The sequence below is a fragment of the Xyrauchen texanus genome, chromosome 49 (genome assembly GCF_025860055.1).
Source record: "Xyrauchen texanus isolate HMW12.3.18 chromosome 49, RBS_HiC_50CHRs, whole genome shotgun sequence".
Classification (NCBI taxonomy): Eukaryota; Metazoa; Chordata; class Actinopteri; order Cypriniformes; family Catostomidae; genus Xyrauchen; species Xyrauchen texanus.
This window is the reverse complement of record NC_068324.1, coordinates 11,240,123-11,312,211: the sequence shown is the minus strand read 5'-3', so window position 1 is coordinate 11,312,211 and position 72,089 is coordinate 11,240,123. Positions and strand designations below refer to the sequence as shown.

General features: G+C 40.2%; 1 protein-coding gene across 2 annotated transcripts; it reads left to right on the top strand.

Annotated features, from left to right (window-relative positions):
- Positions 1-15,354: 15,354 nt before the first annotated feature.
- Positions 15,355-67,630, top strand: LOC127640755 (kit ligand-like). Of its 2 annotated transcripts, XM_052123484.1 has the most exons (10): positions 15,355-15,866; positions 45,671-45,778; positions 60,321-60,377; positions 60,472-60,627; positions 61,223-61,433; positions 62,870-62,905; positions 63,045-63,133; positions 63,249-63,361; positions 64,058-64,115; positions 64,232-67,630. In XM_052123484.1, exons 1-9 carry the CDS (start codon positions 15,813-15,815, stop codon positions 64,086-64,088), a joined length of 855 nt encoding a protein of 284 aa, XP_051979444.1. In that variant the 5' UTR covers positions 15,355-15,812; the 3' UTR covers positions 64,089-64,115; positions 64,232-67,630. The 2 variants fall into 2 exon arrangements, 1 of the variants encoding a protein (XP_051979444.1); XR_007970126.1 differs by lacking the exon at positions 64,232-67,630 and having other exon boundaries at positions 62,872-62,905; positions 64,058-64,082.
- The last annotated feature ends 4,459 nt before the right edge of the window (positions 67,631-72,089 follow it).

Genomic DNA, 72,089 nt, shown 5'->3' with positions numbered 1-72,089 from the left:
AAAAAAAATATTTCCATGAGTTATGTATTTAGCATATTAATACAATATATATACAATACTATAATGGTCACAAGGCACCAGATCAGAGAATCAGATCAGTGAAAGTAGAAGCATTGCAGTCATTTTATACATGTGTGTGTATGTGGATGGGGGGTACAGTATTAATATATTACAATATATATGAATATATATAAGTATGATTGTGGCATGTGGATGCGTGGTCATGTGTCTGTCTGTGGGAAAGGGAGAGTGGTAAGTCTCGTCACCTGGATTGTGATTACTCTAACACCTGTCTCTCATTATAGTGATGGTGGAGGGAGACCTGATAAGACATGCCAGAGCGTCAGTGTGGGGGAGAGAGAGCGTTTAACAGAATCTAAAGAATGTGCAACAAGAAAAAATCCCTGTCCCTTCTACGCCCCTGTCTCCCTCCGCTCTCCTCCTCAGGCTGATGAGACCGCCTCCACGAGTGTCGTAGGAAACCCTGGGCCGTTACATCAAGCTTTGGTGGATTCGGGTTGTTTCCAAAGCTCTATCCTCCAATGCTTGGTGCAAGGCAGGGAATTGGGTTAGAGTAAATAGGTGAGGGTGAGGTGTGTGCATGGTGACATTGATCATGGTGACAAGTATCCGGTGGTTACTATTGAGATACTGTTACGGGTATAACAGTTATGGCCCGGACCAGATATGGAGAAAGAAAACCAGGAGTCGAGAAATTCAATTAAAGAATCAAAATTTACTGAAGAATAGTTTGCCGTGAAATTGGTAGAGCCAACGACAAAGTCTCATGAGGAGATCGAAAGCTAACTCGTACCTTACACAAAATCTTACATCAATTATACCATTTGCAAGGACGTACATTCCATTATTTTACTCTTGATTGGCTAAAAGAACATAAAGTCACAACATATAGATAGTTAAATGGCCTATCAACATTAATCAGCACACTTGTCGTCCGCGCCCGAGATTTACGTCTGAAGTGACCTCGCAGATGGTCGCGGGGCGTCTTCGAGTCGGCCTGGTGTGCATCCCTGGTTCAAAACCTAGGTAGAAGGTCAAACGCACACACAAAACACTGACGAACGACAGTTCTTCTCTGGGCACAAGAGAGCCAGAGCACACATTATCAGGCCATTTGAACCAAAACAGAGAGATAAAATATTCACTCCTCGGGCAGAGGAGAGGGTTGAAATAACATACATTTCTTCCCTAAAGAAATAATAAGAGAAAATCACACTTCTACTATTCAGGTGTTATTACATAGGACTTTAAACCATATAATTAGTCATGGAAAGGTAACAATCAAACACAGAATACATCTGGAACACATGTTTAACGCATTCCCCTGACCCCCTCCCTGAGAGGCTGGAGAGCGTCACAAATAAGCTTATCCCCCAAAAGACCTTCAGCCGACGGGCAGGACAGAGAGACTCTGGAATGTTCCTAAAAGAGACTAATTAACATTCAACACACATATGATTCAAAGTATATTTCAATTATGCATAAGAAAATAGAATTGATTATGTGATCATGCATATAGTTAATTCATCACTTTATTAAAGAAGTTAAGCAACAGAATACAGATAGATATTGATATAAAGGATATATATATATATATATATATATATATATATATATATATATATATATATATATATATATATATATGTATTGATATATCTGAAGAGCCAAGGGATTTTGACCCTCACCCTTCAATACGATTCAGGGGAAAAAGGCATATAATTTTAAAGCACTACATGGTCAGTCTCCACAGTACATCAATGACATTCTTAGGCCATATAATTCCTCTAGGATTTTGCGATCGTGCAACCAAATGCTTTTAGCAGTTCCAAGGTCTAGACAGAAATCTAAAGGTGATCGAGCCTTTTCTGTGATTGCCCCCAAGTTATGGTATGATCTCCATATTCACATCAGGTCCTCCCCTTCAACTGAGATCTTTAAATCAAAGTTGAAATTTTACCTTTTTCCCGCCTCACCATCCACTAATTCTACGACCCAATTGGCCTGAGTTAAAAAATGTATTGAGGGGTAATGTGTGTGGATGGGTCCTGTAAAGTGGTATCGCGATGTGTGATGTACAACGCGATGGCTGGAGAGGTAGTTCCGGGGCCATTGACGTCTTCTCTGTGTCATGATGATGCAGACGAGGGAATTCCCATACTCAGGTGCTTCCCTGAGGAGGATTACCCTCTGAAGCAGTGATGTGAGGAGCAGGGGTGTAAAGTAATGAATTACAAATACGTTACTATACTTACGTTGTTTTTCCCAGGAATTGTACTTTTTTAAGTAGATAATTTTTTTTATACTTTTACTTTTACTTGAGTTCATTTTAAGTGCTGTAACTGTACTTTTACTGCTCTATTTTCCCACCGTCTGCGTCCTGATTTTATTTATATCTATCAATGTGCTTGGCTAGAGAGAGTCTAGTGACTCCCGTCAAATCAAATCACACACTTGAACCGCAGCTGCAGATCTGGCATCAACTTTGGAAGATGCCTCAAGCACAGTTCAACACCTGAAAGGGCTTTTCGCAGTGAAAAAGGCCAATTGCATGATTGCGTCAACCAGAATGAACTTGCTCAAGCCAGATATCAGCATTAATACGGCCTCTAATTTTAAGAAACATGCAGAGGTAAATTTCATATTTCTGCTTACTAGATTCTGTGTGCCAATAATCTAGCCTGTAAATTAGCTATCTATCACTGAGATTATTGGGTTGATGTGACAGTCTTGAGGTTTATCTGAAAAAAAAATCTGAGAGATCAATATTGATGATACACTTTTGAGTAATTTTCTACACTTAGCCTATGATCTACATCTAGAACAGGGGTGTTCATTACATTGACCACGATAGCAAGACAACCACTGGTTGGTTGATCTAGATCAAATATAAAAGATTGACTTTTTATTTCCTGACGTCTGTAGCTGTGTGCTGTTTGATTGATATGTGGCTGCTTGGCTAATGTTTGAGCGCTATTGCTGGTTCACGCCTAAATGATCAAACACACTTCATAATTCCGCCATTGCCCATCTTGATGAGACATTAATGTAAAGGTAGTCGGTTTCATCTAAAGTGAGCGTAAACAGTGGAACAAAAAGCGTATTTGCATCAAGATGTTTGACTTGAAGTGTGCAAGTAACCGAATTGAGCACTGTCTAGTAGGCTATGTCATATAAAGGCTATTAATCAAACAACAATAACAAGGAAACGAGAAAACCACTCTCTGCTTTTGGCTGAATAACTTGAGTAGCTTTAAAAGTATTCATGTAATAGAATAAAACAGTGATATTTTTTTTATAATATATATTTCTTTTTTATAATACCGACCCCTGATGTAGAGAGTGTTCATTTGTATAATAGATTACTAGGAAAGTAGAGATGATAAAATAATGTATAATTTTGCTTAGCCTTTATCAAGTTTTTTTCTAATGCCTGATAGAAAAGTATCAACCTTCGTAGAGCAATACTTCAGACAGAACATTCCACCAGTCACAAACTTAAAAGACACAAGAACTAAATCAATGTGGAACAATGTATCTCAAAAAGAGTACAATGTTGCCCCCCATGTGCTACTTAAAGAAATAGTTCACTCTAAATTTGTATGACTTTCTTTCTTCAGTAGAAAACCAATTAAGATATGTAGAAGAATATTTCAGCTCTGTAGGCCCATACAATACATGTGAATGGATGCCAAAAATGTTATGCACCAAAAAGCACATCAAAAAAAGTAATCCTTACGACTCCAGTCGTTAAATCCATGTCTTCAGAAGTGACATGATAGGTGTGGGTGAGAAACAGATCAATAAGTACATTTTTGCTAGAAATTCTTCTCTCTGCCCAGGATGGTGATATGCATGAAGAATGTGAATCACCAAAAACAAAAGAAGAAAAATGTGAAAGTTAAAGTGGAGATTGATTGAGCAGTGAGGAGACTGTTATGTATACCCTGTCTTGTTTCACTGCTGCCCTTTTGTTTGCCATTTTTGTCACTTTTGCATTTCTTAGTTTTCACTTTAGTCCCTTATGTAACTCCATAGTCTCTTTGTTAGCGTTCGTGTTTTCTGTCATTGTTTTCACCTGTCCTCATTAGTTTGCCTTTTGCTTCTGTTAATCACCTTGTTATATTGTTTGAGTTCTGTTCGTTCATTGGCCCCTTTTTCCCATGTTTATGTATTTTTACCCTGTTTCTTTGTTCAGTCCTTGTCTATCGTTGTTTGATGTCAGCCTGGTGTGTGTTTCCTTCCCGAGTCCTCTGTTTGTTTACATCGTGTTTAGTTAGCAGTTTTTATGTTTGATTTCCCCATTATAGGTTGTTCCTTTGTGTTTACCTGTTTGTTAATTAAATAAAGTTTAAACTGCGTTTGGATCCGCATCTCCTCGTCTGCCTCGTTGCTCAAGCGTTATAGAACGATAGAACACACATGGATCCAGCAGCTATATGGGCCAAATGCCGGCTGCTCAACTTGCGGCAAGAAGACCAGCCTTTGGTAGACCACGCTCTCTACTTTCTCCTCCTGGTGACCTTTACGGACTTCCCGGACTCCGCATTGGTGGTTTTTTTTAAGGACAGCTTAAATCCCTCGCTGAGGGAGCGGGTGCCACAGGCAATGCCCGGCTGCACTCTCCGCGACTACCTGGAGACGACCCTACTAGCGTGCAGCTCACCGCTCCCTGTCACACCAGCCTCACCTGTCAGCGAGCAACCCCCCACGCCAGTGGCTTCCCTTGAACCTGCACAGTCCACTTCGTCCGCCCGGAGGAGGAGGAAAAGACAGGCTTCCGCCTCCCAGCCCACGCCTGTCACAGTGAGCGAGCCAGCAGCCACGCATGTCACAGTGAGCGAGCCAGCGGCCACGCTTGTCACAGTGAGTGAGCCAGCGGCCACGCATGTCACAGTGAGCGAGCTAGCGACCACGCATGTCACAGTGAGCGAACCAGCAGCTACCATCAGCGAGCCTGAGCCCTCGTCAACCACGGTCAGCGAGCCTGAGCCCTCGTCAACCACGGCCAGCGAGCCTGAAGCCACGCTGACCAGGAACAGCATCCCAGCTTCGCCAGTCGCATCAGCCCGGAGGAAGAGGAGAAAGGGAGAGGTCTCTGCACTCCATCCTCCGCCTGCCGCAGCCCCATGCCCTAAACCCCCCTTGGCTCTGCCCTCAGCGCCCGGCGAACCCAAGTCGGCACATACCACGGTAACCCAGCCAGAGCCTGTAGCCTCAGACGTCAGTGAGCCAGTGCCGATAGCCTCAAACGTCAGTGTGCCAGTGCCTGTAGCCTCGACCGTCCCTGAGCCAGCGCCTGTAGCCTCGACCGTCCCTGAGCCAGCGCCTGTAGCCTCGACCGTCCCTGAGCCAGCGCCTGTAGCCTCGACCGTCCCTGAGCCAGCGCCTGTAGCCTCGACCGTCCCTGAGCCAGCGCCTGTAGCCTCGACCGTCCCTGAGCCAGCGCCTGTAGCCAGGACCGTCCAAGAGCCAGCGCCAGTGGTCATGCCCGTCCTAGAGCCAGCGCCTCCCGAGCCTTCCAGGGCTCCGCCTCTCGAGCCTACCAGGGCTCCGCCTCCCAAGTCTCTCAAGTCTCTCGAGTCTTCCAGGGCTCCTCCTCCCGAGCTTTCCAGAGCTCCGCCTTCCGAGTTTCCCGAGCTTTCCAGAGCTCCGCCTTCCGAGTTTCCCGAGCTTTCCAGAGCTCTGCCTTCTGAGCTTTCCAGAGCTCCGCCTTCTGAGCTTTCCAGAGCTCCGCCTCCTGGGCTTTCCAGAGCCCCGCCTTCCGAGCTTCCTGAGCTTTCCAGAGCTCCGCCTCCCGAGCTTTCCAGAGCTCCGCCCCCGAGCTTCCCAGGGCTCCACCTCTCAAGCCTCTCGAGCCTTCCAGGGCTCCGCCTCTCAAGCCTACCAGGGCTCCGCCCCTCAAGCCTCTCGAACCTCCCAGGGCTCCGCCCCTCAAGTCTCTCGAGTCTTCCAGGGCTCTGTCTCTCAAGCCTCCCGAGCTTTCCAGAGCTCCGCCCTCCGAGCTTCCCAGAGCTCCACCTCTCAAGCCTCTCGAGCCTTCCAGGGCTCCGCCTCTCAAGCCTCTCGAGCCTCCCAGGGCTCCGCCTCTCGAGTCTCTCGAGTCTTCCAGGGCTCCATCTCTCAAGCCTCCCGAGCTTTCCAGAGCTCCTCCTCCCGAGCCTCCTGGGGCTCCGCCTCTCAAGCCTCCCAGGGCTCCGCCTCTCGAACCTCTCGAGCCTTCCAGGGCTCCGCCTTCCAGGCCTCTCGAGCCACCCAGGGCTCCGCCTCTCGAGCCTTCCAGGGCTCCGCCCCCAGAGCCTCTTGAGCCTCCTACGGCTCCGCCCCCAGAGCCTCTTGAGCCTCCTACGGCTCCGCCCCCAGAGCCTCTCGAGCCTCCTGCGGCTCCGCCCCCAGAGCCTCCTACGGCTCCGCCTCTCGAGCCACTCAAGCCTTCGACGGCTCCACCCTCAGAGCCTCCCGAGCCTCCTACGGCTCCGCCTCTCGAGCCACTCAAGCCTTCGACGGCACCGCCCTCAGAGCCTCCCGAGCCTCCTACGGCTCCGCCTCTCGAGCCACTCAAGCCTTCGATGGCTCCGCCCTCAGAGCCTCCTGAGCCTCCTATGGCTCCGCCTCCCGAGCCTTCTACGGCTCCGCCTCTCGAGCCACTCAAGCCTTCGACGGCTCCACCCTCAGAGCCTCCTACGTCTCTGCCCCCAGAGACTCCAGAGCCTTTCTGGTCTCCGTTCCTAAAGCCTCCCACGGCGCCGCCTACCTCGGCTCCGCCTCCTGAGCCTCCTTCAGCTCCACCTCCTGAGCCTCCCTCAGCTCCGCCTTCTGGGCCTTCTGAGCCATCACCTCCCTCGGCTCCGCCTCAGAGGTCCTCCTTGGCTCCGCCGGCCTCCCCTGTGGCCACTCCATCTCCTAGGCCACCAAAACCGGCCTCTGTCCTGTGATCACCTCCCAGGTCCCCTGAACCGGCCCTTGGCCCACGACCACCTCCCAGGCCACCAAAGCCGGCCTCTATCCTGTGGCCTCCTCCCAGGCCTCCTGACCCGGTCCCTGTCCTGTGGCCTCCTCCCAGGGCTTCTGACCCTGTTCCCGTCCTGTGGCCTCTTCCCAGGCCCCCTGACCCAGTCCCTGTCCTGTGGCCTCTCCCCAGACCTCCTGACCCAGTCCCAGTCCCGTGGCCTCTTCCCAGGCCCCCTGACCCAGTCCCTGTCCTGTGGCCTCCACCCAGGCCTCCTGACCCTGTTCCCATCCTGAGGCCTCCCCCCCGGCCTCCTGACCCAGTCCCTGTCCAGTGGCCTCCTCCCAGGTCCCCTAAACCTGTCCTTGCCCTGTGGGCAGCTCCTAGGCCTCCTGCACCTACCCTTGCCTGGTGGCCAGCTCCCAGACCATCGAAACCTGTCCCTTTGTGCCCCCATGGACTGCCTAATTGTCCCTTGTGCCCCCGTGGACTGTCTCATCTCCCTTTGTGCCCCTGTGGACTGTCTCATTTCCCCCTTGGACTTCCTGTCTGCCCCTTGCACCTCCATGACCTGCCTGTCTTGCCCTCTGTGCCCCCCGGACTTCCTGCCTGCCCATTGTGTCCCCCTGGGTCTGTCTGTCTGCCCATGTGCCCACTTGGACTGTCTGTTTGCCCCTGGTGCCCTCATGTTGCTTTTGTGGGTTTTTGTCTTTTGTTTTTTGTCTTCTAGGATCGTCTGGAAGCCAATCCTTTGAGGGGGGGCTCTGTTATGTATACCCTGTCTTGTTTCACTGTTGCCCTTTTGTTTGCCATTTTTGTCACTTTTGCATTTCTTAGTTTTCACTTTAGTCCCTTATGTAACTCCATAGTCTCTTTGTTAGCGTTCGTGTTTTCTGTCATTGTTTTCACCTGTCCTCATTAGTTTGCCTTTTGCTTCTGTTAATCACCTTGTTATCTTGTTTGAGTTCTGTTCGTTCATTGGCCCCTTTTTCCCATGTTTATGTATTTTTACCCTGTTTCTTTGTTCAGTCCTTGTCTATCGTTGTTTGATGTCAGCCTGGTGTGTGTTTCCTTCCCGAGTCCTCTGTTTGTTTACATCGTGTTTAGTTAGCAGTTTTTATGTTTGATTTCCCCATTGTGGGTTGTTCCTTTGTGTTTACCTGTTTGTTAATTAAATAAAGTTTAAACTGCGTTTGGATCCGCATCTCCTCGTCTGCCTCGTTGCTCAAGCATTACAGAGACTTTATAGCAAAGATTTACTTAAATACTGATCTGTTTCTCACCCAACCTATCATATCGCTTCTGAACACATGGATTTAACCACTGGAGTCACATGGATTAGGCTACTTTCATGCTGACTTGTGTGATTTTTGGTGCTTCATAATTTTGGCACCCATTCACTTGAATTGTATGAACCAAAAGAGCTGAGATATTCTTCTAAAAATCTTAATTTGTGTTCTGCTGAAGAAAGTCATACACATCTGGGATGGCATAAGGGTGACTAAATGATGAGAATTTTCATTTTTATGTGAATTATTCCTTTGAAGCCCGATGTGGCCCCTGTACCAAACCACTGCTCTACCCCCTCTATTGTGCGGGACATAACGCACCAAGTGACCCTGCTTTTTTTGTGGGTTTTCATATTTGGTATTTTTTTGCATTCCTTGCATTGTTTTGAACATGTTTTATGTGCAACAGTAACTCTCTCTGTCGGCATTATGGAACATTTAGACTCTACACATAAACTTATTTTAATGTAATTGTTTCATACTTTATGATATTGAAAATACCTTTTTCATCTTTTAATTTCTGCAATCATGTCGCCCTTTTATTTATTTTTTAAATCAGATTCATATAGTGTTTACAGTATCATAGATAAGTGATGTATTTTAAATGTTGTCAATCACAAACACCTATAAAATACCTATATTTTGTATTCTTTCTGGCAAACAGGCATAAAAAGAAATGTAAATTACAGTATGTGTGCTAAATTTTTAAATTGCTGCATCGAGTTTTTAAATTTAAAGTGGCATAGCTTTCGCAACTCAGTACTCAATACTCACTATTCACGAGTGCTTTTAAATGAGCTACATCTTTTACTCTTACTTAAGTAGATTTTAGGACAGGTATTTTTACTCTACTCATACTCCATTTTTTAAGATGTAACAGTACTTTTACTTGAGTATTAATTTTCAGTACTCTTTTGAACATGCTTGAATTCCTAAAGCATGCCTTTAACCTGGTCAAAGTAATAGATGGTCAACAGCTCCAGCCTAATGTCGCACTCACATATCCGTACTTTTTCAATATTAAAGAGTTGTTGTATCGAGTTATGTAGGACACTCAGACCAAAGAAAACTATTAGTACCAAAGAACCATTGGGAAACACACTTTCAGGTGGCTCACTATAACCCAATGAATTATTAGGCATTAAATCAATTCACACCAGTGTTTATCACCCGCAAACCGACGGGTTGGTCGAACGATTTAATAAGACCTTGAAAAACATTATTCGTAAGTTTGTACACTAAGACTATAAAAATTGGGATAAGTGTTTTTTGCTGTACGAGAGGTCCCGCAAGCCTCCACAGGGTTTTTCCCATTTGAGCTACTGTATGGGCATCAGACATGCGGCGTGCTCAATGTCATACAGGAAGCTTGGGAGGAAGAATCTTCGAATAGTAAGAACCAAATTCAATACATTAATTTTGATCCCCTTTTCTCCCAGTTTGGAATGCCCAAGTACCACTACTTAGTAGGTCCACATGAACACCGCATATGGAGGCTCATGCTACTTTCCGCAATTCGCGGACGTGTTTTCACCCCTTCTCGGTTACTTGAACCTTGTAGAGCACCATATTGAGACCACCCCAGGGGTGGTGGTTCATAGCCACCCCTATCGTCTTCCTGAACACAAGAAAAAGGTTGTTCAGGAAGAATTAGAGGCAATGCTTGAGATGGGTGTAATACAAGAGTCACACAGCGATTGGGCCAGCACGGTAGTTCTGGTAACAAAGAGCGATAGCTCAGTCCAGTTCTGTGCTGTCTACTGGAATGTGAATGCGGTGTCCAAATTTGATGCTTATTCAATGCCACAAATTGACGAGTTACTTGATCAGTTGGGCGTGGCTCAATTTTACTTGATGCTGGACCTAACAAAGGGTTAGTGGCAGATTCCTTTAACTCCAATTTCCTGAGAATAAGCTGCTTTATCCACACTGTTCGGATTACACCAATTCGTGATGCTTCCGTTCAGTTGGTTCGGGGCTCCGGCCACGTTTTAGCACCTCATGGACTAGATCCTCAGTCCGCATATGGCATATGCTGCCGCATATCTATACGATATTATCATTTATACTAATGACTGGCTGCGGCATATGCAACATCTTAGGGCTGTCCTGAGAGCTCTGTGACAGGCGGTGGGAGGGGAGGAAAAGCTGGTACTGTTTGTTATTCGCAAGCTCTCCTTCAAGTATACAAAGTATAGTACCATCTAGAAGGAGTGTCTTGCGATTAAGTGGGCTGTTCTTACCCTCTGCTACAACCTGCTGGGGTGGGCCTTCATCATCTGTTCCTATCACGCTCTTCTGCAATGGCTCCACCTCATGAAGGATACTAACGCGTGGATCACCTGTTGGTATCTGGCTCTTCAGCCCTTTAAATTCAAGGTGATCCACAGACCAGGGGGCGCAGATGGTTTTGGCTGACTTTCTCTCCAGAAATGGGGGCGGGGAGTAGGCAGGCCAGATGTTGCTCCAGCCTGTGTTGGCAGTAGGGGGGGCATGGTCATGTGTCTGTCTGCAGGAGAGGGAGAGTGGTAAGGCTCGTCACCAGGGTTGTGATTACTGATGAGGCATGCCAGAGTGTCAGTGTGGGGGAGAGAAAGTGACACAAGAGTGGTGTGAACTCATGTACCTGAAAAGTTGACAGTGTTAAAGAATCTAAAGAGTGTGCAACGAGATTTAAAAGTTGACGGTGTTAAAGAATTTAAAGAGTGTGCAACGAGACTGAAAAGTTGACGGTGTTAAAGAATCTAAAGAGTGTGCGACGAGAAAAAATAAACAGTGGACTTGAACCTGTTTCATTGTCTCCTGACTCCGCCATTGCCCACGAACTCAGAACTAAAAATATTTGTGATTTAAATGTTGCTTGCAATACATTTTGTTTCCTCAGGGTACACGGTTATGCTGCTTTCCATGCAAGTTGGATATGGGATATTGCTACTTGATATCTCCAACCATAAATGCAATCCATTCCCTGCTCCCATTAGCTTAGCAGGGATTTGACTCTCTTTAAAGATGTTTCCTAGCAACCCAACTGATAAACAATGCTGCAGCGCTAGCATTTGTGCATCAGGTGTACCATACGATTATCAAAAGAGATTATAATGTTTTATACACCTGTTTCTGCAAGTGTTTGTTTAACAAGCTTCAATATCATCTAATGTGGAAACAAACTCATTTATTTATGTTACTTAATTAAGTGAATGTTTATCACTTACTTTGTATATCTCTCTGAGTGTCGACATGTTTGTGTGACATTATGCCCCTGCATCTTGGCGAAATCAGAGTTGAGAATTTCTGCACGAGCCTACAATTCTGACTTCAAAATGCATTCCATTGCACTTTTCCTAGTAGGAAGTTGTAAAATCCGACTTTCCAAGTTGAATGGAATGCAGCACTACTTTTCAAAACTTGATGCGACACTGAATGCTCCATCAGCCTCATTTACACTTAGATTGTAAATACAACTCCTGATTGTTGCTATAGCAATGCAAAAAGCACTTACCAATTTGCTTGAAGTGAAAATCAGTCCTCCTTTCATGATTTACTATCAATTACTAATTACTTCTCTAGAATTGTAATCAGTTTACCTCACTTCTTTCTTTATAGGCAGAGTTATCACATCACAAGTTACTCTCGAAAACATTTCACAGAATGTTTAACAAGGTTTCCTCCTTTTTCATTGTCACATGCAAATTATATACAAACATACATTTTAACACAATTAAAATTTTAAATGTATTATTGACTAAGTAACTGTCAGTAATCTGTGTCTATATACCTTTGGCCATATTGTGACATGAGTCAATTCTGACGCTGTTTGGCTGATTGAATTATGCACAGACCAAACAATATTTCCAAGCCTGTAACAGTATAATGGGCAATAACTGTACCAGCATGTCTCGTGCAATGTACAACCCCAGCAATCCCACCTCAAATCTCTAATCTGCCAGCTATAAACCCTTTTTCTCTGGAGACAGAGTCATTAAAGTTGTTTATGATCTGTGGTATATGCTGGTGCCAGGCATGATAGGGATGGGAAATCAAGCTGAACACTTCTGACTTCTTTTCAGATCATATAAACCAAAACATATCTGACATGCTGTTGTCCAAAGTGTTATAAAATGAAAGCAATGCAAAAAACACTTCAGCAAGATTATTTTTTATTAAAATGAAGGTGAGACAATGTGCCATCACTCAGTGTGAGTAAAAACTGATGTTTCATTTGGGGATTCTCCCAGGGGAATGTTTTATTGCTCGGAGGTAGTTCCAGAGACTTAATTGAGTTCCCAATTAGATGTAAGTTTCAACTGTCTGAAAAGTTTTCCAAAAATTCCTTAGGAGAAATAAATATTGACAAATGAAATTGTTGTCATTCAGTGAGAGTAATGACTGTGGGTGGCATGGGAAATGTTTTTGTTCATATTGAAATCTCTGACTTTCGATTGCAGATCTGTGCACAGTTTGACACATTTTTGAGATTTCTTAAGAAATTCTCGAGGAGACACGTGAGAAAATTGGGGTCCAAGGGGAATCATTAAGCAAGTCTCCATTTGCTGTTCATTTAATCTCATTGCTGTGTACAAGATATGTAATTTTGTTTTCCTCCCGTATGGGCTCTGCTATGTTGTTTAAGAGAGAAAATGTCATTATGGTTTCATTTTGATATCCAGCGGGGCCTCATTTTTGAGGAAATCCAAGCAAACATATTCTAGGCAGTTACAATGCTGCTGTTGTCATTCGTTTTCCCCTTACATTACATGATGTAAATGAAGAATGTTTTTTTTACTGTCTTATTACACATTTCTTAGCATTTGTGGGCAACAGCTTGACCAGATATATTTTTGCTAAAAAAAAGACCCTGTGGCAGACTCTGCCTTCCCTACCAAGGAGAAAGCGGGAACCAGAGTAAACAATTAACAGGACTTTAATTTCAAACAGTACAACGAAGCATTGATGCACACACACAGACACGTGCATCTCTCTCTATCTACTCAGCTGGCATCTCATGCTTGTCCTTATTCCCCTCCCGGCTGATTAGAATGATTCAGGGCCTGGTGTGCATCCTCACGGCCCGGCCATGCCCTCCTCCTCTTCACAGACCCGTAAGAGCAGCTAATAAGAAATGGATGATATTATTAGGCTGTGCTCCAGCAAAGAACCTTTTAAACTATCTCATGAAGTGTCTCAGATGTTGATTGATGCTGACAGAGTGCAGATTAGACCTTTCTTCAAATCACACTTGTGTTTTGCATCTGTTGGGTTAGTTTGTTCTACCTGCAATACTATGCATACCAGCTCTTTTCTTTCTGCACACCCCTCCTCTCTGGAAACACTCTGCCCTAGCCCTCCCAACATGTGGTATTGCTTAGAGCAGTATATTTTGCTTTATTACTGGGAACATGCCCCAGTAGCTTAAGAGAGGCTTTGGTCTTATAAAGTAGCATACTGTATATCACTAAAAATACCTAGTAAAATACTTGCAATACATACAGTATGTATAAGTGAAATATGCCTTTTTTTCCCCCTTCTTCTTCTTTTTTTTTTTTTTTTTGTTTGTTTGGTCATGATTATTTATTTATTTATTTATTTATTTATTTATTTTCATTTATTTTCAGCTTTTCCACTTTTGCAAGATTTTATATTTATTTCAGTTATTGAGAATGTTGTAATTTAGTTTTTGTTTTACTTTTCGTTTATGATAATAACACTGATATAGATTACAGTTGAGTGCATCTGATCCACAAAAATAAGTAATGTGACCCTGCAACAGCAGATATATCCTCATAATCATTGTTAAATACCCTACACATGTTCAAGAGGCTTAGCAAGGGTTGAGTGGGAATAATACATTTTTGGAGGTTAAAAGAAACGTCTCAGGAGGAAGAAAGCCCCTGCGGTTTCCTGGTATCAAGCTAGTTCAAGAAGAGCAAATGCAGTTATTCATTTTCCATTCCTCGCCTTCTTGAAACAACACTTCATTGCCCTGAAGTTTTTCACTTAAGTCAATGTAATTGTATTTTCTGCATTTGGTTGCAAAGTGCACTACGACATAAACAATCTGATTTCTCTTAGTTTTGTGGCAAGATAGCTTCTGTACGATGTTAAAAATAATTTCAGTTAAGAAGTAGTACATTAAAATACTATTTTGTATGTTATACAGTAGGTTTACAATCCGAGTATATATTGAGATGTTGAGTTGAATTTGCTGTGATTTACAGGCTTATATTAGTTAGCAAAACTCCTATAGGCTATGGATCATTCATTTGCTTTGGCAAAATTAGTCAGATACTGTATGAATAGTGGTGAATGTAAGGTGGTACAAATGTCATTCAAAATGAAACATATTGTGAGCCGAAACTTTTCTCTGTGCCTCTCTTAACTGTGTACGCCAGTATATGAAGCACAGTCAGCGTTTTCTGACTACTGTATAGTATATCAAACCAGCATTCTTGTGTTAACAAAGTGTTTTGAACGGACAGCTGCTCACTACCCCTGATAGCACACGTACATCTCCCACACGTCTATATACTGTGTGTGTATACATCTGGAAGACATATTTTTTAGGTTGTTTGCTCATCTGCAATATGTCTATTCATATATTTTGTTTCCTCTCAGATGTCAGTAAGACATTCACCAGATGTCTTTGAAACGTTTATGATTTTGAATGTTTGTAAATGGGATCTTTTTAAGACGTTTAATAGATGTTAATTGGAATGCGATGCTTTCCAGATTAAAAGATCAAAAAGAGAAATCTCTGAGATGTTCGGTACGTGTGATTTCTGGGGCTTGTCGATTTTTTAATTCAGATATTTAATTAGCTTTCTTTATGAGTTTAGAAACCTAAAATGAACAAAAATAATTAGCAAGAATTTGCATCATATCTTTTTTGTGAAAGCAGTGCTCTAATGTGTCTGTTACTACTAGGACTATATTTGGGGGAAGGAGCAGCATACTGCTACTGCTGTAGATGTCACTGTTTACCTCAGTGTTAAGTGTTACCAAATCTATCACACCTCTGACAGAGAAAAGCGAAACAAGTATGATATGAACATTCATTTGAATAGCTATGCAAATATGTTAGCAATCGCTAACCAGCAAAGGCCATATGCCACCAAGCGAACAGTCCCGTGCCAAGGTCTTTTCCACTACAAATCCGCCAAGCCACAAACAAGAAACTTAGGCTACTCCTTCGAAAATGAGCAGGGAAACAAATCCATCAAATGCATCTGGCTTGGACGTTGGGATGGTGATTGTGAAATGGATGTAGTGAGACTCGTCACTCGGGGCAGCAGGCGATCGAGAGAAGCGGGGTGGGCGGGAGTGCGCTGAAGTCACGATAAAAAGGCTTTGCTGTTGAAAAAACCTCTTAATTCTTTCTGCTGCCTTCAGTTCCACCACCGTGCGTTATGAAGCGTCCACCTGGATACTTACCATCTTTACGCAAATTTATGTGACTTTCTTTCCCTCCCGAATTGGATTCTACTTTATGATGATTTTGGATATGTACCATCGGGATGAAGAGAACCCTTTTCCTGTCCGCCGAAGTAAGATAAATTATGGTGTCGCGCACATTGAAGTTACTCCTCTCGTTCCATATGAAGAAGTCTAACGTAAGTAAACGGCATTTGCATGGACGCGATTCATTTAGCGTGTATGGGATTTGCGTTTGTTTTTCGTTGCTGCAACGCTATGCTCTCTGCAGATAATACTAGAATAACTATACAATATTCACGTTTTTATATATTAATAGACGATGGACCGAATAACATAGTTGCAGCATTCTTTCAGACTTTGTACGATTACGCCGCAAGATTTTAAGAATTTGTAAGACGCCAAATACGTTTAAAATTTAAAGACATTTAAAATTGAGACTACATAATTAATTTATTAACGTTAATCGATTAAGTTCCATCAAAACATCTTTGATCTTTTACATCTAGCGGTATGATCAATGATTTGATTTGATCAAAGGTTCGCCAACATAATCTACACAACGTGATGACTTTCATTGACGCATACAATCTCAAAATGTTATGTTCACGAGAATCCGTGTTGTCTGCACGACGATATTTGTACAGAATCTGACAAGTAATTAATTCACAATCAAATCAAGAAAGCATTAAATACGAGTAAAATTTCTGTTAACACCGCGCGACATTTGAACTTGTATGCGGGCAATTAAGTAGCCTATAGATGCGTGTTGCTGACAGATGCATTGGCTATATTTTGTGAGGAGAGTTTTCCTAGATTTGGTAGGCTTTCTGTTTTATACATGCTGTACAATTGGAGATAAGCCATTGGGAAGGGAAATGCTGGGAAATATTTACTCGCGCAAATGAAATGCAAAGGACGCACAGCCTTTACAACAGCATCAGTGAGCGCGTCCACTCCTTGCCTTTAAGTGAACCATTGCGTGAGGTGAGCATTGCATTGCATTTAAATATGATATTGTACACTTGACAAGGTTAAAGGAAGATTATGATCATTCCTTGGTCCACCTGAAGAACATTTGATAGCAAGAAGGCTTTAAATGCATGTGTAAAAATGAAAGTTGTTCACCTCCAACCCTCTTTGCTCTGCAGGACATTTGCCTTATCTTGCTGGTGAGACACATTTATTTTAGGGTCATACATTTCCATGAGTTTTTTGATCAACATTAAAAAATATATTTAAAAAGTTATAAATATTTTAGGTGCTATGACTGGTCACCATTTTCAATCACCTTTTTCCCATCACTAAATGATTAAAAATGGACTTGCAAATATATGTGTCAAATTCATTTATAAAGGTGCCAATAATCCAAGTAGTCTCTCAAATAATCTGAGGTTATGAATGCTGCATGCCTAGTAATTATAAAATAAATATCGGAATGCTGTTTAGTTACCTGTACCTGCATTACCTTAAGTGTTTTTGACCTCATTTTTTAGATTGTTTTGAGGCTTAGATTTAATCTTTGCAGTCTGACCTTTAGCTTCTTTATAGTTCTAAGAAGTTCCACAAAATTCAATTGAGTATTTCCAGGGTTTTAAATTTGACTGAATATACAGTACATGCTGCAGAGTAACAGTTTCAAAACTAAACTTATTGCTAATGCGTTATATTGACTAGGACACACCTGCCACCATATCAGAAGTCTCCTTACTTTTGCGATACATTATCACTTGTAACCTTTCATAAATTATGGTTAATCATTGGTATACTTAAGTAGAGGAAAGCTATGTTTACTATCTGCTTTGATTTATGATTAAGAATGAGTCATTTGATTTTGTGGTTAATCTATTGAAGGGAATTTGATGCATGGGCTTTATATTTACTGGACTCAGTAGCACAGCTTTATTTCATTGTACAGTATTCTGTTGCTGCAGTAAGTGAAACTTATTTATTTGCTTCTTTTCCAAAACTGAGGCTCAATTATGTGAAATGTCTTGCATGAAAGCAAGCACATTCTATTGGATGTCAAGTTCAAAGGCAGAAATAAGTTATTGACAGTTTGCAATGTGACTATGAGGAAGTATGCTATGGGAAAAACTCAGCCAAATTACAAGTAGATGCAACATTGGCAATCTGTAATACAATATTTCCTCTTCATGAGTAACTAATCCCAGATGTATTTTTTGGTATGTTTGGCGCAAATTTGAGAAATATGCTATCATTCATGTGCATAGAGTGTATAATCCAAAGAAATGTGATTGACACAGTTAACCACTATTAGACTTGGATAAGTCAAGGCAAAGTAATATTTATACAGTATTAGCACCTCTACTGTGAAGCCACTACTAATAGTTAACTATTCCTGTTGTAGGTATCGTATAGGTAGACTGTTCTTGAGCTCAACTTTGTCTGTGCTGGTATTTGAGAGCTCCCTGGTCTGTGCTTACTGAAATTCAAAGCACTTACCCTAGTGTTTTTGAAGGTATGGGCACATGTGAGCTCCAGTTTACAGGTGAATTGCTTGCAAAAGATTCTAGACTCAAATTGCTAAATGCAGTTGTTCTTTTGAGCTGTTCATTTAAAGGATGTAAAACAATGAAGAGGAATATATATTTTAGTGTTTTTAGTATATTGTAGTATTTTAAAGATTCAAGTATTGCATTAATTGCAAAATTTTTCTAAATTAGCTGCACAAATAAAGGGCATCTTGTGGAACATCTGCTTCTGTTTCACACATGACAATAACAGACTGAGCACAAGCTGGTCCTGAGTAAATAATTTAATTTCAATAATGACAATTGTGCATGTGCGCAATTTTATTTTTTACTCTGTGCTTGTGCATTGTGGGATTTAAATGTATCCAAGTGGCTCGAGTGTTTTGACTATGTTTACCAAAATTTGTTCAGATTAATTTAATGATTTGTTCAGTGACCATTTCTGATGATGCCAGAAGGTGGTGACAAATGAGTGTCTTGTTTAAAATGAGTTAGTCACTGAATCAACAATGATCAAAATAATTTTGTAATCCTTTAAAATTTGCAGTGTTGTGGAAGCTACTTTGAAACTGTAGTTTGACAAGCTACAAGCTACTCATAATTGTAAGTAATTAAGCTACAGGTAAGCTATTCTTTTGAAAAAGTAGTTAGCTACACTACAAGTTACTATCAAAAAGTAGCTAGCTACATTGAAATACATTTAATTTGTTTAATTAAATATATTAAGTATATTTAATATTTAATACATTTAATGAATAGTAACATTATTACAGTTAATAATGGCCATAAAATAAAATACAACAGTATAAAATAAAAAAGATCAGATGCGATTAAGAAAATTCACACTTTTCAGTCCTGCTGTGGCTAGGTGTAGCATATGTCCCTAAATATTATATTTTTATGACAAACTCTCCTTGGGCTGGCATTTTTTGTTCTTGCCACATAATATTTAGTGTGGATAATATGTGAATAAAGATTCAGGGCTTGTTTCTCCCCTCACCTGGGTTCATGCTCACTGTATTTTCTGACTTTTTGCCATTGACATGCAAGTGCCAGCTTTACAGGTCACATACAGTGGTTGCTCTACAAATATTTGTTTGCTTTGTTCAGGTCCAAAAAAAGTGGACGGATGGTCATCCTAGATTGTTGCATAATAATACATGCCATAAATTATTTCTTTTACCAATCATTTTATTTCTTTTATATGAAAATAATAGTTAATTAAATGCTAATAAATTGAGAAATCAAATATTATGATAGTTATTATAATAATAATATATACCGTATATTTATAAATATTATAATAATAATTCACTCGCTGCTCCCAGTAACTCACAGATGATGAGAAGCGAAATAAACATATTTAGAACAGAAACAAAATCCCTCAAAAGGCTATAATAACTTTTTGAATTATTTTATTTAAAACAGTAAAGGTAAATATGCTGTTGTTTGATCTATTAAGAACAAAGTGTCTGAAACATTCTTTGTTACATAGAAGAATAAAATGGTGTTCTTTTATCATTTTCAGATTTACCTGCCCCTGTACGTCTTGTAAAGATAATCAAACTGTGGTTGCTCTTTTTCCATAACCATCAGACAATCTCTCTTATCCAAGTGAGCTGTAATTAGCTCTCAGCAGATGGCGGTAATTCACTCTTTTTGTTTGTTATCTACCATTACAAAAGAAGAAGACGAATCTGCATGATTCTGATCAGCAGACAGAAATATGCTGCCAGATCGTCTGATGTTTTGTCGGTAAAAGTTTGGCTTCTACGCAATAAGGAAGTCTATTAGTTATAATCTGACCAACATGATGTAGTGTTTGGTCACGCTACACTGCTACTTGCTGGAAAAAGTAGTTTGGTACTGGAAAAGCCACTCGGTTTTAAAAGCAGCTGAGCTACGGTCAAGCTACTGAAAAATTTCGTTAAGTTAGTAGCATAGTTACGCTAACATTTGTATGTCTACAAACCTACAAAGAGACTTTAGTAGAGGTTCTAAGCATTATAAGAACAATGAAATCTATTATTTCCCTGCAGTTTGTAAGCTGCTGAGCATGACTTTTATCAAAAGACAACAATAACAGTCTTATAATTATTAGAATGAGTATTAATAACATTTATAAAAAAAGCGTGTCTTCATATCTATTTACTTCAGCAAAATGCATAAATGTTCTAAGAACGCAGCAGATCTATCTTTTTTCCTACAATGTTCCTACTGGACACAAACATAGAGGTAAAAATAAAGTGCTGATATTGTAATAGCTTTATATATTTAACAAAGATCTAGTAATCTGCTTAAATTGGCAAAAAGAACCAAACAAAATCTTACCTCACAAACATAATTAAAAAATAATAACTTAATGAAGACACAGGCTCTGACATAAACTCCACTTGCAATGTGTGCTGAAAAGAAGTATTGTAATCAAGAATGATATGCTGATAAATAACTATTGTTTGTGTGTTCCTCATCTCTAGATTATTAATAATGATCAACATCAATGCCGATAAAAAACATGGACAAATGAGCATTGTTGAAAGCAACTTTGTAGAAATGAACGGAGCCGCGTTGATTAGACTGTCTGACTGACGGCCTATTGACTGACGGTCTGTTTACTCATCTCCCATCAGGGAGACACTATAGGAATCTTCGTTGTCATACCAGCAGACTCAGGAACAGTATTTTTTCTCTTAGCTGTCAGCCTACTGAACTCTAAACTCAGGCACCAAACACTACATCCCACTCAGACCACTTAATACTTGTAAAATGTAAAAAAAAAAAAAAACCTGTACTGTACAATAACCTGTCTCTACACTGTACATTAACAATGTTGCCTCCTTATATTCTTGCATATGATTTTGCACATTCCTGTGCACGGTTCTCTGCACATAATTTCTACCTCTTGATGCCGCTTGCACTGTTATGGTCAACGGCTCTGTACTCTGCACAATGACAATAAAGTTGAATCTAATCTAATCCAAACCTAATTATGTAAGGGTTGTTCTGTCTAATGAAACTCACCTGTGATTGGATGGATGGTAGCTTAATCAGCCCAAAGTAACAAAATGCAAAGAATACTGTATACAAATCCCCCATTTGGACTTGGTATGGGTTTAGCTTGAAAAAGTGCGGGGGACAAAATCATCTGTGGGGGACGTGTCCCCCACGTCCCCCGCAGCTGCTACGCCCTTGCGTAGAGGGAAAATTAAATCTTTGAATTGCTCTCATCACAGCTGATGCAATGCACTTTCGATCATTCCAAAGGAGAAGGTAAACTCTTGTTAGTAACTTGGCATAACAGGGCCAATGTCTGGGTACTGGAAAATCCAGACAACATTCCGACTTCTTGTTTGATCATGTTGCTATGATACAGTACAATTCTGTTAGTAAAAATTGCATTCAGAATCCCCATAAAGAATCAGAATTTTGGTGACAAAACCTTTCAAGACAGACCTATTATGAGTTCTGAGGTTGGTTCATCAAAAATTTAAATGATGTCAACATTTCCTCACCCTCATTTTGTTGCAAACCCATATGACTTTCTTTCTTTCATGGAACACAAAATATGTTAGGCGGACTGTAAACAATAAATATGCAACATAAGTAAATTGTCTGATACTTGCATTCTGCCTAACATCTTCTTTTGTGTTACATAGATGAAAGTCATTCACACAGGTTTGGGTGAGGGTTCACAACAGGTGAGGAAATTATGAAGGAATTATACTTTTTGCAAGACACAAAAACCACAATATATATGATATGGGTGATTTATTCATTCCTCACAGTACACAGTTTTGTACCTTTGTACTTTATTCTAATTTTTTAAATGCTCAATCAAATGTTATTCAATGTGAATTTTGGATCTTGGAGTTTGTTGGTTTGGTTCAAGGCTTAGAACTAGTAACGGAAGATTTTTTTTAAAGGAATAGTGAAAAAACATAATTTTGGAACCAAGTACTGGAAAACATTGTTGCAGTCTATTGCCCTTGGTTAGGACTGGGTCATTCTTCATAACAGGAGGGACATCTTTGAATGGTGGAAGGTATTTAATGAACCCATTTATCTTGATCTTTGGAAATCCTTTCCCATGTTTTTGGGAATAATTTTAGCATTGATTATTAGTCATGCAGTTTTAAAGAATGTTCATCTTTTATGCTGAATATGTATAGCAGTTGTTATGCACAAGAAAGTTTATGATCTGTCAATCTAATTTTAATGTACCAAAGGATTTAACTTGTTCTAAACTTAAAAAAGGAGGCTTTTTTATACTGTGAAGAGCAATAAACATTTAACAATATGCACTAACTAATCATTAATAATTTAGCAAACCTTATCAAGTTTGATTTGAAATATTTCTGTAAATTCCTTGGTGTGAAATTTAGAATAAACATTTGTCTTTTGGGCTGATCCAGCCCCACATTCAGCGCTATTAATTAATAAAAATGAATATCATCAGCATTGTTGCACACTCATTCTATTAAGCCTGTTCATATCTTCATCTTTCTATGTGCCATATCTCCTTACATGGATTTAATATTGGCTACATAGCCAGTTTTTCACACACAGAATAATCCGATTCCAAATAAAATTATTTTCAATATTGAATGTCCATTTAAATTAAAAGGTAACTCCATCCATGTTTGGTAACAGCTTAATTGTGTAATGGATTCTCTATTAAGTGGATTAAACCCAATGATATAAATTAAATCACTGCACCAGCAAAGAAAGAAATTGCTTTTATTGGAGCACACTTTACAGTGAACATGTCAATAAAATTTAATATTTATTTTACAATACAAATGGATAATATGATCTTGACTAATTTCCTATTAGTCTCTTAATAAATTATGTGTTCCATATCTCCATGTTGTTCTACAGCTGAAACCATTATATCATGAAGTATCTTTTCAAGGCTGTTGGTCTGCCTGGCTCATTTTGTGCTTGGATATGCAGAGCCTGTGAAATCATGATTGTATCATTGCATCTCTTTTCTCTCATAAATGATTTTCTCATCTTTTTTCACTTTGCCTCAGAGGTTTGGGTGGGTTCCATTTGCATAACTCCAATCTACTTTTCTTGGATATTTAAAAAGTGGCCTCCCTCCAGGACAGGCTATTGTTTTTTTGTTCCCACCCAGACATTGAGTCCCTCAATGTCTGGGTAGCTAACGTGTGGCCAGATTGCATGTCACTAGACTCATGTGACCTGTTGTCCTCTATTTAAACACTCATCGAGGGACATCACAGTATAATTGATGTTGCCTTCTGGATGTCGCCACAACCAGCAAGAATCTGTTAGACTTGACTCATGATAGATACATCTTGAGATGTTTAGCTACATACATGTGCTGCCTATGTTTTGGCTATTGGCTTGCTTCAAGTTTTTAGTTAGGAATAAGTCATGATTGGACAACTAGTGGATTAGTGAGGTCAACTATTTTATCAAGATTAAAAAAAAAAAATGTGTTATTTTTAGCAGATATTATTTTTAATAGGTATGATTAGAATGCTGACAGTATGCAGTGATTTAGCTGTTAGATGGTTTGCACTGTAAAATTCAACATGTTGTTTTTGCTACTTCCGGTACCCTAGGATCAGCCACATTATGCTATTGTGTTATGTCTCACACTGTTTTTCTGAGTGTTTCCTCCACAAATGTTGTATTTTTAAGACACTGTGTCAAGATAAAACAACGCATCTCGAGACCACTTTGTTCTGTCCCATTCCGTTGCCCTCCATCCAGCTGTTTTTGAATGCAAGAAGGCGTCTCAAGTAAAACACCCTCTAAGAAATGCATCTGATAGGGATCAGGTGAATCTGAATTTTTTTTTGTTTTGTTGATAAGTTCATTTTGAAAATATGTAGTTTGCATTTTCTTATTTATAACCATATAAGGCTAAAACCACAGAGGAAATAATATTGTTTCACATCACTAGTTCCCACAGAAGTGTAGAGTCATGGTTGCTTGGTTGGTTGATGTGGCAACATGAGATAGCATAAATATTCTACAAGACATATGATACCATCTTTTGTAGTGTTTATTTGGTCAGCCAGAGGTTTTTTAAGTGCACCTGAACAGAGACACACACAGACTGAGTGCAATTTGCGGAGACAAATTTGATTTGAGACGTTTTTGAGTGAATACTGGTCGCTGGCTATATAACAGAGGCTGACATGATTATGCTAGTTTTTCAGCCACTGATGTTTGTCCTTTTGCCAGTCTGGACTGCATAAGTAGGTCACATGGCTTTGTGGTATGTTCTCTGAGTATGTTCTCCGTCACATCTCCTTTATACAACTAAAGTTAAAGTGACCTCTCTCTGTGCCAGGATTTATTATCCTTTTTAACTACATCCATCTGTACTATGTCTATATGTTGCGGTTCTACAAAAGCCAGAGTCAAAGTTAAGCGATCTGATATAACTGAGGGATTTATCACAGGGGTCTATATTTCATTTTAGTGTGGTACTCATATGGCCAATCATCGTAGGTTGTTAACAATGGCAGTATAGCCTATGCTAGCAGGTATTGCTGTCAATGAAACATAAAGTTTATACTTTGAGATTGCCTTAGGAGGCAAATTAGGGTGTTCATTACAAGCTGACATTCATTAACCTTTATGATACAAGTTAAAGTGATGAACTTGATAACATTCTTTTGGAAGACTTCCATGTACATTCCATAGAAGGGGTGGCCAAATGGGGTAAGCGGTTTGGGGAAGCATGTTGTTCAGATGATCCTGTCAGTGGAAGGGTTTAAGAGCTTATCCTTGGTTGATTTACGGCACTCAGGGCAGAATTTCAGCAGAACAGAGTTTGAATTGTGCTCTATAGGAGACAGATTGATGTTTCTTGTTGGGTCCAACGACACTCCTTCCTAGTTCACAACACTTACCTAAGGCTTTGTGTTCTTGATTCTGGAGTCACTCAAGGGTGTAGGTGTGGTTTGAAAGTTGGCATGGACATTTAGCAAGAATAACATTCAAAATGTTGGAATTAAGAAAATGCGAGAAAATCAGTCTGGTAATATAGGCAAAATAATATTATTACCTCATACAACAAGTCTCATTTCTTATTTTTCTGGTCCACCATATAAAAATGTTGCCTTTTTTAGAAAATTTCTAAAGAACAAACAAATTACGAACTTACCACTAGGGCTGCACAGTGATATGCATTATCTAAGAAAAGGGTAAATTAACAATTTACATGTGCAAACTGACATCACAAAATAATGAGGAGAATGCCTTATTTTAATGACAAAACATTAATTTCTAATCCCGATGCTCTTCTCCAGTGTGCAAAATAAAGCATTTATTGGAAGTTATATCAGCATCTTAAAATGCTGTACCTCCTACATAATCATTCAGATTTTAAGGTGTATTCCTAAAGAGGGCACTTGCTGGCCCAAAAAGCAGAATCCTCCACTAGGCTGCATGCAAGACAGAGGATGTTTCTGACTTTTTTACAAGAAACATTTTGTACATGAAAAGTATGCTTGATTAAATCTACTAATTTCAAGGACTTGATGTAAAATACCAATTGAAATCTGCCCACATAATCTCCAGAAAATTATTATTATTATTTTTTTTTTTTTACAAATGATTGTGATTGGTGCATCCTGAACACTGCTTAGAAATGTACGAGGTGCCACGTGACAATACTGTTTATGCGCAGCTTCAGAAAGTGTAGGGCAATCTTTTAGAGGGGGTTCAGTGAAGAAACAGCAGCTGACAGCAGGAAGTGCCTGCCAATATCTGTCGAAAGAGGAGGAACCTGCTGCTGGCATCTGCCAGTCATAAGCGTCCAAACGTGCCAATCATAAGCATCCAAACAGTGACAGCAGCCAATCACTAAACTTCAAGAGTAACGAATGTCCATAACAAACTGATGATTTTTCAGTGTTGTTAGTTCATTTTATAAAATAAAATTAAGTATAAACATTGTTAGCATTGTCTCTTTCATTACAAGTCTTGTATTCTGAGTAAGATAATTTTAAATTACAATGCACTACACAATGTGATACTTAACTTGAATTGTTCATTCAGCAATAAAATGTTTTAAGGTTAAATAAATGTCTGTGCACAACACAGACTATTATTATAGTCTATATGTATGTATAGACATTTGTATGATATAAATTACATAACAAGAACTAGAGAAGTACATTTCGTCAGGAAAAACTATACCTTGGCTTGAAAAAGCCTAGTCTGAAAGTTGATAGATAGATAGAAGATAGATAGGTGCATTTTTCTACTTGGTTACTAGGGTGAGCTTATTTGGTTGTTAGGCAGTTACCAGGGTGATACTCAAAAGGCTACTTGGTAGCTAAGCAGTTACCAAGGTGATACTCAAAATGTTCCTTGCTACCCTGAGTCAAATTAATGAAACCGGAAGTCTCTGTGATGTTCTAGTGCAGAGATATATGTTTTGTTACTTGGTTGCTAGGTAAACCCATCTGGTTTCTAGGCAGTTACCAAGGTGTTAGTCAAAAGGCTCCTTGCTACCCTGAGTCAAATGAACGAAACCAGAAGTCTCTACTATGTTCTGGTTCAGAGATATATGATTTGTTACTTGGTTGCTAGGGTAACCCCATCTGGTTGCTAAGCAGTTACCAAGGTGATACTCAAAAGGCTCCTTGCTAGCTTAAGTTAAATGTGCCAACCTGGAAGTGTCTACGATGTTCTGATCCAGAGATATCCATCTAAGTTAATATAAACGATGCAATGGGTTTTGGTTGTTAGGGTGCACTAAATGATGACAGACAGACAGACAGACAGACAGACAGACAGACAGACAGACAGACAGACAGACAGACAGACAGATAGATAGATAGATAGATAGCCCAAAGATTAAACCAAAAAAGTGAGATAGACAGTAAAATTATAACAGCAAACAAGAAAAAACAATAGAGGAATGATTTGAAGACAGATTTTTGCTTAGAAAAAATATATTTAGTCAACAAAGAAGATAAAAACTTCTGGATTAGCATCTGGCTACAGGACCATCACTACATGAGCTGCCTGCATTTTCCAATAGAGTCTGGCTGAAGACATGCAGATACACTCTCAGACATGCAGTCTCAAACTCATACTATTTGCTATGATGTCACATACTCTCTCCATGTCGAAACCGGAAACACGCTGTCAGAAAATCGAAAACAAGATGAAGTTACTGTGTACAAACAAACTGAATGCACCCCCGAAAAGAAGACAATTCTATTAGCGCTGCCTTAAAATTTATCTGAAAATGACGACAGTTTAACGAGGTGGATTTTTAAACACCCCATTTTCGGGGTGGAGCTCGGAGGAGCTAACAACTTTTTAATATTACCATCGGGATTGGTGGGCCAGGATTTTATTTAAGTCATATTTCACTGACATTATGATGACCTTTTACTCTAACAAGATCCGATTACAATCAATCGGTGCATTAATCAGAATTCTTAGAGGGTGAAAAACATCTCGGTTACTGTCATAACCTCCGTTCCCTGATGGAGGGAACGAGATGATGTGTCCCTTTTGCCATAAAACTGTCCTAAGCCGCTGAAATGGCCGGGACCTTACTCTCGGCTCCTCAGCTCAAAACCTGTCTGAACAGATGGTTTTGCTTCCATTGTTTTATACCCGTATGTCCGGGGGAGGGGCATGCAAATTCTGTTCACCAATTCTCACTGGCCTTTTCTCAAAGATCAAGGAATGGAGGTTTGGACAGTAACTGAGATGTTTTTCACCCTCTAAGAATTCTGATTGATGCATCTGTAAGAACAAATTGAAGAGACATAAATCTATATGAAAACCATTATCTGATGTGTCCGATGTCTGATAATATTCTTTTAATTTTTGTTATAATTCTTATCAGAGTAATATTCCATGTCTCTCTCGTTTTCAAGAACCACTGAGAAGAATGTTGAAATGACCTTGATTATTTGAAAGATTCAGTGTTTATATAAAATGCTTTGGTTGTCAAGACACCACATCTACACTAAAAATGTATTACATGCAGTCTGCTTTGTTTATTATAAAGAGAGTGCTCTCTTTATGTTGAATGCAATATTGACACAAGTTATCTACAAACTTCCCTGTAATTTTTAAAACCAATAACCTGAACACACTGAGCCAGTAAAACTTTTACTTTAACAACAAAACAAATATCATACTTACGGTAATAATTCCTGTACGGTCGTGGAGATGAAATTGTTATGTGTTGCGCACATGTCTAAACCAGTGCGTGCATGTCTGCAGTGTGCATGTGTGAGTCTGAGACTGCATCTGCATGTTTGCAGCAAGACCCTTCTTGCATTTTCCCTCCAAAACACTAAAGGACTAATTAAACGCACTACAGTTAAAATATCATCCTACAACAGTCATCTCCAAATGCTAAACAGACTGTTTTGGCACAGTTCCCAGAGTAATCACCGTGATGACTAAAGGCTCATCAGAGTGCAGGGAGGTGATCTACCCAGAGAAGTATAAAAGTGTGCAGGCAAGGAAAAAACACAAAGAGAAAACCCTGAGAGACAATCCTGATATTCTTTAAGCGGACTACATTAAACTGAATGGAAAAAAAAAATATATATTATTTCATTTTTTACACCACACAGATTACTGCATGGAAATCAGCCATGTGTGATGAATTTAAGCTTGTTTTTAAAGAAGGAATTGGCAGAGGTGGGAGATGAACTGTGTGTGAAGATGAAATGCTGGACACAGACAAACATATTCTCACCATAACTTACTACTCTATAGGCATGAGGCAAGCCTGAACTAATTTGAGGAAATATTTCCTTTGCTGAAAGCCAGAGCAGAGAAGGAGAGAGACTAGACCCCTGCAAACTGCTCCGACTCTAAGGAGGAGAGTCTAGAATACCCCTCACAGTCTGAGCGTCAGCTGAGAGATAGTCTGGCCTTGCTGGAACTGGACTTTATTGAGTTCAGAGAACACACTCAAAACAGACTGTCAGATACACACAACACAAACATCTGCATCCAGCAGCTCATAGATGAACTCCAGCAGCTGAAGGTAGATAGCAGCTCCTCAATCACTGAACTTACAGCAGCTCTCAAAGAACAGCAAGAAGACAATCATGCTCTCCGTGCACAGATTGCCAAATTAAAGGAAGACACTGTAGAGTAAAGATTCTCTAGAAAGTTTTAAGAGCTAAAAGATCTACAGGAGAATATCAGAGATAGTACACCTCACTGCAGCACTACAGTGCCTGCAACCCCCAAAAATGACACAGACATATAGTCTGCATCTAACACAGAGACACCTGTGAAAACACAGGTCTCATCACCCCAACCTCCCCACTGTAACCCATCAGACCCTGGTTCAGATGTTTTCCTCCCGATGGACTCTAATGGGAAGTTCCTGGACCCACAGAAGCTTTTCCCACATCACAAAGTTACAGCGAAACGATGCAGCACAACAGGCCATGCCCACCAGCTCCATAGAGACTGTGGATCTTCACTCACTGCACAACAGTACTGCTTATATTGTGAATAAAGTTGCAGAAATCACCAGCAAAAAGTTCCCAGAAACCTGAATTGTGATCTCCACACTCCTGCCTAGGCGTGACACACCACCTCATATCATCAACAGCGTCAGTACTGAAATCTCATGAGGATGTTCTATGCTCCCCAACATGCACCTGGCCACCACAACATCGGCCTTCACCACCTCTATGATGGACGGAGTGCGCGTTTTTGCAAAGAACCTAAAGGATGCTGCCCTGGGCTGCAATCCAACATCACTGAGCCCCTTTCCAATGACACCAGGACACTACCAGCCCATCCACCCCTACATGCCCATCTATGCCCCTTTCACCCCGATGAGGAAAGATAACAGCTGAACAAGCACTTAACATCGTCCAGTCCCCCAACACAGCTACCTGAGGCTCCTTACACACCTGTAAACCTACACTTACCTGCTCCACATCCATCTGCTGACCATCCACCCCCAAGGAAAAGGAAACAAAAAACTTCCCAAAAGCAGCAGAGATATGCTGAAGCTCACCTACACTCACAACATCACTGTGCAACTAGCTATTACAGAGATAAGAACACTATTCACACACACACACACACACACACACACACACACACACACACACACACACACACACACACACACACACACACACACACACTGCGTAATAAACAAAAAAAAAATTAAGAAAAAAACATTTACTAATGCAAATTGTTTGCCATGCAGGTGTTTACATGTACAATATATTTTACATGTTTTCTCTCTGTCATACCAAATAGATTTATCTTTAATAATATCAATGCATTCATTACTTCATTACTTATATCCAAATATCTTCATTCTTCGATATTTGGATATAAAAGCTCATACCTAGAATTTTTAAACAATATAAAAAATGTTAACATCTAACTGAAACCTAGTGTTGACAGGATGTGCTAACCCACAGTCCCTCAGGCTACTCTGAAATAATTGTGCCCTCAATTAAATTAGTACAGTCCATCGCGGACGAGACTCGGGAGGGATTTTGGTGTGGTACATGGAGGATCTGGCCAAATACATTTCTTCCATTACACTTGGAAAATTCCTTTGTTGGTTAAAACTAAACAATGAAATTGGCATGTCTACCACTAACACATATCGCTGTGCCATCTACAATCCTCCAGCGCAAACCATGCTGTAGCATTATACCATGATGAGGAATATCTGAACAACATCTACACAGAGTTTAGCCTTTTCAAGGCCCAGGGAAATGTGTTGCTATGTGGAGAATTTAATGCAAGAACCTGAACTGAAACCGATATTATTGACCCAAAGGGCAACAATCATGTATTTAGCCAGAACCCTCTGAACCTCACAAAAAAATCTTCCAGCACGGAAACAATCTGGACCGTATTGTAAATAAAAATGGTACAGAATTAGTGCACCTCTGCCAAACCTCAGGTCTATTCATACTTAATGGCAGGATAAGAGGGGACTCTTTTAGGGAGGCGAGCATGTTATGCTGGTCTTGGAGCTTGTGTAGTTGACTATGCCATCAGTGACATGCAACCCTCCTCCTTCAGTGCATTCACTGTCAGACAGCAAATTCCTCTCTCAGACCATAACCAAACTAATATATATTTTAAAAGACACCACATAGCAAAACAAAGTAGAATGGAGAACAGCAAAATGTATCAAGTCCAGCATAGATACAGATGGACTCCAGATAGTACAGACACATTTCTCCAGGCACTTTATTCTGAAGAACTGAAAAACCGAATTACTACATTTATTCATAAAATGTTTGAAATGAACCAGTATGGTGTAAATTTGGATACAAATGATATATATTTAACAGTATATTTAAAAAAAGCAGCCTGCAAAATGTCTCGGGTTACATGACTGTAACCCTTGTTCCCTGATAAAAGCGGAAAGTGATGCTGCGCTGAGTTAGCACTTTGGGAACAACTTTAGGTGTGACCAGCTATGAATATGTGTGGAACACGTCAATGAACATTGACCCGAATTTATAGCCTCTGCCAATGACATCATTGGATGCACCTGTAGCAGGGCTATAAATAGACGCGTCACAGGTGCATCATCAGGTATTTTGTCTGAAGAGCAGTCCTGGGGCATCCCAGTGCGGCAATGAAGTGCAGCATCTCGTTCTGCTTTTATCAGGGAACAAGGGTTACAGTCAAGTAACCCGAGACGTTCCCTTTCAAAAAGCTACACTTATGATGCTGCGCTGAGTTAGCGCTTTGGGAACGAGAATACCCACGCCTCCGCACTTTGAATGTCCGGACCCCTACGGTTGTGAAGTGTGCTCAAGGACATAAGAGCTCAGAGAGGCATGAACATCCAAACTATAAAATCTAATGAATGTGTGCAGAGAGGACCATTGCCTGCCGCATCACAAACATGCTGCAGAGGGACACCTCTAGCCAAGGCTTTAGAAGAGGTGACCCCTCTGGTAGAGTGAGCCCTGATACCTACTGGCGAAGCTTGACCGCGTGCCTCGTAGGCCAGGGCAATAGCGTCCCTCACCCAATGTGACATAGTCTGCTTGGTGGCGGCCGCCCCCCTGGCAAATGAATAGTTGCCCTGACTTACGCCACTTGCTAGTGCGGTGGACATAAGTCTGAAGGGCACAGACTGGACAAAGTCTGTGAAGCCTTTCCTGCTCCGGCATTGTAAACTGCGTGGAGCAGAAGGCTTCGAGAGTGATCGGATGTAAGGTCGAGAAAGGAACCTTAGGCAGGTAGTCTGGATGAGGGTGAAAAATTGCATTAGCCATTCCTGGGGCAAAATCTAAGTAGGCTGGCAAGACAGACAGAGCCTGTAGATCCCCAATTCTTTTTAGAGAGGTGATTGCCATAATAAAAACCATCCTGAGAGTCAGAAGTTTCAGACGCTGACTCTAGAGGTTCGAAGGGGGTCTCAACCAGACCCTCAAGGACTATTGTAAGTCCCATGAAGGGGTCCTGGTCCTAGCAGGAGGCCTCAGTCGCATAGTTCCACGAATGAAGCGAGCGAGTAGAGGATGTCCCCCCAATGGCACCCCATCAATCAAGGCGTGGCAAGCCGAGATGGCGGCCACATAGACCCTGAGAGTGGCGGGGCATGTGCCTGCTGACAATTTTTCCTGCAGAAAGTCCAGAAACTAAATCTGGCAGTTAATTGGATCTACATTATGTGCACTGCACCATCTTTCAAAGACACCCCATTTATTGCCATAACCTCTTCTGGTAGAGGGAGCCATAGCACTTAGAATGGTCTCGATAACTTCAGGCGAAAACCCAGTGTCCCTCAGTTGGTACCCCTCAGGGGCCAAACATGAAGGTTCCACAGATCGAGCCAGGATGAAATATTGTCCCCTGCACCTGAGACAGAAGGTCTGTCCTGTCCTGGAATCGCCGAAGCCGAGCCGTCGAGGAGAGACATTATCTCCAAAAACCATACCCTGTTCGGCCAGCGCGGCGCTATCAGTAAGAGGCAGGACCCTTGCTGGCGAACTTTGACCAAGACTCTCGGTAGCAGAGATACCGGGGGAAAGCATACAGGCGCATTCTGGACCATGTATGTGCCATCGCGTCCAGACCCGGGAGGGGGGGCTGGGTGACTCAGAGAGAAGTAGAGGGGACATTACTTTGTCTGTTGGGAGGCGAAGAGGTCCACTTCTGCTTTTGAAAAATCTCAACCAGATTTGTTCCACTACCTCGGGGTGGAGTTTCCACTCCCCCGTCAGTATTTTCTGTCTGGACAGTAAATCTGCTCCCATTCAGGCATCCTGGGATACAAGCTGCTCTGATTAAAAGGAGCTTGCCCTGGGCCTAAAGGAGAATCTCCTTGATGGTTTATGTAAGAGACTACCACTGTGTTGTCCACCAGCACCAAGACATGGCAGCCTCTGGATGAAGTATTTCAGGGCCAGAAATACAGCCATCAACTCGAGACAGTTAATGTGACAATCGAGCTGACAACCCTCCCATTCCCCTTGAGCTGGATGACCACTTAAGATCACTAACCAGCCCGTCAGGGAGGCGTCTGTCGCACCTAGAGTGGGACCCAAGACGCACCTAGAGTGGGACCCAAAGTGAGGAACCGGGGTCTGAACCACATAAAAAGGGTATGTAGCACGTGGTGCGTAACCCTTATCAGCCTAGGGGATTGGCCCTTGGATGAAATCCCCTGGCTTTGAGCCACAACTGAAATGGTCTCATGTGCAAAAAGGCCCAAAGGGATCACCGAGGACGCAGTTGCCATGAGACCTATAGTCGTTGATACTGACGAACAGTGCAACTTTGGCCTAGCCTGACATTGCTAGTTCTGAATGGACTCGATTAGAGTGGGAGACAATAGTGCCTGCATTGTGATCGAATTCCATACGATCCCCAGATAGGTAGTTTTCTGAATGGGAGAGAGGACGCTTTTCTCGGCGTTGAGCCTCAACCCCAGAGATACCAGATGAGCTAAGACGATATCCCTGTGCTGTAATGCTAGTTCTTGTGACTGTGCTAGTATGAGCCAGTCGTCTATGTAATTCAGAATGCGGATGCCACGGAGTCGCAAAGGAGCCAGTGCTGCATCCATGCATTCCGTGAATGTGCGGGGTGATAAGGCTAGACCAAATGGAAGAACCCGATATTGGAAAGCTTCGCCCCCGAAAGTGAACCTCAGGAACTTCCTGTGTTGTGGCAGACTTTCTATATGAACGTACGCGTCCATGAGATCGATCGTGACCAACCAATTGCGATGTTGGATTTGAGACACGACCGTCTTGGCGGTGGGCATCTTGAACTTGAATGCCCTCGAAGCGATTCAAGCCTTGAAGGTCGGACGCAACACCCCATCCTTATTGGGAACTAGGAAGTATCTGCTGTAGTAACATGACTCTCTCTCTGGAAGGGGAACATGTTCTATGTCCCCTTTAACCAAGAGATTTTGCAGTTCTTTCCACAGTAAACATGCTTGCTCCGGTTTCACGGTAGTGGGAACCACGCAGTTGAAACGCGGAGGATTGCGAATGAATTAAATTCTGTAGCCTTTTTCTACTGTTTTCAGGACCCACATAGAACCACCTGGCAGTAGTTTACATGCTGCCAGGTTCTCTGAGATGGGTATCGATTCTGAGGGGATGTCAAGTGTCCCTTGTCCTGGACTATGGCAGGAAGCAACGGAACACCCAACATTTTGCTGGAAACCGCCAACTCCCGAAACACCAGAGGCGGTGGGAATGGAGCGGTTTCGTGGGGGTATCGGGAGGGTACAGGTGGATGTTTCACATGACCCGTCCCGGGGGGGCTACCCCCACAAGGCTGGATGCAAAACCGTCAGGTTTTTTTTTTTTTTTCTTTTTTAGAAATAACTGCCCTGAGGTCTTGCTTTGGGGGCTGCTGAGGGCGACGAACCGGCCCCCAGTCTTTACGAGGGGGAGCACGATTTGCCACGCTTTGTTTTTGAGCCTCCTGTCTAGAAGGACCGGGGCGGGGCTGGGTGGCCGACGGCCCCTCCCCCTGAGTGTGGTGAGGAAGGAATTGCCCGAAGGCTTCCTCGTGACTTTTTGCCTCCTGGAACCTGGTGAAAACTATATTCATAGCATCACCAAATAAACCAGAAGGCGAAACCGGGGCATCAAGAAGGAAAGTTTTGTCCTTGTCTCTGATGCCCAATAGGTTAAGCCAGCGTTTCTCAACGGGGGCGGTACCGCCCCCTAGGGGGCGTTTGGACAGTGTTGGGGGGCGGTGTGAACGAGGCAGCAGAGAGGGGGGCGCTCAGGCGCAAATGGGGGGCGTTACTCAGAGGTACTCAACAGGCGGCCTGCGCAAAAATCTTTTCAGCTCTTCTACTTAGCCTATGTCTTCGTCTTGCTCGGATTACTTCTGCCACTTCACCAGGAGGATATGCCAGGAGAGCCGCTTCCTAAGTTACACATGCTTTTAATAGGCGGAGAATTTTCAGCGCAAAATAGAGGCGCGCTTTCACCGGCTTTTGCTGTACATAACGCGGAATACATAATTAGGCGCAGTTTACGCTTCCTCTCCCATCTATTTTTGTGACACTCCCACTTTCCCCTTGTCCATCCCATGAATGCATATGCATGACACGAAAAGCGCATTTTGCCATTTTCAATTGCGACAGGCAATCTGTGCTTTCATCTCGGTGCGTCCCGTTCGTACATACCTCGCCATGGTTTTATGCGCACTTTGCGAAACAAATACGCCTGAAGTGGGCGCAAAAGCGTTAGTACATCTGGCCCTGAGAATTTTAATTGTAATGTGATGATCGGGTGCGGATATCTAATCGGAGAAAATCATTGGTGATGGTGAGTTTGTTTTTAACAGCTGATTCGGGTGACGTTAGAGCTGATCCGCGCATCTCTACTCTGCAATGTGTAATTGGCCGATGGGAATAATAAAGTCAGAATAATATAAATATTGATTTTATATTATTTGTCTTTTGCAGCTATTCACCTAGTATATTAATATTAACTTAAGTTCTCTCCCTCGTGTCCCGCAAAATCAGGTCTGCTGACCTGCAACAGAGCAATAGCCAGGTGGTCACCCTACATTACTCACTGTTATTCATCACAACGTTTAAGCCTCTGACAACTCATACAATGTTCATTTGAATGTAAAATAAAATTATGTCTGTGCAAATTAATGAATTCATATTTAAATGTTGCTAATAACCCACTCGCCTAGTTACCGGCAAATGATCTCCATAGCAACGCCTAAAAACAAATGCCGCAGCTGTCAGAGTGGTAGAAATGACCGTTTGTAGGCTATTCAAATTTGAAGCCTAGTATATATTGCCTAATTGAGTGCTTGCGAACGACCGCTGCTTTTTCATTGGCCATTTAGGTTAGTTACGTTATTGTTCACGTGATTGGTTCATCTTAAAAAAATTTTTGTGTGAGCCTGAATTTGTTTGAATTTCTAAATACATTTGAAATACCTTTCAAACAATCCATGTGTTTTTGCATTTTTTTCCAAACACAATATTACTCAACTTGAGGCTTTTACATGTAGTTTATACAATAAGAAACTTCTGTTTCAGTTTTTTTTTTTTTACCAAAAACTCAGGCTTCAGGTATCAGTGTTGCAATTGTTTGGCTGTAATAGTATTTCTGAAGTGTTTTTGTTTTTTTTTAGGGGGGGGCGTTAAGAGGATCATGAAGAGGTCAGGGGGGCGTTTGTTCAAAAAAGGTTGAGAACCACTGGGTTAAGCCATAATTGTCTCTCCATGCTGACTAAAGCAGACATAGACCGGCCAATGGCGTGGCCCGTCTGCTTGATCGTGCAGAGAGACAGATCCGTGGCTCGACGAAGCTCAGAGAAAGCCTCTTCATCGACCATGGTGCCCGCACTCAGGTCCTTCAACAGATTAGCCTAGTGCGCCTGTAACACTGCCATAGTGTGCACCAGCCTGACCTGCTGCCTGATAAGCCTTTCCCACAACCGTGGAGGTGGTCCTGCACAGTTTTGTGGGGAGAGTGGGTCTCTTTAGCGATGATGCCGAGCCAGGCGAGAGATAACCCGCAAGTGTCTCTTCTACCGGCTACTTCAGCAGATTAGCCTAGTACGTCTGTAACACTGCCATAGTGTGCAGGGCATCACCGAATATCCCCCGAGCCTCAGCACCCACGATAGTCGAATATGTCAACGTCGAGGACACGAAGACATGGGAAGTATTAAGATTCCTCCATGAATGAGAATGCTCGTTATGGAGGTCATAGAAGAAAGGAAGGGACTGATATATTTTTACCTTTTTTATATTTATTTAACCACCTCGAGTAATTCCTCAGCCGCTTTATTATTGTGCGTGGAATGTACAGATGTTCAGCGTCCCCCTCGTGAACCGAAGAGGCGCCCGAGGTGCACTTCAGGCTTACGAGAAGGATCAGCTGGATCTGGGGAGAGAGCGAGCGATAGGGACAGACCCGTCTCTCGCTCCTCAGCCAGATCTATGCGAGAGCCCCATGACAAAAGAGTGGAAGCTGGCTCTTGGAAGTAAGCGAGACGAGTGTGAAGCATTTTGACTGTAAACAGATTGCAATGCCTGCACCTGTCCTGCCGCAACGCAAGAGCAGCATGCTCTTCCCCCAAACACACAAAACAAAACTGGTGTGTGTCCGTTTCAGCCATGGAGCATTAACATGAGAAAACACACTGCTTGCTTTGTTTATCAGTCATTCTTTTTCTTCTTTTTTTTTTTTTTTAAAGTAAAGAGAAAGAGAAAGGTTTCTGCGCACTGCCTAACAATTCTAACTCCTAACAGTGGAAAGTAGAAAGTTTCTGACAGGCTCATGAAACACAAACACACAGAGTTATCTGAAGACAAAAGATCTGACGATGCACCTGTGACGCATCTATTTATAGCAATGCTACAGGTGCATTCAATGATGTCACTGGCAAAGGCTATAAATTCTGTTCATTGACGTGTTGCACACATATTCACAGTTGGTCACAACTAAAGTTGTTCCCAAAGCGCTAACTCAGCGCAGCATCATAAGTGTAGCTTTTTGAAAGGGAACTGAGTTGAAAACGAAAGGCAAAAAACATCCTAATAAGCAACCAAAATGTTGTTTGACACAGACTGAAAAACATTAAGAAAACAAATCTGAAATATAATGAACCAAATAATATAGAAATAATGATTGACTACTGTTCAAAATTACAACAATACAAACAAACAATTAGAGTAAAAATCAAAAGCTTACATGAAATTGAACAATCAATAAATCAAAATCAGTTCTAGGATTGTGGAATAATTTGAGCACAACAAAAAGGTTTCCCAATCCAAAAAGGAGAAATCTGGGAAAAAAAACATTTTGAAAACATATATAAAGAAATCCCACCAAAACAACTAAATGAGAATTAGAATCAGGTCAAACAAAGACTACAATTATATGAACACAATAAAAAAAGAATCAAAATCCACTTTACTTTCCAATTACATATGATGAATTGGTTCAAAATCTTAAAAGCCAAAAATGCAAAAAATATTGTGGCGCTGACAACATCCTAGGTGAAATGCTGAAACACAGAATACCTGAGCTTCAAATTATTCAACCTTGTACTTAGTTCAGGCTGTTTCCCTGACATCTGGAGCCAAAGACTCCAATTCACAAGAATGGAGACAAATTGGACCATAATAATTTCAGAGGCAATTGTGTGAGCAGTAATCTAGGGAAGTTATTTAGTAGTATTTTAAATAACAGAATTCTAAACTTCCGTAACAAACACAGTGTCCCAAGCAAGAGTCAGATTGGCTTCCTTCCAAATCATAGAACTATGGGTTACATTCACACCCTACATAACCTAATCAATAAACACTTCAACCAGACCAAAAAAGGGAAAATATTTGCATGCTTTGTTGATTTCAAAAAAGCATTTGATTATTTTTGGCATGACAGACTATATTATACATTTTTATAAAGTGGTGTATGAAGTAAAGCTTATGACATCATAAAAATCAGTGTATTTGGACAACAAATGAGCAATAAGAATTGGCAACAAACATACAGAGTTCTTCACCCAGAAGAGAGGAGGGTGGCAGGGCTGTGGACTGAGTCCAACATTGTTCAACATTTACATTAATGAATTAGCGGTGCAGTTAGAACAGTCTACAGCCCCTGGACTCACTCTGCAAGACAAAGACATTTGCTCTGTGCAGATGACCTGGTGCTGCTGTCACCCACCCCACAGGGACTACAGCAACATCTGGACCTGCTGGAGAACTAATGTCAGAACTGGCCCCTGTCAGTAAAACTGAAGAAGACAGACATTATGATCTTTCAAAAAAAGCCCAGATGTCAGGAACACAAATACCAGTTCTCTCTAGACAGCACCGCCCTAGACCACACAATGCAGTATACTTACCTTGGCCTGATTATCACTGCATCAAGGAGTTTCAGTAAGGCACTGAATGCACTTAAAGAAAAAGCTTGAAGAGCTCTATACGCTGTTAAGAAAACGTTCTATAATATTGAATTACCAATTCCAATCTGGTGTAAAACCTTTGATAATGTCATACAGCCCATAGCACTGTATGGAAGGGAGGTATGGGGTCCACTCAGTGATAAGAAATACACTAGATGGGACAAACATCCAACAGTATAAATACATAAATACAAAGGAAAACACCCAATAATGCATGTAGGGCAGAATTAGGACAATTCCCATTGATTATTAACATACAAAAAAGATATCTAAAATTTTGGATGCTTTTAAAATCAAGTCCCAAAAAATCGCTACATTTTGAAGTGCTACAAACTGAAGCCTGAAAAAAGTCCCTTCAGTCAGTTGATTCTGAGACTCACCAACCCAGTAACACTTCTAACACTAAACAGCCTCAGACCAGCAATTCTTTTCAACCAAACATCAGAATAAATCAGATCATCAAACAATCTAAAATCAGCCATCTGGAACATTGGGATCAAGAAACTAAAACACAAAGTAAATTACAATACTATCGGACTCTAAAATAAAACTATGAATTGGAAGGGTATGTCCTGCCACAGCCTTAGAGACAGTGGGTTAATATGTTTTATGTATTACCCCAGTATATCACCCAATTGTTCACCATAGTGATCCTCAGTACATGTATGTGTGTGAATATAGTGTATGTGTAAACAGTAGGTAAACATGTTCATGATCTTCTGCCATTCAAGAATTGTATATATTATGTTGTTTAACTTTCGTTAAACTATTCATTAATGTTTAATTTTCTACATACAATGTCTGCTTTGGCAATATTGTATTATTCACAGTCATGCCAATAAATCCATTTCAAATTGGATAGATAGATGGATGGATGGATGGATGGATGGATGAAATGAAACCAGAAGTCTCTACGATGTTCTGGTGCAGAGATATGTGATTTGTTCCTTGGTTTCTATAGTAACCCCCTCTAGTTGCTAGGCAGTTACCAAGGTGATACTCAAAGGGCTCCTTTCTACCATGAGTCAAATGAAAGAACCCGAAGTCTTGATGATGTTCTGGTGCAGAGATATATGATTTGTTACTTTGTTGCTAGGGTAGCCCCATTTGGTTGCTAGGCAGTTACCAAGGTGAAACTCAAAGGGCTCCTTTCTACCCTGAGTCAAATGAAAGAACCCGAAGTCTCTATGATGTTCTGGTGCAGAGATATATGATTTGTAACTTTGTTGCTAGGGTAGCCCCATTTGGTTGCTAAGCTGTTACCAAGATGATTCTCAAAAGGCTCCTTGCTACCCTTTGTCCAGTGAACAAAACCGGAAGTGTTTACAATGTTCTGGTGCAGAGATATTTTTTAGTACTATGTAAAATAGTTAAAGGATGGGAAAGGAGGAGGCGAGAACCGGCTTGACGATATAAATCATAGTTTAATGGAAAACTTAAAAGACAACACAAACACACATGACGGACATGTCCGCTAACGATCTCTCTCTCCCGCACAGCCCTCTGCAATCGACCTTTAAACCTCACGGAGGCATAATTAGCCTAATACGTGACCGGGCGCGCAGGATCACGACCCGACCCCCCCTCCACCCTGCCACATACTTGGTTGCTAGGGTAACTCCATCTGGTTGCTAGCCAGTTAACAAGGTGATAATCAAAGTCAAATGAACCATCCCAGAAGTGTCTACGATGTTCTGGTGTAGAGATATGTGTTTTGTTACTTGGTTGCTAGGGTGAGCTCATTTGCTTGCTAGGCAGTAACCAGGGTGATGCTCAAAAGGCTCCTTGATAGAATGAGTCAAATGAGCTACTAATATGTTGCTAGGCATTGCTATCATATTTTAGCACTAGAAAAATTATAATAATAATAGTAATAAATGTGTGGGATTCTAAGAATGATGCTTTGCAAGCACCACTAATAATAATATTAAATTTAAATCTAGGGTCTTATCAGGAGATATCCATTGAAACCAGCAGTCCTTAACCTTATTGCGAGTGTGACCCCCTTTCAAGAACGACAATGTATTGTGTTAAAGTGATAGAGTGAAAGAAAGAATAAAAAGATTTATGTACAGATTGAAAAAGAAAGTGATGGAGTGATAGATAGAAAGTATGAGTGGTGGAGTAATAGGATGTAGCTTGAATCCTCTAAAATCCTCAAAATTTTTCATATTTGCCTTTTCGTATTAACATTTTGTTCATGTGTTTGAGTAAAATTAACTTTTTGTAGCACTGACACATTTCTTCCAAATTCCAAATAAAAATATTGTCATTTAGAGCATTTAATTGCAGAAAATGAAAATTGGTCAAAAGACCAGATGCTGTGCTTTCAGACCTCAAATAATGCAAAGAAAACAAGTTCATATTAATTTTTAAACAACAAAATACTTGTTTTTTCAAGTGATTTTCCAGCAGAGACGAAGATATAATCCAGTTTAAAAACTTCAGTGTTGATTTATCTTTTGGCTTGGTAGGGCAGTCTGGTATATTATTTGTATGTTTAATGTAAATTTTTATTCTGTTGTTGGTCTAGTGTTACTGTCGAACCTATTTGTGCATTTGAGTAGTATTGAAAACGACAAAAATTATACCTTATAAATTAATTATACCTATTAATTATACCTAAAAATTATACCCGACAAATATACATATACTTGTCAACATCATGTCATGTCAAGTCAATTCAGCTTTCACGACCAACATTTGGGCAATTTTACCACACAAAAAATACCTTAACTTTACACTATGTTTTTATTTTCATTTTAACAAATATTAAATTTCCTTAGTATACTTATTAATGTGTAAATTATTTCAGTAAGTGTTCAGAGAAAAATTGGCAGCTGGCAGCAATCAATGGCAGACAGAGGTACCTGCCAAAATAATCAGAAGTTGGAGGTGCTGTCGTTGTTAGCAGACAATGATTTGCAAGCTTGAGGGGAAGTTTTTTTCCTCCTTCATAATAAAAGCACCAATGTTATATAGCACTACCAAAAAGGCAAAAACTGAATATGTTTTAAAATAAAAGCTTCTGAAATGTAATCTTTGGTTTCCTTTTATAAAATCACTGGGGATTTTCATATACTGATTTTACAGCTTTAATTGAGGACTATAGTTTAACGCTACCAATTAAAACTGCAGCTTATAGAAAGTGTTGATAACATTTCTTAATATCTTTTGAAATAATGGTTAATTTTTGCTCATCACTGTTGACAGATTTATACTAGCTATATAGGTAGTTTATTACGCAGATTTTGGTTGAGTTAATGTCATGCACGCCATTAACAGTCTAGTTTTAGTTAATTTGATTACCAAAGTTGTTTAAGTTGCTGTTTTAATCTTGATTGTGGTGTAATCTAAGGGTAGATGAAATGACAGAGGCACAGTGAAGATTTTTCGATTTCCTGAAAGTTTGTAGGGATGTGTCCATGTCATCCCTACCTAAAATTATGACTATTGAGTCACTTTAAAGACTTTGAGGAATTTAAATAATTGAAAACTAGCAAACAAAACATCTGGGCTTCCATTTGTTATTTCAGTGATTCATTTCAACAAATCCTCTTTTGGGTCATTGATGGTCTCAGTTTCATGAACACACAAAAATAACTGCAGTCCCCAGTCATGCTGCCTGAAATACTAGCTTACCATAAACTGCTGTTTTGAGTGGAAATAAAGTTCCAGATGGTATCATGTATACCAGAGGCTCTTTGTTTGCTGTTGATGCATTCCATACATTTAAATAAAAACTAAGTATTTGCATGTGACCAATCTATTTATCTTATGATACAAATAAACATGTACTATTGAACCATAAAAATATGTTTTGGAAGATTTGATTGGAAACAAGGATATTTTGTCTTTAAATGGAAACTTTGTGCACTTGAAAATTACTTGGATCAGTGTAACGGGATTAATGGAAAGGAGGGGGCGAGAACCGGCTTGATGATATAATAACATTTTAATTATAAACTTAACCAGAAAGACAAACACTCACACTCACTCACTCAAGAGTCCTTGAACACGGTGGAGACAAACTATGACACAAATGGTTTTCCACATTCTCACGCAGTCATTTTCAATCACATTTGCTTGCATGGTTGGGACCTGTTTTTACATTGTTGCATGATGTTTTTTCAGCAAATGAGCTCAACCTTGCTAACAGTCAACTGTGACATAAAAAAGCACCTTGAGCTGAATGCACAATTGCACATATACTTACCCGCAATGCTTGAATTCAGCCATGATGATGTGCAATTCCAGTCACATAACCAAATACTATTCTTGCATACCGTGACGTGATGAGGGGGGAGTTTTCAATTTATACAGTTATGTCATATCTAGCATTCCCATTTAAATCAATAAGCCATTTATTCAGTATGTACTGTATATGATTAATACAACATGTACAAAACATGTAAAAATATAACATGTTTAATTTAAGGGAGTTCTTTTACAAAGATAATTGTGTTTTAAAATATATTTTCAAATTAGCTTGTGTGAATTTTATCTATGCGTTAGAGAGGGGGTACACGAAAGGATTTTGAGTATTTGAATGGGTACGTCACTGTAAAACGTTTGGGAACCACTGCTCTATGTCAAAGAACACTACATAGCTGCTGATTTCAATAGGGATGGTGCGTGGCAAGGAAATTGCAGGACAATGCAAGGGAAAGTGATGCTCCAATCATGTGACCAAAGTTTGAGATAATTGTAACTTTGCAACAAACTCTGATATAAGCATTTGTTGACCAATGAGAATTTCAGAGAGGCAAGTCCAGTTGTGTTTTCGGAAATCCAATTTTCAGTATTCCCACTTGATTTGACATGGATCTTTCTTCCTATTTGCCTAGGCTCTGTCAGCACTTTCTCAAGTGTGTACCCTAAAACTGATGATTAATTAATTCCAGTGGCTAACCCAAGTGTAATACCATATCCAAACCAGGCGCAAAGTGATTACGCTTCAAGTAGTGTAGGTTTTGTCTTAACCTGCCCTGATGAATCTAACAACTAAACATTATTGATTGCTTGGTTTCTATTTCTGTGGCGTCACGCTTGGCAGCCCTGTCCACTGTGAAATCTGATTGTTCCAAAATCGTGCTCTACATAACAGTACTTTAAACAGTGAAAACCACCTCGGTCGAGGTTCCAAGCGAGCCGAGCCAAAACCCTGCAGATCACTGATTGGTCAGAGAGAATCAATAAGCTAGATGGCAGGTTAGCATACCCCCGTGTGTCGTCGAGTTAACACAGTGATGTCCTCATCTGCACTTTGGTGTATGATTGTTTTTTTTCTGTGGTATTTTGTCTTGTTGCCGTCAGCCTCTTTTGAAACAAAGTTTGTCGTCTTGCTGTGAAAAACAGCCACATGCCGAGAATCAAGAGCACCATTCCTTCGATATCCTCCATTGTTCCTTTGTTGTGTGTTTGTGTCATGTTTAAGATGATGTCACGCAGTAGAGGCAGCACAACTATGACTATCAGCCTATAATCCCACCCACATTGAGGCTGCACTAAACTGCAGTGGAAAAGCAAGCTCAGAAAAGTATATCGAGCAGAGTTGAGTTGAGACGTGTTGAACCGTAATGTGCAATGGAAAATTGCCATTAGAGAAACACTTAAACTTCATCGTTGGCCTGATTCTCCCGACAAGGCTCATGCATTGTTTGTGCAGGATCTCCCTTGTAGTCAGGGTTAAGAGCAAATCTGCCTCATGTTATGAATCAAGCTCAAATTGGAGGTCTGGGAAAAGTGGAGAAGAAGCTTTTAGCTCTAAGCTACCATGGGGCAACATCATTATTGCAGCAGATGGGATGAAAAGTTTGCTAGACATACAGTAAATGCTCATTTAATAAAGTAAAATAGACTCACTTGTCCTCAAAATAGCACTACAACTTGAAATGATTTCTGTTTTGCCTAATATGTCTCCCAAACAATGGGATTACAAGATACCAGCCAGGATACAAAGGTGTTTTAGCGTGGGTTGACTCAGATAAAATGGGTTGATCCAGATCTGTATTATTCAAGATTACAGATATTTAATTAATTCACCTTAGATTCCATCTAATATTTTACCTTTTGTTTTGCAGATCTGGATATGCGCCTGTGTCTATTTATTGCTGTACATACCAGTTGCTGCCTATTCCAGTGAAATAGGAAATCCCATAACAGATGACATCAAAAAAATTTCATTGTTGGTAAGATAATGGTCAACTTTATCCTGTAAATCTGCGAGGGAATTTCCTTCCCAAGTTCGTTTTCGAGGGACCTCAACATGGGCTGATTTAGTGATCATCTAGACAGGGAACAGAACCAAAATACAAAAAAAATAAAAATAATATTTAATGTGTGTTGGAAAGAAAAACTGCAGATTTTTGGTAAAAAAAAAAGTACAATAATAGAGGAATATGCGCGCACACACACCCACACACACACACTGTGTGTGTTTGAAAATGGGCATGTAAGGGGGGGCGCTGTAGCACCCCCATTTTCACCCACAGTCACCAACATTGGTACATTTATAGATCACATAAAAATTTCATAATTATAGTCATTAGGTCTACATAATAGGAAGTCTGCCCTTTTGGACTTCTTGAATATGGCAGTTTCTGAAATTTGTAAATACTCCTAGGTGATTCATTAGATTGTCACAACATTATACCAAGACATTGAAGATGCTAAATCGCAAGCAGATTTTGATATATTGAATGGTGTTCCCATGGCGAGGCATTCTATTAATGGAGAAAAATGGGAAACAGGAAGTGTCACATATCTTCTGTGTGAAATGTGTGATATAGATCAAAACTGATATGTATGTTTAGTCTTGGGGCTAATCACATGGATTTTACTATTTTGGGTCACGGTCATAGTGCCACCACCTGGCAGCAGGAAGTGTGTCTCTTACAATAGACTTTAAAATAGTCCTGTTATATTTACTCAAATTGTTTAAAATTTGTTTCAAATAATGTCAAATGCATGTGTCAACCTTGCATTGTTTTCCGAAAGCTACCGGGTGGACGTTGACAAGTTGTGCGTGGGTCCATCATCACTGCGTGCAGCTATATTTATTATTATTATTATTATTATTAGGGCCCAATCATTGAAATGCCTTAATGTTCTTCTAAGGAGTATTATTTATTAGGGGTCAAGCTCTGAAAGGGGGCGAAGAACCCTATTGTAATCGTTAGTGTTCTTATTATTCTTTTATTTCTGCCATGTGAGTCTATAGCAGCTCATAGAACCATTCGCAGGAAAGTTATAGAATTTTGCACACTGCTCAAAGACAGTCTGAATTGATACCACAGCAAATTTGGAGTTTAATGAATTTTAAAAGTGGTCTCTGCTTTTACGTAAATTGATATAAATCTTAAGTGAAATTAGATATTTTCACCAAACTTGACACACTTATATAAGGGCTCAACCTGAGAACACACAGAAAAGTTGCGGGGTTTGGCCATTTGGTGGTGCTATAACAGGGAACAATATGAAAGTGGCTCTAAATATAGAAACACTGGTCCGATTAATTTCTAAATTTGCATGCAGTGTCTTTGCATTCAGTGTCTTTGTGGAAGTTGTCATCCTTGATAATTAGGACAGTTGCATATATTGAGAAACATGGCAGCCATTGGCCAATCATCAAAAAATGTAACATTGAGCACACCAAAATGGACTTGAGGCTGTATGTTTGCATTTTTGTGAGACTTGTCTTGTTAGATTGCGTGGGTCATGCAGAGAATGATGATACCATGGTTGGACATGATTTGATGTAAATGTTTTGTTGTTGCTATTACTCCTATAACATTTGTCCAATCAACATGAAATTGAAATCTGTTGATTATGCAGGCCATGCCTGAAAATATTAGCAAATAGATTTTGTTGTTTAGAATTGTTTCACAAACAAATTTGAAAGAACCAAATTTATAAAAAAAAATTAAAAAATACCAAAGAGATATTAAGCCTGTTGCATTTGCGTTTACACTAATAATTTTGAACTGTAAGTCCTAGAGACAAAATAATTTTTCCCCTGATTCCTGAGCTCACACCAAGTCTAATTCATACATTGGTTTAAATTTCTGCCTGACTTTAATTTTAAGGAAACATGTTTTTTCACTACTCCTAAATGTTTTTGTCTGATTTCCACACATAAGAGTTGTTAGGTCATTAGGTCTGGGCAAATGTTGACACATGGGTGTGGCTGGGGAGCTCTGTAGCGTCACCTTTTGACAAAAGTGGTGGGGTCAGCATCCTCTACAGTCACCAAACTTGCTACATATATTGTACTCATCAAGCCTGACAACTTTCAAAATTACAGTAATTTGCTACACCCCACATCGGATCCCAGCTATTTTTGGATTGAATGTGCATTTTTTGAAAATTTCAGGCACTGAATTTTGAATACTCCTCCTAGGAGATTCATGTGACAGGCACCAAACTTATGCAATATTATACCATTATGAATTGTGCACAGATTTTTGATATTTTGAATGGTGTTGCCATGGCGAGGCAATAAATGAAGGGCAAAAAGTAAGTTCCTTATAACGTCTGTGTGCATTGTATGATTTTGATGAAAATTCAGCTCTATGTTTTGTAATTGCTAATCATATTTATTCAGCTACTATGGGTCACGGTCATAGCGCCACCAACTGATAGCAGGAAGTAAGGCACTTTTAACAGAAATAGCCCTCTCGTGTTTACGTGAATTGCTTCAAAATTCTTTAGAATAATGTCAAAACACTGCTGATGAAAAATTGTAAAGGGATATTTTGATATCTTAGATATTGTTTCCATTGCCATTTATTGGGGGGAAAAGGTGACGTGCCAAGCATGTTTCTCGCATAGAGTTAAAGCAGCTGGGATCATCTTAACGCTATCATACGCATCAGGGAAGGCGATCTTTCCCAGTTTTCCTATTCTTTCAGGGGGGAAAGACCCTGCGGAGACCACATCTGCCCAGACTGGGGGAGGTAAAGAGTGGTGAAATACATCACATGGGCTTTTAGGTCACATGTGGAAAATGGCGTGGTGGTAGATCCTGCCTCATTTGGAGGGAGGAGTTGCTACAAACATGGTGACCGGGGGTCCGTGAGGACTGCCCAAGGGAGACGCGGGTCCGCTCGCAAGGGTCCGTACCATGGAAAATACACACAGGGGGAAAAGTCCACGTGGGAGCCCATCTTGTGGAGCACCTATTCCAGTACAGGGTAAATTGAGTACCCGCATTGGTCTTGGTCGACAAATTCCTCCCCTGAATTCGTGGACCAGACGGCTAGGGAGGAGTCATCCAAGGAGCCAAGTTTGGGGGATCTCCTGGGGTAAAGGCGCATGGTATTACCTCAGCGGAGGGAAAGGGCGCTATGTGCAAGTGGTCCACCCGGTCAGTTTGTCAGCGTGTACCGAGTTCTACCGGCTTGGACCTGAGAAAACACTGGACGAAGGTGAGGTGTTGGCCTGGCCAGTGCCCATGAGGATGCAACACTTTTTGTTGAGTGTGCTTGGACCCACAGGGGGGGGGAGGGGCACAGCAAAGGTGCGATAGGCCAACGTAATGACGTCCACTACCCAGTGGGAAAGCCTCTGTTTGGGGACAGCGTTCCCTTTCCGCTGTCCACCAAAGCAGACAAAGAGCTGCTCAGAATGTCTAACGCTCTGCGTGCGATCCAAGTAGATATGCAAAGCACGTACCGGACACAGCAGCAAAGGGGCTGGGCCTGATTCCTCCCGGGGCAGCGCTTGCAGGTTCACTGCCTGGTCCCTGAAGGGAGTGGTAGGAACCTTGGGCACGTAGCCCGGTCACGGATCTGCCGGATCGAACTCCAGGTAGATGTCGCTGACAGAGAACACTTGCAGGTCCCCGACCCTTTTGATGGAGGCGAGCGCGATCAGGAGGGTCGTCTTCAAGGAGAGGGCCCTGAGTCCAACTGATTCTAGCAGCTCGAATGGGGGTCTCTGAATTGCCGAGAGGACCACTGAGAGATCCCAGGAGGGGAACAGGCTCTGCCGGGAGGGATTTAACCTCCGGGCACCTCTTAGGAACCTGATTATTAAGTCGTGCTTACCCAAAGACTTGTCATCTACTGTGTCGTGGTGGGCCGTGATAGCAGCTACATAGCACCACTTCAGGGCGTAAAGTTGCCTGGTAGAAGAGGCTCTGGCTTGGTTGATCGTGTCTACGACAGCATCAGGTAGATCAGCTATATCTTCCACATCCCGTCCAGGGGCCAGACGTGGAGGCTCAGAGGTCTGGGTGCGGATGCCAGAGCGTGTCCCGTCCCTGAGAAAGAAGGTCCATCCTCAGGGGGATTTGCCAGGGAGGGTCTGTCGCGAGGAGTACGAGATCCGAGAACCAAGTCCGAGTGGGCCAATAGGGAGCCACTATAATGACTTGTTCCCCCGTCCTCCCTGATCTTGCAAAGCACCTGTGCAAGCAGGATCACTGGGGGAAATGTGTACTTGCGTTACCCCGCGGGGCAGCTGTGTGCCAGCGTATCTGCCCCGAGGGGAGCCTCTGTTCGGGCGTAACAGAGTGGGCAGTGGGAGGTCTCTCGGGAGGCGAACAGTTCTACCTGGGCCTTGCCGAAGCTGGACCGACTGGGGTGAAGCCTCCACTCTCCACTGGACAAGCGTTGTCGTGATAGTGCGGCCGCTACCACGTTGAGGTTGCCTGGGATGTGAGTGGCACGCAGCGACTTGAGTTGCTGCTGGCTCCAAAGGAGGAGACGATGAGCGAGTTGTGACATGTGACGGCAGCATACACCGCCTTGGTGATTTATGTATGCTACTGTGGTGGTGCTGTCTGATCGGATCAAGACGTGTTTGCCCTGAATTAGTGGGAGAAACCTCTGCAGGGCAAAAAGTACAGCCAACAAGTCTAGGCAGCTGATGTGCCAGTGCAGCTGGCCCCTTTCCAATGGCCTGCGGCTAGGTGTCCATTGCACACGGCACCCCAACCCAATTTGGAGGTGTCTGTGGTGACCAGGACCCGCCGGGACACCTGTTGCAAGGGTACTCCTGTCCGTAGAAAGCAGAGGTCTGTCCAGGGTTTGAAAGTTTGCCGGCAGGCGGGGGTGATGAACAGCGGCGCGACCGCCGTGGAGGACATATACATATGTGTCTGAAACGTTTAGTCGACTTTATCGACATCGTCAAATACAAAATTGACAAGAAAAATGTTTGTTGTTGAATAGACATTTGATCACGTTTAACGTAACATTCACTGGTATTGGTACCGACTACTGAAATTTTGGTACCGTGACAACACTAGTATGTGTGTTAGGAATGAAATTAAACTGTCTGCATTCTGTACATTTTAGAGGGTTAATTCACAAGTACTGGGACTTTGTTTGAAATGTTCATGGATTCCTTTTTAGCTGCTGTTTGCAGTATAATGATCACAAAGATCTCATGACTAATTTGGAGCCTAGAAAATTGGTTATTGTCCAGAATAAAGAGTCATAGAATTGTAATTCAGGAGGATCTCACAAGGGAAGGTTTATTAACTGTCTTTTATTGTCCATAACCTCTGCCCTTGAAATGGTGGAGGTTTCTTCAGAAGCATGAAGTTCTGAAGTCATGTGGTATCTGGAAGAATCCCTTTTGTTAATTTTATTGGCCAGATATGAGCTTCAGCTAGACTTCTTGGTGCTTAGTCGAGCCGAATCTTTTAAATTATGTTGAGGAATTCCAGGTTTTTCTAGTTTCAAGTCATATTGCAGCAATTGTATGCTCTTCTCCACCTACTATCCTCACCTTCTATTGTTGAAGTTTGAAGTGGAAGCAGACATCTGCAATCGCTGGAAAACAAGCTTAAGAAGACAAACACAAACAAACAACAAGACAACACCTCCATCAAAGCACTAAAGCACTGGTGTGGAATGAATTATTCATTAAGTGTTCTAGCATTCAGAGGATTCTTGTGATGTTTAGGTACTATTGGGACTCTTCTATGATTGTTCGTGTTTTAGAGTAATCTTTAATTATCTTTAGTGTTTTGGAAACCAATAAAGGGTCATTTGGATCTGATTGAGGTGTATCGTCGTGAATATGAGCAATCGTTTGTGAAATTGAGTTGATTAAACTCAGTTCAGTTAGGTGAATTCCTTTCACCTTGTTTCTTTCGCGATTCAGAACCAAGGGTGAAGGAGTACCCATTTAAAACCAGAAGGATTGAGCCACTCATAACATACTGAAGGCTAGCATTCTTTTGGAAATTGATCCACATGGTTCAATTGTGTAGCTTAATGCGGTAAGTTCCTTCAATTTAATTGGAAAGTTTTTGTCCACAGTATCATGGCATATCATGCATACATGTCTTATTTGCACAAGCCTTTCTGAATGCTCTATGCATTATTGGTTGCTCGTGAACGAAAAGCATAAGGAGTCAATCCTGATATAGTGCCATTGACTTTCTTGCAGGCCAATTGGATTAGCTTTATCGTTTTGCCTATTGAGGAATCTGAGTGCTTCCTATCATAATGTGTGTGTAAGATAACCTAACAATTGTTGAGTGGTTAGTGTGCTTGAATGAACTTAGTGTAGGGTAGCTAGAGTTTTCAAGTATCTTAAAGTAATGTTGTGTGCTTTTTCTATAAGGAAAACTGTTTGATATTTCCCTATAGTGGTTGGGTGTGTTAAAAGGTGTGTTGTAAGAACAGTTTGAACTATGTAAAACTGTTTTAGCTGTATGTGAGACTGTTGTAAACTGTGTCAGACTGTTTCAAGCTCCCCCAAGGTGCCCTTGTCTGTTAACTTGGTTTTGGTGGGCCCATTTGAAGATTGGCAATTTGTGTCTTTGCTAATCTGGATCCTCTTGGTGACTGTGGGTGCTGATGAAGCCACAGTTCATAGAAGTCTTTCACACAGTTCTTGATGTCTGTATATACAGTGAGGAAAATAAGTATTTGAACACCCTGCTATTTTGCAAGTTCTCCCACTTCGAAATCATGGAGGGGTCTGAAATTGTCATCGTAGGTGCATGTCCACTGTGAGAGACATAATCTAAAAAAAAAAATCCAGAAATCACAATGTATGATTTTTTAACTATTTATTTGTATGATACAGCTGCAAATAAGTATTTGAACACCTGTCTATCAGCTAGAATTCTGACCCTCAAAGACCTGTTAGTCTGCCTTTAAAATGTCCACCTCCACTCCATTTATTATCCTAAATTAGATGCACCTGTTTGAGGTCCTTAGCTGCATAAAGACACCTGTCCACCCCATATAATCAGTAAGAATCCAACTACTAACATGGCCAAGACCAAAGAGCTGTCCAAAAACACTAGAGACAAAATTGTACACCTCCACAAGGCTGGAAAGAGCTTTCTTCCATCTCAGGTTCGTCCCGAGACCGGAAGTAGTCTTGCCATAGTCTATGGTAGTAGGCTTGTATGGTCTCTTTCTGTCCCTGTTTGGTGTTCAGGGCATGAAACAGTTCTTGCTCAGACTCTGAGTCTGAAAATTAATTAATCAGGGCCTCTTTCAGAAGTTTGTAGTTAGACTTTGTGTGGTTTGACTGTCTGTCAAGAAATGTTTGTACCTAATGTCTGGATGTTATCCATAGTAGGCATAATGTGTCTCTGTTAGTCATCTGAGGCCTCATATTCAGGTGGCAGTATATGCCATACAGGTAAGCATGTGTAAGGTCCACCGATTGGTCCAATAGTGTGGCTGAAGGTCTCCTGTGCATTCTGTCTTTTCGTGCGCATTTAAATGTAGCTAATCTTATAATTTATTCTTTTCTTTATTTCATCAGACTCCAATTATGAAAAACCTCATTGATGTATCTATGCTCTGAATTTAAGTTTTGTATCTTATTACTTTTATAATTTTATAGTAATTCTCTCTTCTAGACTGCATTTGGTATTTCAATGATATTCGGGTCCTGTGCCGTCCGGACGCTGGTACTTTCACTACAAATTCATCAGTTTCAGATATTAGTACGTTTTAGACTAAGTCCTTATAGGTTCTATGATTTATCTGTTTAGTCATATTTGGCTAAGTTCAGTATAGATTCTTGACTCACCGTTCTCCCCATTCAATTAAGTTCTGTTTTGCAGATTCTCGGTCCTACTCTTTGTATTCCCATGTAATTCTACTTGGCTAAGTTCTATTATAGATTCTCGGTTCATCGTTTAGCCTTTTAGTACATACTTAAAGGGGTCATATAATGCCATTTTTGTACAAGTTAATATGAATATTTAGGGTCTAAATGAAAACTTTGTAATATACTTTTAATAAAAATTCTCATTAGTATTTTAAGAAAACACTAATTTTACCTGCTCAAAAACAGCTCTGTTTTCAGCACTGCGTTCAGAGCATATGACTTTAAATGATAATGAGCTTTGGTCACCCGCCCCTCCGTACACAGTTTTTAATAACACAATAACCATAACACCTTGTTCATTATAAACGTGGGATTATGAATTATATTGAGAACGTCGTAACGTTATGGAAAACATGCCGTAATGTACCCTGAGTGTAAACATTAGCCACATTCATTGTGAAGCGTGCAAGCGATTTGCAAAGATTAATATAAAGGTTAATAAAACGTTACACTTACTTCTTCTGGAGGTGCAGAGGGAATATAAATAGTTGGTACCGAATCTTTTTCAGCAGCAGCTTCTTAGCAAAACCAGCTTTATACTGACCCTCGTTTATAAAGCAGTCTGGTGAAAAATGATTCGCGCAAACATGAACACATTGACGTTGCTCGTGGGGAATATTCCCATCGTAAACAAAACTCAGCCACTGCGTCTTCAGCGGTTCGGATTTAGGAACATCAAAATGACTGCTGTGTTCGTTATTACACCGAAGAACAGAACACCACAATTAAATCGCTTAGGCGCCATTCTGCTCCAGTGTATCAACAATGATGACGGACTATGATTGACAGCTCGCTCACGAGCGAGGGCGGGTCTGTGTTGAAACACTACTGTCAATCAACAATCCTGGGAGGGGCGTCCGACCGTGTGACGTCACACGGTCGAACGGCTCGATTTGAGGCAGGGGAAAATATATAAGGATATTAAAACAAAAACACTGGATGGATTTTTATCATAATAGGATGGTTGTGTACAGGCACAGCCAACACATTTCAGTACAATCAACTTGAAAAAGTGCATGTACCATTATATGACCCCTTTAACAAATTGGTTACTTCTGAAGTTGATTAGTTAAGCTAACTCTGACCATAGATTTGTAGTTAATAAGATATATATTAGAAAACAGTTCCTCAGAATGAATCATAAAAACAATTTATTTTACCAGGTAATAGTAATACATTCAAACAATAAAATTTAAATAATAAATCAAACTCCAAGCTATCAGTTAACCAAGCATAATAATATAATTAAAGTTGCATTCCATTTACCAAACCTAAAAATTAAAATTGCAAACCTAGCAGATAAAAAAAATGACACACAAAGCTTTCTGTGTGGGTCCTCTTGCTACAGAGACCTTGATTACTTTTATCATTACACACTGTAATTGTGTGTGATATCTGAATTCCGACTCTCCAGAAAATCTTTTACATTACAGAACAGGATAAGACTTAACTTAGTTTTTGGTGTTCTTAAAGTGACCTGAGGTGAGAGAGAGAGTAGATGTGAGTGTGATTTGCATTTTATGGTCCTTAATCAGTGGGGTGTGTTGTCTCCGGTGGAGATGTCTTCTCAGGGGTGCCACTTCGGTGCAGCTATCCCTTTTGTGTGTGATTTTTTTGACGATGTTATCTCACAAGTTCTTAACTTTCCTGGAAGTGATGCAGACAATTTTGTGCCAGTCTTACACATGGAACTTGCGACCCTCAGCAGGATTTGGTGTGAACTTGTCAATGTTCCATGCCAGCTTGTCAGGGTCTTTAATATCAATTCCATGTGCATGCGATGCCCTTCCGCCCCTGTGTAGTTCCTGGATGAGGTAGAGTGCTCTCCGCTCCTGACGGCCACAGGCTCTTGCTCATTCGCTCTCACTACCCTCGACGGCGGAGCGGCCCACGGGTACACAGCGGTCCCCCAGGTGGACAGAGAGGTTGCGATCCACCTGTGCCCCGAGAACGCCGCCACCTGGCAGGGTCGCCCTGTACTCCCCTCCTGGCCCTGTAGGGCAACATCCTCGCTGACCACGAAGGCCTACAGCGCTGCTGGAGGCGCCGCTGCCGCCCTGCATGCCATGGCACTCCTGCAATTCCACCAGGCCAAGGCACTCAGAAACATACACAGGGGTGGCCCTGATCCCGACACGCTTCAGGAACTGCGCTCAGCAACCGACAGCCGATCCAGAGTCCAAGACATTAGCTCCTAGAGTTGTTGGCTGTTTTCTTTGCCCTGAGGAAGTTTCTTCCGTTAATTCGAGACAAACATGTCCTAGTCAGGTCAGACAGCACCTCAGTGGTGGCCTACATATATCGCCATGGCGGAGTACGCTCCCACCACATGTCACAACTCGCCCGTCATCTCCTCCTTTGGAACCAGAATATATATATAGTATAACACATTACTTTTATACAATTCATATAAAAAATGTATGTAAAGATATGTATATAATTTCATCTATTCAGAGCAAAAATAAATATTTATTTCAAAAATTACCCTCTATATATTTTAGTACTGTGGCTTGACTCAACTTGATTTGAAACTCATCAGGACTCAACATAACTTGCTTGAGGTGAGTCACTGACATGACTTGATTTGTTTGATTTGTCTACACTGCACTTGAGACTTGACTCAAGACTTGATGGTTAAGACTTGAGACTTTCTTGTGACTTGAACACGTGTGACTTGATCCCACCTCTGGTAATTTATTCTTTAAATAATTATTCAATTGGCAAACATGCAGTATTCTAACCTAATTTATGTCCTCATTTGCCCAACATTAATTTAGAGGCTATTTAAACAGTTGTTCATATAAATAACGAATACAGACTACAGAATACAGTTAATGTACTTCATTTATTTTGACAGTGAACATAGAAAGAAATTCAACAACAGAATTGCAATGACATTACAAGCCTAAATGACTTCTGTGCTCATATTAAAAGTTACATTAATGTTGAGTTGTTGCTGTGTCCGTCATGCATTGTTTTCTGATAGCCATTGAGTGGAAATAGACCCATGGTGCCTGGGACCGTCATTGTTGCTTGCAGCAATATTCTTTTTATTCTTCTTTTCAAGCTTTTCGGTACTTTGGGGGTACATAACGTGTGAAAACTCTTGAATGTTTGCACACACATCAGAGTTATTGGCCATAAGGGCTTGGCAAAGTTGCAGGGGGGGCGTACAGGGGGGGTTCTGTAGCGCCATCAAGAAGTTTGGCATGTTCGGGGGCTCTGTAGCATATTCATTTTGAGCTACTGTCACCAAACTTTGTACACATATAGATCTCATCAAGCTGACCAACTTTTGCACTGACAGTGATAAGCTCCGAAAAAATTGAAAAAAGGAAATGTCTCATATCTTCTGTGTGCATTGTGTGATTTTCATCAAAATTGAGCCAAGTGTTTGTACTTGTGGGCTGATCACATTGATTTTGTTATGCTACGACTTTGTTATCAAAGTCGTAGCACCACCAACTGGCGGAAGGAAGTGTGGCACTTTTAACAGACTTTGAAATTTCCCTCTTATGTTTACTTGAATTGCATCCCAAAAATATTTTTTTTAAGAATGTCAAAACAGTGCAGATTTAAAATTCTGAAGGGATTCTTGATATCTTAAATACTGTTGTTATGAAAACACATTAAATGTTATGATTCCTTTTTATGTATATTCACATTTTGAGGTACTTGGCATGCTTGAATTGTCACAATATTTTGCTCACACATCAGAGTTGTTGGCCATTAGGCTTAGGCAAATGTTAAAGCATGGGCATGGCTGAAGAGCTCTGTAGTGCCTGCCACCTTTTGACAAAAGTGGGTGGGTCAGTTTCTTCCACGGTCACCAGGCAATTTTAACAGACTTTAAAATGGCCCTCTTGTGTTTGTGTGAATTGTTTTAAATAATTTTAGAGTAATTTCAACACCCTGCTGATGCAAAATTGTAAAGGGATATTTGATATCTTAAATACTGTTTCCATTGCAATTTACTGTAAAAGTGAAAACAGTTTTTAAAGTGAAATAAAATGCTATAGAAGTCTAAATGTATTGTAATTAAAATGTACTGCACAAAATTTTATTTTCCATAAAAATAAACTACCTACAATCATGATTGTTTGAACATGCATACTCTAACTCAATGGTGACGATCTTTATATTTTATGTGTTTTTAGCGCTCATGTTGTCTTTGTTTGGTAAAATTGTTGTTGTTTATGTATGGAATAATGAAATATATGTATATATTTTATGGATGTTAGAATACCACACTCAAAATAGATTGTTAATATTTCATGACATATGCATGCTCAATGTTTGTTTTTTGCAGAGCTTATTTTTTATCACGTGATTTTAGGATTAAAATCGATTAGTATAATTTTATGATTAGTATAAATTCCTAAGCAGTTAGAATATTTAATGTGTGTAATATGCTTTGCCATTTTGAATGTGCTTAGTATAAATAGCCAGTATGAAACAAACCACCTCTGAATTTGGCACCCCATATAATTAAATCATTACCAAATCTATTCCATTCATTTGTGCTGCAGAAATTAACGTTTGTGCTGATTCGGTGTTTGAGATATTAGACATGATTGTTTTGGCTGTGTGATGTCACTTTCCACCCCATGTGGTCCAAACTGCTCCAAACCGGTGTTGTTTGTTTGTGCTCGATTTCTGCTGATTTGTGCTGTTAAAATAAATCTTGTATCTATTTCTCTTCATTAGAAATAACAGCTTGTATTCGGAAGTAGTCACTCTCCACAACATGTGCTCCAAATCGCTCCAAACCGTCTTTCACTTCTGCTGATTAAAAGAAACATCATAACATAAACACCAATATAAACAAAGTAAACAGCCACAGTATTCAGCTCTGAATGTGTTTATTTGTTTTTTTTCTGCTAGAAGCTGGCGCGACTTGTGTTGTCTGTGTTTGTGTTATTACATAGTCCTATATGTAAGCTAATATTAAAAATATTTTTTTTAAATTTCAGCTTAAGTGTTTGAAAACATGTTAGGTGCCATTCACATGCTGGAATGCATTTGTTGTTGCACTAAAATTGCACACAGCGCCACAAAAGAGCAAAATCTAGGTTTTTCGACTCGAGACGTTTAAGAGTTTAGGTTCTTTTTGACATGACGTGGCATCTAAAAACACTAACAAGCCATCAAAGACGTCTATCTAGCACACGTTTATATTTAAATCAGTTATAAATCAGTGTGGATGGACACAAAACTCAATCAATGTGAATGGCTCCTTAGTGTAAGACTAGAACTCTTTAGAAAAGTTTGACTTTAGACCATGCTTGGCACGTCGCCTTGTTCCCCCCTGTCGGGGTTAAAGAACCAGAAGGCTTTGATGACTTTATGGGGTGTTGGGGAAGGGTCATGATGGAGGAAACGAGACGTTGTGTCCTCCCGGCCACGTCGCTGAACGGAGCCACTGTTGCGGCCGAACCTCATTGTCGGCCCCTCAGAAAAATCCTGAATGAAACAGATGCATGTCCCTCCCATTATACCCATATGTCCGGGGTGGGACATGCAAATTCTGTCTGCTAATTTCGCATTGGCCTTTTCTCATAGATCAGAGATCCGAAAGGCTCTCAAGAGAGAGTCCTAGTGTCGCTTCTTCGACACAACGTCTCGTTCCCTCCATGGATGGAGGTTACATCCGTAACCTAGACGTTTTGTTTAGATCCCAAACTGTTTTTATATTACTTTCCCAACTTTATGGCATTTTATGAAAGAAAGAAAAAAGACATGTCCTGTCCTTAGTAAAAGCTTTCATATAACTGAACTTTTTGTATAATTGTTCTCAAATTCATATTGTGTGTTTATGCCAATTCCTGCATAAGTTTACTCAGATAATTGTGCATATATGGTCTTTTGGGAATCATTAGGCTGGTGCAGCCTGTGGAGGAGTGAAAAAAAAAACTATATTCACCATAATTGGTACTTATATAGTTCTCATCAAGCTGGAGAACTTTCATTAGTATAGTCATTAGGTCTGTCCAACAGGAACCAGGCCATTTTGGATTTTCTAAAAATTTTAAATACTGAACTTTTAAATACTCCTCCTAGGGGATTCATGTGACTGGCACCAAATTTGTGCAACATCATGCCAAGACATTGCAGATGCTAAATTGCCAACAGATTTTTTATATTTTGAAAAGTGTCGCCATGGCGCAGCAATACATTTAGTGCTTAAAATGTAATCACATTTTGCACACACATCAGATTCATTGGCCATAATTTCTGGGCAAACGTTCACGCATATGCGTGTATGGCTCTGTAGTGCCCCCTTTTAAATGTGTGTGTAAGATGGCTTCTGTAGCACTTCCATTTTCACCTACAGTCAGAACTGTAGCTCTTATATTTACTCAAATTGCTTCAAATTTTTTTGAATAATGTCAAATGCCTAATGCTAGTGTCCACCTTGCATTGTTTTCCAAAAGCCACCGACTGGAAATGTACCCATGGTGCTTGGGCTTGTCATCGCTGCATGCAGCTATATTTAGATTCATTCCTTGTTTATTTTTAGATTACTTATGACTAATTTTTCATTCCTAAGACTTCATTCAAGACAACATGTGGTGTAGTTTGCTTTTATGATTTGACACGTAGAGTTGGCTTTATAATGATTTTTTTCTTTCTCATTAGAAACAGAATATCCCGAAAGACTACAAGATTACACTACATTATATACCGAAAGAAGTGGTGAGTTATTGTGTTTTCATAAATAATTCACAGCAATAAAAGAAAACAGGGTGATAATGTAGTTAATTTTTTATGCTTTTCATTTGTCTTCAAGAGTGGTATGTGCTGGGTGAAGCTTAATGTATTTCACTTGGAGGTGAGCTTAAAAGGCCTGATGCAGAAGTTTGGGAATATATCCACCAATAAAGATAATATAGGCACTTTTGTCCAAATACTGCAAGAGATGCGGTACCACATGGGAATTGGCTTGGTAAGTTACCTTGAAACCAAGTGACTGATAATAAACATTTATTTGTAAATCAAAAATTTTAAACCAAAGTCATATACATACATGGGGAAGCAATTTGGGACTGTAGATTGTGGATTTTTCCCAATTTTACTAGCTTTTTATACTAATGCACATATTTTTCTTAAAGTTGAAGAATGTAATTTCTGCATCACCAAATGGAATTACAAAACAAATTATTTTCAAAAAGATTCCTCGAAAACTACATCTGTCTGCCATTGGTTGAACAAACAAATAGCCCCACCTCAAACTCATGTCATTGATTGAGCCAATGTTGCCGAACAACAGAGCAGTGTTTACACTTATTGGTGAAACAGCCTACAAATAAGTTGCTTACAGTTGGAACTTAATTTTTTTTATAGTCGGAGCTTTTCTTGTTTATAGTTAAACAGCATAAGCTGTGTAAGGAAAAAGTATTTTAACAGAAATTCACGTTTAATTTTTAAATATTTTTGAATGAAAACACTCTGCATTCTTTGAATACACTATTGGATTAGAATGTGTTTTTGTTAAATTGCTTCAATTGAATTCGCTTTTTATTAATTTTTTGCACTTTTAGGAGGATTCCATGCTAGAATTCGAGTGTCACTACATAGAGGAGATGTGGCTTACAGCAAGGTATTTTGAATTTGTTGTGGACTTTTTCAACACTGCCAATTCGTCGAGAGAGGCTAAGGACTGCGAGCCTCCTGCATGCCCCACATCTACAAAAACAACAGTTACGACAACCACTACAGTGTCGACAACATCAGGAAAGCATACTGCAAATGGTAAGGTACATGTTAATACAAAACTTCAAGATATTTTCATTCTTTTTTTAAATTAATCTATTGTGCATACACAGAATGCTGTTTGTGGAAGGCCACTCATTTCAAAACTAAGGTTTTAAATGTTAACACCCTCTTTTAAATCATATCTCTTGTAAGAGTTGGTTGCAATGTGTGGACAATTTAGGTTACAAACTGGTAATTACAAGGGTATTATGCTATAAATGTGGTTTATGAGGACATTTCTAGTTCCCCCATAATTTTAATAGCTTAAAAAACATATTAATTGATGTAAAAATGCAGAATGTTTTTTGTGACGGTTAGGTTTAGGGGTTGTGTTAGGTTTAGGGGATAGCATCTATAGCATACCTGTCAACACTCCCGTTTTTCCCGGGAGTCTCCCGTATTTCACACCCATCTCCCGCCCCCCTTCCGTTTTGTAATTTCTCCCGGGAAACTCCCGTAATTTGTATGGCCCAAACCTCGTTATATGAATAATCACATCAATATTATTCCAAGGTTGTCCAGTTGCCAGATCTTGTATGAAACGCATCCTACTCACACAATCGACACATCATACAAACCATTTGTGACCTCAACATGGCAATCTACAACACAGTAGGTATACTGCACAGGTAGTAGATGCGGGAAGTTGAATCTAGCATCACTGGTAGATGAGAGGAGGAGACTCAGGTGGTGCTTCGGCAAAAAAAAAAAAAAAAAAACATATAAATTTAACAACAGCTGGACCGGAATCATTTAATTTCATATCTCGAAGCCATATCGACAATGCCCGCGCCTTTTGCAAAGTGTGTCGCACTGATTTTAATATCAGACATGGTTGGAAAAATGGCGTTACTCAGCACATTAAATCACAACGGCACAATTTGTATGTATTTAGCATGCCTCAGCTCAGAAGTCTCCCGGATTTTGGTACCCACATGTTGACAGGTATAATCTATAGTTTGTACAGTAAAAAAATCATTATGTCTATGGAAAGTCCTCATAATGAAAGGTAGGCCAACGTGTGTGTGTGTGTGTGTGTGTGTGTGTGTGTGTGTGTGTGTGTGTGTGTGTGTGTGTGTGTGTGTGTGTGTGTGTGTGTGTGTGTGTGTGTGTGTTCCATGTCTTTTCAAATGGAGCCACTGGACCAAACAAGAGAGGCAACATGTTTTTTTTCAGCCCTATTATGACAGAGCCTCAGCCAAGTTTCAAAACCAAGAGATAATCCCCAGTGAACAGCATGAAAGGAAGAGGAGAATCGAAGTCCAATTGTTACCATGATGATTACAGAGCAATCTTCAGATCTTCCCATGCAGACAGATCAGATCTTTTAGGGGAGGAAAGAAAAGCAGATTGTGTCCAACATTACAGCGTCGAACAATGGACAGTTTTTATCAGCGACTTTTAATGCTTCTCTGTTTCTCGTTTTTTCCTAGAGAGACTCAATGGTTCTCCCGATTATACAGAAAAAGGTGAGATTTTACATACTGTTAATGTCTTCTACACTTTCATATCAATTTGGGGGAGTCTTCTCATCCCTTTACATCCCTGTACAACAAAAGTGTCTGTCAGACTAAATAAACATGACTGTGTCTGTCCATTTCTCGGTAGGGGTCCTCATTCCAAAAGTGGTGGAGTACAGCCTATTGTCGCTCCTCGCCATCCCGTTAATTGCAGTGGTGTTTCTGCTGTTCTGGAAGGTACATCGATTTTTGGAGGCCCTATCTGACTCGAGAGCATGACATTAACATAAATTCAAATTTTTGCTTGCAATCATCTCCTGATTTATCTTTTGTTTGTCCTGTTGTCATGCAGATTAAATCCAGCAGAAATGCCCCCCAAACTGAACGGGGCATAGAAGAAGGCCCTGCTCTTTTCTCAGGAGAGGAAGCCAATATACCCCCATTAGATGCGGAGATATCTGAAAAGTAATGTCGGTTTTCAGCACAATCTAATCTGCTATCTGCCTAGTATGTTGTGTTTTTGTTCAAGACCTAATGAAAAGGCTTGACGATCGCAGTTTTCTTTTCTGAAGTATTTTACGAATTTCCGTTTGAAACGGGAAATTGGGGCAGGACATATTCATTTGCTCATCACTTATTTTTTTAAATGGCTAATAGACTTTTATTTATGTCGCAGACATGAACATGATTTGCTACCATCTACAAGTAGGTGGTATTAGGGGGCAGGACATTCTCATTCTTTAGGGCATTTAATTGGATATAAATATTAATTATTAACATTATTTTTGGTCTGAGAAGTGTCAGACTGTACATTTTAAATGTGAATATTTTCTAAAAGTACATTTTGGAACACTTAAAACGCTTAAAAACTGAACTAGCCTAAGCTTGTTAGCTGGTCTAAGCTAGTCTTCCAGACTGGCTGGGTTGCTCTGTTGACTTGTATTAGAGGAACTTTTGGGCATCTTAAACTGGTTTAAGATCATTTTATAGATGGCCTCAAAGCTAATAGACAGTCACAAAACTTACATTTTGATTTCATGGGGTCTCAATGTACAATTTAGTCTTTTCAAGATTTAAAACTGATCAATTATGTATTAAAATCTGTGATGATCAAGTTGATTTAATGCACCGATTAACAGGCACTTCCTGTTTTCTTTTCAGAAACAGATTAAATATTATCAGGGCTGTGTAAATCCAGCTTTCAGTTTAATCAGCACAGGTAAAGTGACATTGATGAGTTATAAAGTATTAACTTAATCTGTTTTTTTTAAGTTCTATTACATTTTAATGGAAGTTGCAACACTAATCTTGTTTCTCATTAACACACCATTTCAGTCACTTCTTCAGATGGCACAATGGACAGAAACAAGCAAGCATCACCTCTGAAAGATTCTCACGTCTTTTACCAAACTGCTGGCTGTGAAGGACACAAACTGGCCTGAAACACAATAACTGCTCTTTGAGGACCAATGCCCTCTCTTAACAACCACTGGCAAGACCTTTTGGGCTAGATATGGTCACTCCTTCTGAGAACTTCTGAGAATTGCTCTTCATGCGCGTTAACGCTGCCTTCTCCTCTTGGAGATCACAAGGAGACTGTGCAGGAGGTATTTGATGAAAAACAGAATGCAGATTGAGATCGCATTTTTGAGCTCGGGAGCTGCAGTTCAGAAAGAGAGCAGCCATATGTTGCATGAGAAAATACGGTTATATCTAAAAAGATTTAAAGCAGAACTTACTACCTCCATCAGCACTGGTCCATCTCCTTCTGTCCTTCTTTGTTCCTTTGTCTTCTCTCTTTTTCTTTGGTCTGGGTGTCCAGATAGACACCTTTCCATTTTTTCAGTGCTTGAATCAGTAAGCCATTCTCAGATTGTATCATCTGATTTGTGAATTGTTTTATTGTCACTATAAACTGGTGGTGTGGAATTAATTAATTTATTTTCTGAATATGAAATGACACCTGCATGGCATCATGTATGGCATCATATAATGATTGAGATAATAAATAATTATCTCAATCCTAAAACATATCCTGTAATCCTTAATTGCTTGTGTACTTCAACAATAAACCCTACACTACTAGCTGCAACCTTGTAAGTACACAATTATAGCTCCTCATTTGATAGAAGCCATCATGTGAATTTGTTTTTATGCTGTATATTAAATCAATTTTTCTCAACTGCTCAAAGTAGTCTTTCAACACACCCAAGATAAAAACAATCTTTCCTTGATGGCTTTTTGATATATAAAGTCTGTTTCAGTATTTTAAAAGTGATTTAGTATAAACCTCTAGTGGCTGCTAATTTAACGGATTATTCAGATAATATCAGATTTTAATTTAAAAGAAAAGTCTTTTATGGCATAATATAATTTGACTTGCATATGCAAAATCAACGATCGTTCATACACATCAACTTAACTATGCATAAACATGGATTGTTTTATAGCTAACTAAATAATTAATTTATGGGTCAAATAAGAACTAAAAGAGTATTGACAACATTTCTAAGAGCGGTACACAAACAAAAGTGTAGTTTCACAACACGAAAAATTACTTCTTATAGTGGACAACTGAAATAGAAGATCTCACTAACTTTGGATAGAAAGTTAGCAAATAGAACAAACTGAATTATAAAACGTATACCATATGTATGATTCTACTTTTGTATTTTTTTGCCTTTCATAGCATGGCTCTCCCTGTAAAGATTCTCTTGGATAACCAGCCATATATTTATTATGGAAAGATAATATCGTAACGATATAGCACTAGTTATATTCAAAAATTCCTCTATGACATTTCAGATGATTTTCAAAGATAAGCAAGACCGCCATTTGGCATAATATGATCCAGTTCCAGAATGGTCTCCTGCTGAGTACGAATCAATATATGCAGGTCCACATCTGACGTCTTACATTGCTTGCTCTAAATCTGTACATACTGGTTTATGATAGCTACAATTTGTATTGATTGATTTGTAATGATTTTGAGACGAAATTCAGAGAAGATCATATTTAATTTTATACCCTGCTTTTTTCCAACTGGTTGTGATGATCTACATAATGTATTTTGGGGAATAACCTGTTGTCTGCCTCTGTAATTTAAATTTCTTCACTAAGATAACTTTCTTAGTTAGAGTTCGGCAGTCTTTAAGATATGTGAAGCTAACAATTGGTGAATACTCTCTCATCGTGGTTTAGGTGGAAGTTTACAGAAATCTGTATTAACATTAGCAGCAATTTAATCTTCCCTGAACGTAGTGTTCTTACGAATTTATGTCCAGTTAATCCAACAATCAGAGTACAGTTAAAGCTCTCAGTGAAGCGTGTCATTATACAAAATATTTGCGTTTCAATCACGGATTTCCTGTCAAATATTTTCAACCCTCTTGATGTAGTTCAGGACAGTGTTGGCAGTGTTAAAGATTGCAATTTGGTGAGCTCAGATGTTGTGCTGTTTATCGTATACAGTAATTCATTTTCATGTTGGCATGATTTCGTGATGCTGGAAAACATCTTTGGCTAATTTGGTTGAGAAGTTGCACTCAAGACTATGTAGAGGTATGCATGGGCGAAGATTCCTTTGGCTCTTGACAACAAAAGCCTTTGTCGATGCCCAGATAACCTTCTGCGTATAGACAAGTAATAAAAGTAAAAAGATACAGTACTGCAAGCTGCACCACAAAAAAAGTGTAAACCATTGGTTCTCAGCTGGTTTTGCTTCAGGACATCACAATCGACATCAATTGGCTAGCCAACATAGCACCAAAATTGTTTCTCAAACAACAGAATGTATAAATGATTATTTTATATTCAAAAATGAATTGGTTCAAAAATATGCAAAATTATTACCCAATTGTGGTCGGCACAAGCCATGTTCATCCTTGTTGCAAATTAAGCATTATTTTATGTAGTCTGAATCATCTTTTCTTTTACCTTGTGTAGGTTTATTCATGGTTTTCAAAGAGGGCATGTCACAAAACATGTCCATGTTGGCTTCTACCAAGTGACAGATGAATTTAAACCATTGACTTTAATTGGATGCACAGCATTTGATGTCAACATCTAATGATGTGGGAAGAATGTTCTCTTCCCTTTTAAAAGTTAATAAGCCTGTTTATTTTGCTAACTATATGTGATAATATGGTTATTAGCAGCATGTTATTTGCATTTAGCATTGTTTTTCCCCTGCAGAACACGGTTGTGACCCATCAGTTTGAGAACCACTGGTGTAAACTTGAAAAGTCAGTTCGAGAACCACTGGTGTAAACTTGAAAAGTTTGTATCATTAATGTTGTATGACTTTTGTGTGTGAAACATGCTAAAGTTATGAAAAAAAGTGTTCATGTGGCATCCTCCACAGACAATATAAACCAGCCTGTGAAATTACTACCACTGCCCTAAAACTACTGGGAGTGTTGGCACAGTGTCTGAAAGCATTGTTATACAAACAGCCATTTCTTGGTTTGTGATACTGAGATCAGAGGGACAAACAATGGAACTGAACCAGGAAATTCTTATTTTTTAATTCGGCATGATCCCAACTACTGTAATCGGATACTGGATCATATTTTACAAGACTGCAGAACACAGCTAGTCAGGAAGCCAGTCAGGGTGCCAAAAGTAAACAAGGAACTGTGGCCCAGACATTTTCTGGGTAACAGTCTACTGTATTCTGTATTTTATATGAATGTATGCAAATATATGTATGAGATGTGAATAAAGTACATTTATCCACCATATTTATCCATTTGGGTTTACTTCATATTAAGGCTGAAGTGTATAATTTTTCCCCTATCCCAGCTTAATATGCAGAAACAACTATAAGTAAGCCAAGAAAGAATGTTGATTTCTACGGAAATTATAAACACTGTGGCTTTGTGGTGTTTTCAGAACATCGCTTTGTTTGTTGGAGTGTCCAACATGGCACTGCAACTGCTCAACCAATGGAGTGAGTTTGGGTGGGACTGTCTGTTTGATTGACAAATGGCAGATGGAGGGAGTGTCCGGGAAACCTGTTTGAAACCATTTGGTGACACTAGTGCCACAGGAATTACACACTTCAGATTTAAGGTTAATAAAAACCAGAGGTGGGGGACTCGAATTACATGAATTGACTTGAGTCAGAAATGTAAGGACTTGTGAATTTGCTTGACTAAATGAAGAAAATTACTTGACTTGGACTTGAGAACCAGTGACTCGAAACTTGACTTGAACTGCATGACTCCACAATGACTTGAATGTTTTTATTATTATTATTTTCAATAATTTATTATAAACAGTAATGAAATGTGTTTAAAAAAATATTGCAACATCAATTAATTCATATGTAAAAATGTAACCCCACCAGCACCACTGATCTGCATCTGCGCAGTTAACGCTGTGCTCACAACGCACCAAAATGCCAGATGATTGTTGAGTTCCCAAAATAATCTCATTTGGATATAAAGATTTTGAATTGGATTGTGCGAATAAAAAAAGATTTGCCAGATGCACAATATGCAACACAAAAATATCTGTCCGATACAACCACCACAACCTAGAATTTCATCAGACATTTCAAAGACCACAAAGAAATGTAAGTAAATCGTATTAATATGTAAAATGACTGTTCAAATGTTTGAGGGTTGTCAGTTAATTAAAATGATTCATGATTAATCTCATGTTTTGTAGCGTGACAAGTTTGAAATTACTCGACATTGCCTCTAAATGTGTGTGCCTTTTGGAGTGATGAACAAAAAAGGACAATAAAGCACCACAAAACTACTGTAGTCCATATGACTTGTGCACTATATTTCAAGAGTTCTGAAGCCGTACAATAATTTTGTCTGAGAAACGCACCAAAGTCATTATTCTCTGAAAATATTTTCCTTCAATAAAGCTCTAATATCAAATTCATCCACGCGTTCAATTCAGTAAAGCACACCTTATTGTGATTGACACAAGAAACATGAAAACTAATTAAGTTTGAAGTCGGCATCTTGAAATCTGGCAGGTCATATGTAAATGATATTTGAGAGCTACAGCAAAGAGGAATATTATCAGTGGATATTTTGTGATCCTTTGACGAAAGGAAGTCAAACCGGTTTGAAAAGGTGTGGGTGTTGAAAACAAATGCTACACCTACATCATTTTAAGTGTTTATAGGGTCAAATACAGTTAACGGGTGATATTTACAGTAATAGCCCTGCAGAGTGAGAATGTATTGTGTCAAAAATGATCATTATCACATATTGTTAGGGTGAATTGTAAACATCAGGCCAAACTTCTAGCTAACAAGATCCATGAGGTAAAGCCATTTTACCATAATCTCTCTCGCTTGTTGTGGTAATATACTCTAAACACTAGAGTAAAATGTATTTATCTGTATGGCACATAATACTGCTGAGCGCAAATACCTGCATAGCCTTTAAATACCTTTGCACGATTATGTTGTTGTAAACTTGGTTGCGTAGGCTCACTTCAGAAGTTTATAGCCCTCTATTCACAAGCGGAAGACAGAAACAGCTAAGCTTAGACCGTTATATGAGGCAAGTATTGTCTATTAATGACGTTGTCATTTTCACTAGCTAATGGTTAAACAAGTAATAACTGCAAAATGTCTCTTTTGATCTTGTTTATTTGCGCTTGTAAAGGATGTATTGGCACACTTGTTTCTCCTTTCCATGTGTGGGCAGCTCTCCCGCTGCAAAATATATGCAGACTCACAGGAACTGTGTTTCAGTTGCACTACATTAAACTCAACTAAATGAACTAATGCAGATTGTAAAATGCATAATAAAGATAAAAATGGAAAACATTCCACAAAACAGACTTCTGCTGCCCTATTCTAAGTCCCACTGTCTCTTTAAATATGTCTCTCGCCAGTATTAGCGCAAGTCAAGCACTGTTTGTGTGGGTTGGTAGGCTGGTTGAGAGCCCAGGCAGATGACACCAAAAGCCTGTCTTCTGAATGCCAGCCACTCCTGTGGCAGTACGTACAAAAAAGGGCATTATCCTTCACTTTTGTGTGACAAAGGTCTTTATGAATTAAAATTGTGTGTGATTTTTCTCAGCGGTGGGAATCGGCACAGGACCTTAGTCACAGGTCATATAGTTTTAGGTTACTAAAAGCTTCTACCAATAGAGTTGCGTTGCCTTCTGTTGCATGCTTTTTGCCCTTTTACTAAGCCCTTTCTGCAGCCGCAAGAGAAAGCGCTCACCCCCAGGTGGAGAGCAGAGGCGGACGAGTCTGGTCCCTGGGGGCCGTAACTGGAGGCTTATCAGGGCCTGACGCTGTTCTGTAATACTCCTGTGAAAGGCCTTCTCAACCGCCTCCCAATAGCCATGTCTGTGGGCAGAAGCATTGTAATATAGAACTCTATGGCCCCTCAGCAAGCTACGAAGAAACTGAAGGGGGAGGGGTTGTCTCAGAACTAAGCGTCCTGTACTAAAGGGGAGAGTGAATGGTGAAGAGATGACACTGCTGCATAGGCATGACAGAAGAAGAGAGATCTAATAAGCCAGAGAGGATCAGGTTCACTTCAGAGGGTCCCTCGTTACTAAGCATCGCCTCACGAGGTGCAGGTGGACACGCCTGCCATTCGAATGCCACTGCGTTTCTCACAGGGTCCTAGAGGAGGGGCTATGTCATGGCTGAAAAGGATTGGATAAAGAGCAGAAATTTTTACACTAGTTCAATGACATTAAGATTAAAATGAAATGATGCAATTCAAATCATGAAAGTTTTGTCAATTATTATTTTGCATTACAATTGAAAAGGCATATTTAATCTGTGGTCTGGATTGGCATCACCATAACGGGCAGAAAAGTGAAACTGGAGCATGTAGTGTGGCGTCAATAATTTTGGGACAGATTTTTGGATAAATGAAGATGCTTTGAAGAAGCACCTGCTGTGGAAGCACTCAGCAATCACTAAGTGTTAGTCCAAGCTTTTTAATGTTGTAATTTTTTCTTCTACAACACAGAAATACTTACAGTTGAAGTCAAAAGTTTACATACATGTAGCGGGTAATAACTCACTAATGGACCAGGAAAATAAAATCAATAAGCTATATATCTCCTGGGTGCACCCTCTAAATAACTTTTCGTATATCAATAATCACAATCACATCCAATGTATTCAAGTGAACACAAATGAAAGACAAAACAAAACAAAATCACCAGTGGTATTACATATAACCCACTGAAATAATTTCTTCAAGTTCAGATGGAATATCAATTGGAATATTGATCAGTGTTAAACTTTCCCAATTGCACTCTTGAGATGCTTCAGTCCCAAGGGAAAAAAAAATATATCAGTCTCTGAAAATGTTCTCTTACTTATCTGAGTAGAAATAACTGAAATGAAAAATTGTCCTTTCCTCTAAGTTCGTGATCCTTCAGAATCGAAGTGGGAGGCTCGCCATCAATTAGGGAAATCCATCTTGAAAGAACATTCACACACAAGAAAAAAACCTGGCCTGATCACAGACCAGAATATGCATTCAATATTGTATATCAATAATGATTTACAATTAAATATATAACACAGGAAACAAATAAAATACATATATATGCATACCATCATCCTAACAAATGACATTGTACTCAATTACCTGTCTATTCACTTTTTCCTCTTTTTTTATTCTTCCACAGGCACCGACTTAATACACCATGCGGTCTGACACAACCACACTGCAAATGAACAATCCAACCCATACAACATCAGAATATAACACAATTTTGTCTCATATGCATAAAACAAATAAACAGCTATTACATACAATGTGTTGTCATTCGCTTTTAAGACTATTTATAACATTGGTAAACTCACCGAGTCAAAATGTAAACTCTGAAGTGCCCGACTGACACAATCACACTGGATCATCCACTATCTTGTAGTTACCCTCTGATTTATTCAGTTTTTGTGAACTTTGAACAGTTTAAGAACTATATTTGTTCAATTTTAACACACTCTCGTCGCCAGATCAGATATCTCTGTCGCTCTGCATCTCTCGTCTAATCTGCACAATGCTATTCGCAAGCAAGGCGCTGAGCCAGCAACCAAACTCTCCGATTGGTGGATACTCATCTCTTAACTCAATTCAGATATATATTTATAAATATATTTTCTTTTAGAATTTCACATGTATGAATAATCATAACATTCCATTCAAGCTACATAAAAATAAATAATATCTGTAAAACAATT

Coding starts and splice junctions, on each gene's coding strand:
- LOC127640755 (XM_052123484.1), top strand. CDS start 15,813: ATGGTGTCGCGCACATTGAAGTTACTCCTCTCGTTCCATATGAAGAAG. Junction 60,628..61,222: donor ACCACATGGGAATTGGCTTG/GTAAGTTACCTT, acceptor TTGCACTTTTAG/GAGGATTCCATGCTAGAATT. Junction 62,906..63,044: donor TCCCGATTATACAGAAAAAG/GTGAGATTTTAC, acceptor ATTTCTCGGTAG/GGGTCCTCATTCCAAAAGTG.